General features: G+C 42.8%; 1 protein-coding gene and 1 long non-coding RNA gene across 2 annotated transcripts; one reads left to right on the top strand and one right to left on the bottom strand.

The window, feature by feature from the left end:
* Positions 1 to 5,014: 5,014 nt before the first annotated feature.
* LOC120025358 lies at positions 5,015 to 33,564 on the bottom strand. The gene is made up of 4 exons (XR_005472990.1): positions 33,407 to 33,564; positions 18,496 to 18,710; positions 5,281 to 5,453; positions 5,015 to 5,063 (listed from the first exon to the last, which is right to left on the bottom strand). It is a non-coding gene; the product is annotated as an uncharacterized LOC120025358 (long non-coding RNA).
* LOC120025357 (sal-like protein 1) lies at positions 31,150 to 46,337 on the top strand. Its single transcript, XM_038969894.1, has 3 exons — positions 31,150 to 31,997; positions 39,566 to 43,356; positions 44,606 to 46,337. The coding sequence occupies exons 1-3, from the start codon at positions 31,925 to 31,927 to the stop codon at positions 45,044 to 45,046; spliced, it is 4,305 nt and encodes a 1,434-aa protein (XP_038825822.1). The 5' UTR covers positions 31,150 to 31,924; the 3' UTR covers positions 45,047 to 46,337.
* Positions 46,338 to 72,089: the final 25,752 nt, after the last annotated feature.

Genomic DNA, 72,089 nt, shown 5'->3' on the forward strand with positions numbered 1-72,089 from the left:
ACTCCATTGTCGCATGCCAAATGGCACCCTATTGCCTATATAGTGCACTACATAGAGCTCTGTTCAAAAGTAGTGCACTGTGTAGGATAATGGGGTGCCATTTGGGATGCATCCTATATCACATAACTAGGTCACTCAGGAGATGGAACGATAGCAGATTGGACAGATTTGTATGAAATGATAGCATGTTTATGAAGAGGAGATAAAACCAACGTGATATAGTATGACTGTGGACAGATGGGACAGGACAGTAGCCTGGATATATGAGCTGATCTTAGGAAACACAGTCAGTCATATTGAAAAGACTTTGTCCTCTGACTCCTCGTATCCTCTGCTGTAGTGTCTAGTACTGAACATACATGATAGAGCCCCATTGACCACAGAGCTGAGCCCCACTGGTATAGGTATAATAGGAGTTGTGCCTTTCGGCCTGTAGGTGTGATGGGTTGTCTGTGGCCTCATTAGTGTGAGCGTACACTGGTCAGGTGTTGCGCTGAGGGCCGAGTTAGGGGAGTGACATGCCCAGCAGACAGAAGTGCTAGCTGAGTGGTACCTGGAATCTGCCTGTCCTGTCTGTCTATGCTGCTCCCTCCACAGACTAGCCTGCCTGTAATCAGCCTCTTTAATGGTTCCATCCAGTAATTGCTCTGTATAGCCCCAAGATAGCAATCAAAGGGCTCAGAGATGCTGAATTCCACTCTCTCTCTCTCTCTCTCTCTCTCTCTCTCTCTCTCTCTCTCTCTTTCTCTCTCTCTCTCTCTCTCTCTCTCTCTCTCTCTCTCTCTCTCTCTCTCTCTCTCTCTCTCTCTCTCTCTCTCTCTCTCTCTCTCTCTCTCTCCCTCTCTCTTTTTGTTTTATCCGCTGCTTAGTTTTTGGGGGCACTGTAACAAAAGCATCTTGGCATCTGTTTCTTGGTGTTTGAGAGGAGGGAGATCAATTCAAATTGAACTAATGGCAAAATTGATATCTCTTTGAAGAGTGGGCCCAGTCCCCGCTTCCCCGGCCTCTGTCTTGTGTGCAGTTTTCCCTGTCTGCTCTCTTATCTTTCAACAATTACAAGGCCTAGTCTAATGGCCCTTTTAAGTTGCCTGCCAGCTGTATTTGCAAAAAAAAATTATGTCTTCATCTTCCTAAGACAAATACAGCTGTGGTGAGTGAGGATCATTCTTATGCAGTGTCAATGCCTTTACTCTGAAGTCATGGCTGCATGGGACATCACACTGTTGGTTGGTGAGATGAGCTATGGCTGTGTCCTCAAGTCAGTTTGGGCCTACAGGTACACGTACACTATGTGTCATTTGTTATGCTCCAGGGACGTGTGTGTCACAGTCACTTGTTTAGTGGAGAGGGAGGGAGGCTACGAACGAAGGGGGGCTATGATCAGTACAGCGATGTAGCAGGGTGAGATCATTAGTTAACACAGTGACAAGAGAAGGAGGAGGAGACACCTGCCGCTCAGCAGATGCCCCATCCCCAGCCCCAGCCCCCACCAGTCCCAGTACCCATGTAGGCCTAGCCTGTCAGGTGGGTGGGGATAACTGATGCACATTGCCTGAAGGAGGCATCAGCCACCAAAATACACCTGCTTCTTATCTCCCACCTATCCTGTATCTAAGTACTGACAATGACCCTACAACTCAACACAGAGTACATTACCAGTCCATACCTGTTAATGACATCAGATGCCTTCTACAGTTTCCAGGTCAAAGAGGGAGAGAGTAAACATGGTGTCCTTTCCACCTGTGAGAGGGTGAGATGCTAACCTGATTAGAGATCTACCTTGAATGATCCAATGCAAGGAGGTCAAATCTCATCGTTGTTTAGCACGCACAACGATGGATACTAATATATATGAGAAACTGAGAAAGAGAGAGAGAGAGCGAAAGAGGGAGATGAAGAGAGATAAGACAGGCAGCAGATACCAGAGAAAATAATGAGGAAGTCAAGGAGAAGAGGGTATCAGTACCACAGCTCAACTGAGAGAGAGAGAAGGGAAAGAGAGAGTGTTGGAGCGGGTGAAAGAAAGTAGCGCTGGCCAAGTGTTTGAAGTGTATCACTGTAGGCCAAACATCTGAAGAAGACAAGATTGCAAACATGTCACAGTATCGCCTGCTTGCACTTAACAGCAGATGTTAGGTCTCTCTAGGCTGGGTAATGGCTCCATATTCAGGTTGGCCTGACCTGATGAATGAATAACGTGCTGCACAAAAAACTGAAACTGTAACAAGCTCATAACGCCGATCGCAAATCCTTTGCTCTTTTCCTCTTTCACCCTCCCTCCCTTCTCACCCCCACTCCTCCTCTTCTCCACTACTTCCCTGGTTGCAGAATGCCCAGCCACGCTTCCCGTTTAGTGTGTAATTACTTTGAAGGCGACGGATGCCAATACATTCTCCGCACGTAATAGCACCGGGGCGATTTAGCTCCTAATTTATGGGCAAAGGGTTCAAAGTTGTAATAATATTTGGCTAATATCATGGTAGGCCCTGTCTGCTCTGCCGTGATGGATGGAGGCAGGATCAAGCCATTGTGATTCTGAGCATGACGAGATATTGGCACCAAACAAGTTTATACCCCCACAACACAGTCCTTTATAGGGCTGGCCGTGGCTGTTCCGAGGCTGGACAGGGCGTGGGAGAGGAGACAGAGGGGGGGTTCATGAATTATATATACTGTATGACTGAGTGATTGGGCCTGGGCCTGGCCATACAGACAGAGACGACATACAAGGGAGAGAAGGGCTAGCTAGCTGACACATTGCTGTCCTCTCCTGCTCATGTTTATGTACATTAATGATCAGAAGCTGGAATAAAACAGCGTCTCTCTATTTGGTTTGGTGTCTGTGTTGGTGCAGTTCATTGGCAGTAAAAGACAAAGCCACGGGCGGTGATGGTGGCTGAAGTGATGATGAGTTATTTGGGCAGAGCTGGTTGGCTAACAGGCATGATGTGGGAGGGGCTGTAGTGTTTTGGTTAACTTCTTATGGCTGGGGGCAGTATTGAGTAGCTTGGATGAATAAGGTGCCCAGAGTAAACTGCCTGATACTCAGGCCCAGTTGCGAATATATGCATATTATTAGTATATTTGGATAGAAAACACTCTGAAGTTTCTAAAACTGTTTGAATGATGTCTGTGAGTATAACAGAACTCATATGGCAGGCAAAAACCTGAGAAAAAATCCAACCAGGAAGTGGGAAATCTGAGGTTTGTATGTTTTCAACTCATCGCCTATCGAATATACAGTGGGATATTGGTCATATTGCACTTCCTAAGGCTTCCACTAGATGTCAACAGTCTTTAGAACCTTGTTTGATGCTTCTACTGTGAAGGAGGGGGGAATGAGGGCTCTTTGAGTCATGGGTCTGGCAGAGTGCCATGAGCTGACCAGGCGCGTTCACGTGAGAGAGTTAGCTTGCGTTCCATTGCATTTCTGAAGACAAAGGAATTCTCAGGTTGGAACATTATTGAAGATTTATGTTAAAAACATCCTAAAGATTGATTCTATACTTCGTTTGATATGTTTCTACGAACTGTAATATGACTTTTCGTCTGAACTTTCGCATGGACTTGCCCGCGCGTCGTGAGTTTGGATTGTGAACTGAACACGCGAACAAAAAGGAGGTATTTGTACATAATTTATGGACTTTATGGAACAAATCAAACATTTATTGTGGAACTGGGATTCCTGGGAGTGCATTCTGATGAAGATCATCAAAGGTAAGTGAATATTTATAATGCTATTCTGACATCTGTTGACTCCACAACATGGCGGATATCTTCATAGCTTGTTTGGGCTCTGAGCGCTGTACTCAGATTATAGCATGGTGTGCTTTTTCTGTAAAGTTTTTTTGAAATCTGACACAGCGGTTACATTAAGGAGAGGTTTATCTAAAGTTCCATGTCGTAAAGTTTTTTGAAATCTGACACAGCGGTTGCATTAATCTTATGGCTGGGATCCCGTTAACGGGATCGATATGACAACAGTCAGTGAAAGTGCAGGGCGCCAAATTCAAAACAACAGAAATCTCATAATTAAAATTCCTCAGACATACAAGTATTTTACACCATTTTAAAGATAAACTTGTTGTTAATCCCACCACAGTGTCCGATTTCAAAAAGGCTTTACGACGAAAGCACAACATATCATTATGTTAGGTCAGCACCTATTCACAGAAAAACACAGCCATTTTTCCAGCCAAAGAGAGAAGTCACAAAAAGCAGAAATAGAGATAAAATGAATAACTAACCTTTGATGATCTTCATCAGATGACACTCATAGGACTTCATGTTACACAATACATGTATGTTTTGTTCGATAAAGTTCATATTTATATCCAAAAATCTCTGTTTACATTGGCACGTTATGTTCAGTAATGTTTTGCCTCCAAAACATCCGGTGATTTTGCAGAGAGCCACATCAATTTACAGAAATTCTCATAATAAACATTGATAAAAGATACAAGTATTATACATGGAACTTTAGATTAACCTCTCCTTAATGTGGGTCTGGTTACTGGTTTTACTGGTGTGAGTTATAATTCTGAGGTGGTTTAACCCACTGTTTGGGTTAGCTTTAGCTCTTCAGGTTAGTCCACATCTATTTTGTCCAAAGACCAAACTTCACTTTTCTACAAACGTTTGAATATTGGCCATACAGCAAAACGTATCAGAATGCAGAATTCATAGTACTGCAATGCCTTTAACAATGGTTTTAACTTGATACAATTATCTATTTTCATCTAAGTGAAATCCTTTATTCCTTAGAAAAATTGGGATATACACTGAGTGTACAAAACATTAAGAACATATTCCTAATATTGAGTTGATTCTACAATGCTGGCCCATGTTGACTCCAATTTTTCCCACTATCACGTTTAAGGTAAGACCCAGATGCAGACTGTGTCGAAGTAACAATGTTTATTACAACAACAAGGGCAAAGGTACAGGACAGCAGGCAGGCTCAGGGCAGGCCGAAGTCAGTAATCCAGAGTAGTGGGGCAAAGGTGCAGGACGGCAGGCAGGCTCAGGGTCAGGGCAGGCAGAAGGGTCAAAGCTGGGAAAAACTAGAAAACAGGAACTTAGACAAGACAGGAGCAATGGGAAAACGCTGGTAGGTTCTACGAACAAAACAAACTGGCAACAGACAAACAGAGGACACAGGTATAAATACACAGGGGATAATGGGAAAGATGGGCGACACCTGGAGGGGGGTGGAGACCAGCACAAAGACAGGTGAAACAGTCAGGGCGTGACAGTACCCCCCGCCACCTTGCGTCTTACCTGGCTGAGCGGGGTGCCACCGGTGGAATTCGGAGACCCAGCACCTCTCCTCTGGGCCATAACCCTCCCGTTCAACCAGGTACTGGAATCCCCTGCCCAGAGGTCGAACCTTCAGGAGACGCCTCACCATGTACGCCAGTTAGCCGTAGATGAGACGGGGGAGAGGAGTGGGCCTGGAAGCAGGAGACAAAGGGCTGTAAGACATGGTTTAATACACAGGAAAGGTAGGAAGTATACAGAGGGTACGGGGCAACAGAGGACGAACAGCAGAGGGGCTAATGATCTTGGAGCGGGGGAGAAAGGTCTCGGCTTCCGGGGGTGTAGCCCCGGGGCTATAGCGGCATGCCAGAGCATCTGGCTTGACCTTTGGGATACCGGTCGGTGCTGCGGAAGGTCCTGGTACTCTGCTGGGCTGACGAAGAGGTCCGGGGCAATTTCCAGGCTCCCAGAAAGACATCCCGGGGCAGGCAAAGCTGACTTCAGGCAATGAGTGAGGTAGGATGGGCTCCAGCCCACGATGGCACCAGTAGCCCAGTCAATCGAGGGATTGTGTCGCTGGAGCCAAGAGAATCCCAATACCACAGGATCCTGCAGAGACTCAACTAGCAGGAAAAGGATCGTCTCGCTGTGGTTCCCTGAAACTAGTAGATTGATGGGGGTGGTATGGTGGGTGACCCAGCCTATAGAGCACCCGTCCAACCCTCTAACCTCTCTAGGGTACGTGGGACGGTAATTCCGTCGATATATTTCCAAAATGTCCATTTATTTGGCGCATTTGATCCAGAAAAACACCGGTTCCAACTTGCACAACGTGACTACAAAATATCTCATAAGTTACCTGTAAGCTTTGTCCTAACATTTCAAACTACTTTTGTAATACAACTTTAGGTATTTTTTAACCTTTTATGGCTGCAGGCCGGTGTCGGGCTCAATATGACAACAGCCCGTCCAAGTGCAGGGCGCGAAATTCAAAATATATTTTTTAGAAATATTTAACTTTCAAATATTTAATGTCCGGATATATTTCTGACACTCACCTATTCTGACCAAATAACTAATCATAAACGTTACTAAAAAATACTTGTTGTACAGCAAATTATAGATACACTAGTTCTTAATGCAATCGCCGTGTTAGAATTCTAAAAATAACTTCATTACGACATACAGCTTACGTTATAGCGACACAGCGCCAAAACTCAAGGCGGAAAACACAACACATTTTCGACAGAAATAGGAAATAACATCATAAATGGGTCCTACTTTGGTTGAGCTTCCATCAGAATCTTGTACAAGTGGTCCTTTGTCCAGAACAATCGTTGTTTGGATTTAGAATGTCCTTTTTCCCTCTCGAATTTGCAAGCAAAACTTGCCAAGTGGCGCGAACCTGTCCATCGTCAACAAACGCAGAGAACGGAACACGCCAAAACTCCCGAAGAAATTTCAATAATCTGATTAAACTATATTGAAAAAACATACTTTACGATGATATTGTCACATTTATCAAATCAAATCAAAGCCGGAGATATTTGCCATCTATAACAAAAGCTTTTCAGAAGCCAATGCGGAAGTCCTTTCCGCGTCTTCCTGAGCAAAGGAAATTGGGGTCCTGTCATTCCAAGCTCGCTCTTTTGACCATAGAAAGAGCTAGAGACCCCATTTCACCTCTCACAGCCTATTGACATCTAGTGGAAGGCGTATGAAGTGCATGTATACTAATAGATTTCAAGCAAACGATTAGGGAGGCCCTGGAACAGAGCCTCGATTTCAGATTTTTCACTTTCTGACAGGAAGTTTGCTGCAAAATGAGTTCTGTTTTACTCACAGATATAATTCAAACGGTTTTAGAAACTTGAGAGTGTTTTCTATCCAATAGTAATAATACTATGCATATTGTACGAGCAAGAATTGAGTACGAGGCCGTTTGAAATGGGCACCTTTTATCCAAGCTACTCAATACTGCCCCTGCAGCCATAAGAAGTTAACCTCTAACGCCTACCAAACCCGGATCCGGGATCCCCCCCATCACAAAAGCTGACTAGCATAGCCTAGCCTAAAGCCACAGGGATATCATATAATAAAATGTTCATGAAATCACAAGTCCAAGACACCAAATGAAAGATACACATCTTGTGAATAAAGCCATCATTTCTGATTTTTTAAATGTTTTACAGGGAAGACAAAATATGTAAATCTATTAGCTAACCACGTTAGCAAAAGACACCACTTCCATACTCCACCATTTTCTTACTGCATCAGTAGCTATCACAAATTCGACCAAATAAAGATATAAATAGCCACTAACCAAGAAACAACCTCATCAGATGACAGTCTGATAACATATTTATTGTATAGCATAGGTTTTGTTAGAAAAATGTGCATATTTCAGGTATAAATCATAGTTTACCATTGCAGCCCCCATCACAACTCTCACTAAAATGACTAGAATAACTACAGAGACCATCGTGTATTAGCTAATTACTCATCATAAAACATTTCTTAAAAATACACAGCGTGCAGCAGATGAAAGACACAGATCTTGTGAATCAAGACAATATTTCAGATTTTCTAAGTGTTTTACAGCGAAAACACAATATAGCGTTATATTAGCTTAGCACAATAGCGAACATTACAACAGCATTGATTCAAGGCAAAAAATAGCTATAACGTATAAACCACCAAAATATATTAATTTTTTCACTAACCTTCTCAGAATTCTTCAGATGACAGTCCTGTAACATCATATTACACAATGCATATAGAGTTTGTTCGAAAATGTGCATATTTAGCGGCACAAATTGTGCTTATACAATGAGAAAAGTAGCCAAGAGCTCAAGCAATCTGTCCGGCGCCATCTTGGAAAGCCACCTACTCTTATCGAAAACTATTCATAAACTTGACAAAAAAAATACAGGTTGGACAGCAATTGAAAGACAAATTAGTTCTTAATGCAATCGCTGAATTACATTTTTAAAATTAACCTTACTGCGCAATACAGGCTGCGATAACACAATGCTACACTGCAAGCAATGGCGTTTCATGCATTTGACATTTTTCAACAGAACAATGAATTATCAGCATAAATAGTTCTTACTTTTCGATGAACTCTCATCAGAATCTTGGGAAAGGTGTCCTTTGTCAAAAATAATCGTTGATAGGTTGGAGAACATCCTCTTCAGAGTTGCAATTAGCAGTAAACATTAGCACGAAAGAGAGAGATACCCACATTCCTACAGCGCCAAGGAAATAAATACCCCAAAATCGCAATATACTGACATAAACTGATATAATTCGGTTCAAAATAACAACATTACGATGTCTTCAACACCTATATCGAATAAAAACACAGCCGGAAATGTCTGAGATCTATAACCGATGGTTCCAAAAGAACGTCCCCAGGTCCTCAATGCTCCCGAGCGAAGGTGAAAAGAATGAGCCACCTCGTTCCCAATCAATTTATAAACTTTGGGAACTACGTAGAGACGCCATTTCAAGACTCCCTATTCGCTAACAACCAGGGGAAGGCGTATGCAGTGCATCTCAACCAATAGAAGACAGTCAGAGTTATCCACAGGTCTGGGAACAGCAAGCAGATTTCAGCATTTTCAAATCCTCATAGGAGAATTGCTCTAAGTCTAGTTCTGTTTCACTTACAGACATAATTCAAACGGTTTTAGAAACTAGAGAGTGTTTTCTATCCAATAGTAATAATAATATGCATATTGTACGAGCAAGAATTGAGTACGAGGCAGTTTAATTTGGAAACGAATTTGTACTATGTCGAAATGGCACCCCCCTAGTGGCAAGAAGTTAACCTCTCTTGGGTACGTGAGACGTTAGCGTCCCACCTCTTCAACAGCCAGTGAAACTGCTGGGCGCCAAATTCAAATACAGAAATACTCATTATAAAAATTCAGGGAAAAAAACATATTTTACATAGGTTTAAAGATTAACTTCTTGTGAATCCAACCACAATGTCAGATTTAAAAAAATGCTTTACGGTGAAAGCATACCTTACGATTATTTGAGAACATAGCCCAGCAGACAAATCATTACAAACAGTAACCAGCCAAGGAGAAGAGTTACACAAGTCAGAAATAGAGATAAAATTAATCCCTTACCTTTGATGATCTTCATATGGTTGCACTCAGCAGACATTCATTTCCTCAATAAATGTTCCTTTTGTTCGATAAAGTCTCTTTATATCCAAAAACCTCAGTTTTGTTCGAGCATTTTCTTCAGTAATCCACAGGCTCAAACGCAGTCAAAACACAAAAAATCCAAATTGTATCCGTAAAGTTCATAGAAACATGTCAAACGATGTTTATATTCAATCCTCAGGTTGTTTTTAGCCTAAATAATCGATAATATTTCAACCGGACAATAATGTCGTCAATATAAAAGGTAAACAAGAAAGGCACTCTCTCGGTCGTGCGCGTGAAAAAGCTCTGTGACACTTTAGGGTCCACTCATTCAGACTGCTCTTACTTCCTCATTTTTCAGCATACAAGCCTGAAACAATTTCTAAAGACTGTTGACATCTAGTGGAAGGCATAGGAACTGCAATTTGAGTCCTAAGTCAATGGATACTGTAATGGCATTGAATAGAAAAATAAAAATAAAAATAAAAACTACAGAAAACTTTTCTCAGGTTTTCGCCTGCCAAATCAGTTCTGTTATACTCACAGACACTATTTTAACAGTTTTGGAAACTTTAGAGTATTTTCTATCCAAATCGACCAGTTATATGCATATCATATCTTCTGGGCCCGAGAAGCAGGCAGTTTAATTTGGGCATGCTTTTCATCCAAAATTCCGAATGCTGCCCCCTACCCTAGAGAAGTTAACGTAAATAATCGATAAAATTGAAGACCGGATGATCTGTGTTCAATACCGGAGGAAAACAATGTGTAGCATGCTTTCAGGTCACGCGCCTCTAACTAACAGTACACTTCACTGGAGCCTCATTCTGAACATGGCTACTTCTTCATTTCTCAAAGGAAAAACCTCAACCAATTTCTAAAGACTGTTGACATCCAGTGGAAGCGATAGGAACTGCAGGAAGGTCCCTTAGAAATCTGGATTCCCAATGAAAACCCGTTGAAAAGAGAGTGACCTCAACAACAAAAAATCTGAATGGTTTGTCGTCAGGGTTTTGCCTGCCAAATAAGTTCTGGTATAGTCACAGACATGATTCAAACAGTTTTAGAAACTTCAGAGTGTTTTCTATCCAATACTAATAATTATATGCATATATTAGCATCTGGGACTGAGTAGGAGGCAGTTTACTCTGGGCACGCTTTTCATCCAAATGTGAAAATGCTGCCCCCTATCCACAAGAAGTTAATGCAACAGCTGTGTCAGATTTCAAAAAAGCTTTACGGAAAAAGCAAACCATGCAATAATCTGAGGTCGGCGCTCAGAGCCCAATCAAGACAAAATATATCCGCCATATTGTGCAGTCAACAGAAGTCAGAAATAACATTATAAACATTCACTTACCTTTGATGATCTTCCTCAGAATGCACTCCCAGGAATCCCAGTTCCACAATAAATGTTTGTTTTGTTCGATAATGTCCATCATTTATGTCCAAATTCCTCCTTGTTGTTCTATCGTTCAGTACACTTTCCAAACTCATGAAGCGCGGGCAAGTCCAGCGGAAAGTATGGACGAAAAGTTAAAAAAGTTATATTACAGTCCGTAAAAACATGACAAACGAGGTATTGAATCAATCTTTAGGATGTTTTTAACATAAATCTTCAATAATGTTCCAACCGGAGAATTTCTTTGTCTTCAGAAGTGTGATGGAACAGAGCTCGCTCTCACATGAACGCGCATGGTCAGCGCATGTTCAGGTCATGGTAGACCTTACTCATTCCCCTCTCATTCGGCCCCACTTCACAGTAGAAGCATCAGACAAGGTTCTAAAGACTGTTGATATCTAGTGGAAGCCTTAGGAAGTGCAACATTACCAATATCCCACTGTATCTTCAATAGGAGCTAAGTTGAAAATCGATCAACCTCAGATTTCCCACTTCCTGGTTGGATTTTTTCTCAGGTTTTTGCCTGCCATATGAGTTCTGTTATACTCACAGACATCATTCAAACAGTTTTAGAAACTTCAGAGTTTAGTAGTGTAATAATATGCATATTCTAGCTTTTATGGCTTTGTAGCAGGCTGTTTACTCTGGGCATGCTTTTCATCTGGACGTGAGAATACTGCCCCCTACCCCAAAGAAGCTAACATCAGTGGGAAGGAGAGGGGTTGAGTGGGGATGCCCAGCTCGGACGCCAGGGTAACGGCCATAAGACTCACATCGGCCCGTGAGTCGGTGAGTACTTGGAGAGACTTGGACTGGTCGCCCCCACAGCAAGATAGCATGGAGAGGCGGCGCGAGTAAGTGGAGAAGAAAAATTCTCTTTAAGATCCACCAGAGTACTCACTCCAACAGACGAACTAGGTCTCTTGAAGGGACAGGTAGACAAATAATGACTGGCAGTACCGCAATACAGACAACACTGGGTGTCAAGTCTGCACACGCGTTCGGCTGGAGACAGCCTAGCCTTGCCGAGCTGCATCGGCTCGGGAAGAGGTGAATCGGCAGTCTTCGGAGGTTCTTGGAGGAACTCGGGTAAGCTCGGATCCTCTCAGGGACGTAGACGCCGGGGACTTCTGGAGTTCATCAGATGCAAAGTGGGATCCTTGAGTGAGCGATTGGGACCGCAATCAGACCTCTTCTCCCTCCTACGTTCCCGTAGCCGACCATCGATCCGAATGGTTAAAGCGATGAGTGAGTCGTAATCCGTCGGTAGTTCCAAGGCTGCAAGCTCGTCCTTTACTTCCTCCAATAATCCGTGCAGGAACGTGACGAACAGCGCTTCCGGGTTCCAGGCACCCTCCACTGCCAGTGTGCGTAAATCCACCACATAGTCTGCCACACTGAGGGAGTCCTGCCAAAGCTGGAGTAACTTCCGGGCAGCCTCCCCCCCAGACAACGGAGCCTCAAACTTTTTTCACCTCCGCCACGAATCCCTCCAGCCAGAAGCATACGGCCGACTGTTGTTCCCAAACGTCCGTGGCCCAGGTGAGGGCCCTCCCGGACATCAGCGGGATGAGGTACGCTATCTTAGAGTGGTCCGAGGGGAAGGAGGAAGGCTGCAGCTCCATGACGAGGGAACACTGAGCGAGAAACGCCCGTCAGGTGCCCGACTCTCCATCGAAGCGCTCCGGGGGAGGTAAGCCGTGCTCCCGGGAAACCCGGGGTGACGGCACTGCTACCAGCCGGGTTACTGAGGGGCTGGGAGGTTACCTTTGGGGTAGGCTGCCTAGTAGACAACCCACGGAATTGCTCTCGCAATGTGTCCGATGTTTGGTCGTGACATTCGGCCACGGCCTGGAACCCTTCTATCAGACCACGAAGCAACTCCTCATGCCTTCCAATGATGGCTTCTTGGGAGACGAGGGCATTGCGGATCTGGTTCGAGTGTGGTGGGTCAGTCATGGCCAGTTCGTACTATCACGTTTAAGGTAAGACCCAGATGCAGACTGTGTTGAAGTAACAATGTTTATTACAACAACAGGAGCAAAGGTACAGGACGTTAGGCAGGCAGGAACAGGGTCAGGTCAGGCCGAAGTCAGTAATCCAGAGTAGTGGGGCAAAGGTACAGGACGGCAGGCAGGCTCAGGGCAAGCAGAAGGGTCAAAGCTGGGAAAAACTAGAAAACAGGAACTTAGACAAGACAGGCGCAAGGGGAAAACCGCTGGTAAATTCTACGAACAAAACAAACTGGTAACAGACAAAAAGAGAACACAGGTATAAATACACAGGGGATACTGGGAAAGATGGGCGACACCTGGAGGGGGGTGGAGACAAGCACAAAGACAGGTGAAACAGATCAGGGCGTGACACCCACAGTTGGGTGAAGTTGGCTGGATGTCCTTTGGGTGGTACACACTGGAAGCTGTTGAGTGTTGCAGTTCTTTACACAAACGGGTATGCCTGGCACCTACTACCATACGCCATGGAAAGGTAATTCATTATTTTGTCTTGCCTATTCACCATCTGAATTGCACAAACACAATCCATGTCTCAATTGTCTCAAGGCTTAAAAATCCTTCTTTAACCTTTCTCCTCCCTTTCTTTGATTTAACAGGTGACATCAATAAGGGATTATAGCTTTCAGCTGGATTCATCTGGTCAGTCTATGTCATGGAAATAGCAGTGTTTTTAATGTTTCCTACGTTCAGTGTATATGATATATTGCCAACACTTTCATATTTGTTTCGTTACAATATAGTAATTAGAAGAATCTCCCTGCTTGTGCTTTGATGTCTGTCTTGTTTTTAATTCCTCTAGTCTATAGCACCACTGGCAGGTCTGGAATGAGTGCCAGTACATGTTTGTAAAACACAGAATTAAACATTGCCATTCTGTTTTAATGAACCAGTTGTTGGAAGGGCATTGATTCTGAGGACATTAAGCCAGTGGAGCCACACATAAGATAACAGAACATTCTTTAATCTAGCTCTGTCCCAGTTCACACTTGACCAGATGGAGATGTTGTTTTTTATCTTTGTAAGGAGAAAAAAATCTCTTTAAAAATGAATACATTATTTACACCCACCACTGACTTACTGGCCTGGCGTGTTAAATCAAGTCCACAGCAGGCTCTTTGCTGAGTCCGTCTTAATGACTTCTAAAACATAGCTTTTTTTTTCCTGCTTCCGCTGCTGCAGCTCTGGGCTTTTTTCCCTTTATTAAACCATACACACATGCACACACACGCAAGCACGAGCGGTATATACGCAGTCAAACATGCTCACATACACATGGAACAGCCTGAATGACTGTATTACACTGTGTCATTTCCAGAGAGGCCAGTGATTAGAGGGGAGCAGGTCCTCCACTGGCCTGATAAGATCTGGGAAAGGAGACCGAGTGACCCCACCCCCCCACCCCACCACCTCCACCGCTCAGGGAACGAGAGGAGAGGTGGAAGGAGGTAGCAGAAGAGGATACAGAGGGGGCCTGGCCCAAGGTAGTCTACAGAGCAGCTGCTTTCATTGTCAACATCCCCCAGATAAAATCAGCAGGAGAGGCCGGCAGGTAACTGTTTTACATGGTGTCATCTGGGGTGGGCCACACTGGGCTGGCTGGCAGGTTACCACCTGATATTTATGAAAATGGGGAGTGATAAAAGAACAATGGGCTCTGGGCCAGGCAGGGGAGAGGTGTCTTATTCAATGAGCTGTCTTTATCCATGGCTCCATACCAACAAATAGATGGATCTCTAAAATGAATGCTCCCGCCACTTTGCCATCAATTAGCAAACAAGCCCAATTGTTTGATTGTCTCTAAGGGGAAGAAAAATAAAATGCATTTGATACGGGACAATCAGAGGAGCAGGTGAGCAGAGAGATACGTTTCCAGGTCATTGTTCAGGCGACAAGGGGGAGGAAGGGACAGGTCGGACTCTGGGTGAATTCAATCAATTGACGCTGTTTCAAATGATGCTGTTATGCTGTCCCCAGTGTCATAGGAGATAGTCAGTGTTCAAATGGATGTTGCTTGCCAGCATGCTCAGTCTGTGATTGTTTAATAAAAAAATCTGATTTCTGCTGTATATACAATATAATAACTTCATGTATATATTTGTACATTATATTTACATTTAGAATTAGTCAAAATTATATAGAAAATCTGTACATTTCTACTGCAAATGGATAAAACTAAAGCCTATGGCACATGGTGTGGATACATTTTCTCCACTCAATAACAGCAGTGATCCTTACAGATGTTCCATCAGTCAGACATGCATGGCAAGCGTATGTTTTCGTGTTAAGAGGATATGTTTAATTCAACCAGAGAATAATTATTGAAAATACTTGGCTGCAATCCTAATCTGTGGGTCCAATCTGAGCATGAGCCTTAGTGAGATTAAATCTATCCCCACATTTTCCATCCATCCATCTGCTTCAAGACATCTCCCAAGAAATACAAATTTTCTTTAGTAGGGAGAAAACAACAGAATTAGGGCCCTGGCCGCGGTATTAGCGTGAGTGTTTACCAAATCAGCGTGGATTAGAGAGAAAGCCCCCACCCTGGCACAGGAGCATGGTTACACAAAAGGACAGAACAACACTACATTCCTAAAGTTCCTTGACCCCTCCACCCTCCACCGTCCCACCCCCTCCACCCCATTTCCATTACCCGAGCCTATGACTTTATATGCAATCAGCTTGTATATTGCTTGGATGCATTCTAAAAACCACAGCAACAAATTTGGGTCTCAAATTGACAGAGGAATTAATCAAAGGGATGATAAAAGAGGTGACATCATCAGACGTAGCCTTGGTCCAGCTGAAAAGCCTTCCTTCGTTCGTCAGACGGGGACATAGGAGATGGATCCCCTCCTTGCCTGGGTTTTTTCGTCCCCTGTTGTTAGTTTTTTTATGAGGCAGGAATGGAATGGCAGGTGCCCCTCTGGACCCCATTGTCTCTTGGCATCTTGTGGCAGTGGTCCTCATCAGGGGACAGAGATGCTTTGAGAGCTTGCATTAGAGGCTTCCGACACCATGCCTGGGTTCAAATAGTATTTGTTTTCTTTCAAATACTTAAAATGTTCGATTGAGCCTGTCTGGAGAGCCAAGTAGTCAGGGTTTGCATTTTTGGGACTATTCCATTGGTCCCATTGCACTAGGTAAGCTTAATTAAGCTCAAATAGAATTTGAATCCAGCTCTAGTGCCAGACAGCTGCATTAAAGGCATCTTGTGGATGAGATTAGCCACGTCAGGAGATTCATTCAATCCTGTGTGTCAGGCCCGTTTCCAGCCTCCAGCCTGCCACCACTTAGCCTCTGACTGAAGATGCAGGTCACCTGTAATAAACACTAAAGATGGCACTGGGAGGAGGGTGGGGGCAGTCGGGGAGAGTGGTCTACTCTAGGGCCAAGGAGGAGGTTGGAGGGAGGGGAGAGTCACGAGAGACTTTGAGAAGTCCATTTAGAAGGGCATCAATGGAGTGATACTTCTTTGTTTGGTGTTTATGTATTCATGGTAAAACCGTTGTCTTTTACTTGCTGTTAGATGCCACAAATCATATTTCTCAGTTTCCTCAAAGTGTATTTCTAACTTCCCTAGAAAAGTATTTCTTAATTTCCACAAAGTATATTTCTTAGTTTCCTAAAAACATATTTATTTGTTTCATCAAAGTATGTTTCAAAATGTGTTATGAATAATTATGATTACATATGTATATAATAAATCTTTTAACTTTTTTCATATTTTAGACACCACCATTGTCCATCTTTAGTAGGAAGTACAGTATCTCTCCAGTCAGTCAGTTCATATGAGCCTGTCTTCTCCCCAGACATGTATTCTGCTCTGATAGGTCCTGACAGGAGGCTACTCTTACATCACCCAGACACAGCCTGCATGGCGGGGAACATGTCCGCCCATGGCATTTGGGGATTTGATGATATAGTTACACATGTTCACATATGTCTGGGGGAATTAAGACACTGCCATTTGGGCCGATGTCTTATTTAACCTTCTGGTATTTACGTCTTAACTCTGTCTGTCTGCAGCTCAGTGTTGCTGCTTCACACTTTGGCTTATTCCATTTCTCACTTTGCGTTACGCAGCAGCACATCCCAATAAATCACCAAATGGCTCCTCTGTCTGCCCAACAACTCACTTTCAGTCCTGCTTGTTTTAGCCCTCTCGCTTTTAATGAGCATGACCAATTGGATATGTGCTATTGGCAACTGCATAGCTCCTCCAGTACAGCGAGCCATTGTGCATTAGAGTAGCAGGGGACCAGAAAAGGGATGGCTGCATGGGCTGTCTCCAGATTTCTAGTTTTTAGTACGTGTGACGTTCTGTAAATATGGTTCATGTGGCTCCCTATCAGCATGTGGCGTCATATGTAGCCCTATGTCAAGTGTATGAGCTGTGTCGTATGTCATGTGTACTGTATGTTCTGTACATTGTATGTGATTATATGTGCATAAGGTGTCAGTGTGTATGTGTGCTACACAGCCAAGCAAATGTAGAATACATTTTATGTTACAGTTCAGCAGGGAGGAAGTATCCTATACAGTCTCGTTACATCACCCATGGAGGTTATTGCAATCAGACACACCACCAGCAGGAAATGGCATAAGAACTGTCATTCATTTCAGTGGAATATTATGTTTGTTATTCTCTCTGGTTTTTGAAATGTTGAGGATGTAGATGTAATATTGATGTGAAATGTGTTGGGGCTACCCTCTGGCTTAATAGTGAACTTGCCAAGCTATTTCTGTTAGTGCCTCAGAGCATTTTCAGTATCTGAGATAGGCATCAGGAATAGAAAGCTACTGTATTTTTGAGGTGACAAAAATGTCACTGAGTAAAAAAGAATCCTTTGTTTGAGACAGTTGTGTTTGACCTGTATTCAGGTTTGTGGTGAAATGTGAAAATGAAGCTTTACATTCAGACAAAGTTTTTTCAAAAAGGTTTACAATTTAACGCAAGAAGTGTGTTGCATTTTTTTTGATGTGAGCATATTTCAAGCTTGCTCCAGATGTATAGCGGGGGCAGCAGGTAGCCTAGTGGTTAGAGCGTTGGACTAGTAACCAAAAGGTTGCAAGATCGAATCCCCAAGCTGACAAGGTAAAAATCTGTCGTTCTGCACCTGAACAAGGCAGTTAACCCACTGTTCCTAGGCTGTCATTGAAAATAAGAATTTGTTCTTAACTGACTTGTGTAGTTAAATAAAGGTAAAACAAAGATAAATGTCTCTTTGAAGATGAAAGAAGAGCTGTAAATCTGAGGACAATAACACAACAGATAAAATGCTGCTATCAATATGTTCAGTCAACAATACCCAAGCCCTCAACACATTATCCACATCTCAAGAAGCTCTTTAAGTGATTCTTTATTAAGGAGTCTTTAGTAACTTGAAGTACTACTGCTGTGTTTCTCTACAGCTTCACTAACTTGGTCTGTAACTCCACTGAGGGGATGTTTCTGGTGACCTGGCCTAGTTCAACTGTTTCTATATTCATCCAGAGACCATTTTATCCATCAGCTCCTTTAAACACTCCCTCTCTGTGGGAGATTGTGGTCCAATTATCCGTCTGAATCTCACTGCAGGTATCCAAATGTCAGCCGTCCCCTGTGTTATTTCTTTGTGCTACTGTATCTCTGCATTGTGGATTTAGTAATTAGTACCTGTGGGACGTTGTCTGTGTGATCAGAGGGCTCAGGGTAAGCATGGCCTCCATTACGACTCTGCAGTTGCAGCGTTCAGGCTTGGATCTTCTGTGCGACTGTGAGAGAGGCCTTGCATTCAACTCGCATGGATCAAACATGGAGGTGTCATCGGTGCACAGGTATGGAGGCAGGGGCAGCTGATGCATTAGGGAGGGTCTCAGTGTTCTCACAACCTGGAAATGGAGACTGTTCTAAATGTACATTCACACGGCTTGGTACAGAATAGAGAATTAGCTGATAGTTTTAAAACATTTCAAATGAAATTACTGTGATGCCACTTGTAAATAATTACACTATGTCCGTGTAGGATGTATAGAGGAAGATTTGACTTCATTTGAGTCTTTTTTAATTATTGTATATTAGCACATTCAGTTCAGTATCTTTTTCATCACCAGTCTCACAATGCATGATTTTGATAGATCCCATGCCACACAACGTGTCTTATGCTCATCTTGGTTCTGTAAATTACGTGGGGAAGACTAATAAACCACAAAAAAGGGAATCGACTGATGAGGCCTCTCAGTTCAATGTCCCCTGTTTGATATAAGAGCTGTTCTATGCTAAAGCACTCTCTGCTCGTTTTTCCTCTCTCCTCTTTGTCACTTAAAGAATGCTTGGCGTCTGTGGATTAATTAAGGCCCAAACATTAAATATTGATTGATGCATTATCAGTGGCTCGCAGTCGCCTCCTCTCAGATTGATTTCCGACATGATTTATTGTCATATTTGCAGAGTCATTTCACTTGATAACAAAGAGAAATTGCCTTGCAACCTCAGTTACCCCCCTCCGTCTCCACCACCCCCCACTACCATTAGCCCCCACATTCACAGTCTCTGGTTTCCTAACACATTTTCTGGTCTTTCTCTGTATCGCTCTTTCTCTCTTTCTCCCCTGACTGTTTTTTGCTCTTTCTCTCTCCCCCGACTGTCTTTTGCTCTTTCTCTCTCCCCCGACTGTCTTTTGCTCTTTCTCTCTACCCCGACTGTCTTTTGCTCTTTTCCTCTACCCTGACTGTCTTTTGCTCTTTCTCTCTACCCCGACTGTCTTTTGCTCTTTTCCTCTACCCCGACTGTCTTTTGCTCTTTTCCTCTACCCTGACTGTCTTTTGCTCTTTCTCTCTACCCCGACTGTCTTTTGCTCTTTTCCTCTACCCTGACTGTCTTTTGCTCTTTCTCTCTACCCCGACTGTCTTTTGCTCTTTCTCTCTACCCTGACTGTCTTTTGCTCTTTTCCTCTACCCTGACTGTCTTTTGCTCTTTCTCTCTACCCCGACTGTCTTTTGCTCTTTTCCTCTACCCTGACTGTCTTTTGCTCTTTTCCTCTACCCTGACTGTCTTTTGCTCTTTTCCTCTACCCTGACTGTCTTTTGCTCTTTCTCTCTACCCCGACTGTCTTTTGCTCTTTTCCTCTACCCTGACTGTCTTTTGCTCTTTTCCTCTACCCTGACTGTCTTTTGCTCTTTTCCTTTACCCTGACTGTCTTTTGCTCTTTTCCTCTACCCTGACTGTCTTTTGCTCTTTCTCTCTACCCCGACTGTCTTTTGCTCTTTTCCTCTACCCTGACTGTCTTTTGCTCTTTTCCTCTACCCTGACTGTCTTTTGCTCTTTCTCTCTACCCCGACTGTCTTTTGCTCTTTCTCTTTATTTCCCTTTCTCTCCCTCTTTCTCTCACTTTCGCTCCATATTTTTTGTCAACCTTTTGTCAATCTCCTACCACTTCGCGGCTGAGCCATTGTTACTACTAGACGTTTCCACTTCTCCATATCAGCACTTACAGCAGCTCAAGCAGGGCAGACATTTGACGAACTGGCTTCTTGGAAAGGTGGCATCCTATGACCATGCCATTTTGAAAGTCACTGAGCTCTTCAGTAAGGCCATTTTACTGCCAGTTTGTCTATGGAGATTGCATGGCTGTGTGCTCGATTATACAACTGTCAGCAACGGGTGGGGCTGAAATAGCCGAATCAACTAATTTAAAGGGGTGTCCACATACTTTTGTATATATAGCGTATGTCCGCACACAATAGCACTTCTGATAGCATTATCTAGTGAGAAATGATTGACAAGTGTTAACCATGATACAATACCCTGTAGTAGCCAAACCATTTAACACTTTCTCTCCCCAGAGAGCTGGAAGTCCGGGATCTGGCTCCAGGGACCATACCTTCAGCGTGAGTATGTTATAACACAATCCTCTTGACTTTTGATGTAATATTAATATGCCACACAGTATTTATGATTTGTGCCTTCCCCATGTCAGCTGTGAACTACATTACTTTGCAGAGGAGGAGTCTGATTTATGAGCCCCATGTATTCACATGATCATTTATACGGCTGATATTTACTGCCAGCTCTCTGGCTGAGGGCCTGATTTCTCTTTACACACAGATTTCATTTGATACAGAACTGTGCTTCCCCGACATTTACATGTGTCAACTTTTGATCCTTCTTTATTTTTCCCAAATTGACAAATCTGAGGTGATCCTCTGATCTTGTTAAGTATGTACTACTATACATGCATGTAATTTCAGAATAATTGATTGGATTTATATAGCGCTTTTCTACCAACTGAGGTACACAAAGAGCTTTACAGTAGTAGGGGGAAACTCACCTCATTCACCACTGTATGTTCACAGATTATGTTTGTGTTTACACCTTTCATCATTCAATTAAAGAATGAATCTTCTCAACACAATTTGACAAATAAACAGAATGCTCCCACGGTAACGCTAAAACACATTAATGTATGTAGACACATTTCACCATGAGAGGTTTTCAAATAAAAACATAGGTTTACTTCATGTGAAGTTAGAAACCATTCACTGTCAATCCAATTATCCTGTCTGTTATGTTGGTATAATCCAAACGCTATTTCTGTACCTGCATTATGTAAGGCATTAGGATGCCTTCCTTAATTTGCTAATTCATTGTTCTTCCGTCGATTTGTACCTTGTCCTAAACAGAAAAATGCATTGTTTACATAAGTTTAGGCCTACCATTGATATTTTTAGAGAGTCTACTCTAATCAACTTATTATTTGGGGAATAGGTTTAGACAAATTTAATTTTCCTGATGTCAATTGAATTTGGTGAAATTTAATTATGAGACAGACAGGGTGTGAGTAACACCGGTGTTGAAGTGTGGGAGTATGAAGTGTAACAAGCTCCTAGTCTCCAACCTAATACACCCTAACAAGGCCTGAACTCAGCCAACCAGACCAGAACAAACCCTGGTCCCAAACTGTTTCCTGTATCTCCTTCTGTTTCAGTCTATTTTGAATAGATCAACCAATTGAGACCAGATTTTGTTTTCACCAAGTCATGCAGCCTCTATTTGGTACGCTTGGTGATGAATTAATTAAGAATTAATTAAGATACGTGTAGCTTTTCCTTTTGTACTTGACGTCCATGATCAGTGATAACTGGAAGGAAATTATACAATTAACCCTAATTAAGTCACAGTAATATTCATGTAACTACCTAAAGATTAGAGATGAGACATGTTCATGTACATTATTGTACAAGCTCTTTGTAATGTCTGGAAACAGCTAATTAAGACCACATTTGCTAATTGTTCATTTGTATTTTTCAGATCGGCCTGTCGTGATACATCAAAGTGCTATAATTCATCATGCAGTCCTCCGTTCATCTCTGTCAGAAGAGCAGCGTGTCTCACTGTGCGGCTGAAAATGAAATGTGCGTATTTCACATCAATCACCCTGTAGGGGGATAGTGATGACACAGGGGATAGTCATGTTCACTTGGTTTACAGCAGAAGGAGAGCTGTTAGGTGCCAGTGGCTCAGTCTGCACTGTGGTCTTTATTAGCACTGGGCTGAATGTCAGACTCAGGAGTGTAAAGCTCTGTATAAAACCCTCTGTAGATTCAACGGGTGGATCTCAATACACTTTCATGGATTCTGGCATCATCTCTTTTCCCTCCAATCCTACAAATAGGTGAAGGTTTTGGATGAGGTTAGATAAGCTTTCAAGGTATTTATTTCAGACCATCTGCCATATAGAAACGGTCCTCTGCTACTTCTCCTGTTATCTAGTCCCGGGCTATTCTCTCCTCCATACCTCAGTAAAGAGGGTTTGATACACTTTCAGTCCAGTATGTTCCCTGGCCCTGCCTGTATTGGATTCAGCCCCTACCTATTGTCTTATCGGTCACAAATGAAACAGTGAACTGATCAATACAGTCTTAATGTGAGTTTGTTGTTCAGTCACTTGCCATTTAAATCACCCACATCACCCCCAATGAGCCATCTGTTTTCTGTCATACATTGCACATGTTCCAACAATTTGCTTTGTAATTTTGGGGAGGAGGCTGCTGCTCCCAGCTATCATCATAAATACCTAACCTCACTATGACTGTTGTTCAGTGCCATGTGTTATCTACACCTATAAGAATGCACTGCTTTGTCTCTTTACTACCTTTTACACAATGTTGAAGAATGGTACTTTTCTTTTGCCACCGATACTTATGGAGGCTATTCTTACACCTTAAATGAGGTTTCATGAATGTCACAAATGAAGCCAAAGTGCAGCCCCATTGATTGTGCAGGTAATTAAGATGTAAATGTGACTGTGGGCTGGATGGTGGCTGGTGAGGGAGACAGTGTGGAGCTAGCCATCACACCTGCGATAATAGCAGTGTGCTGTTAACATCACCAGGGGTCTGACTGCCACATGGTCGGCTGCGTTATCAATGTTTGGAGTGGAGTGATGCGCGTGGCTCTTAAATATAGGGCCTGTACTTAATACATGGTGTGTGTTTTTTACCGTGGTGGGGTTGGAGGAGTGTAAGGCTGCAAGGTTAAGATAGAACCTTGATAGTCAGTCGGTTCTCAGCTGAGCCACCTGGTTGAATAAAGGCTACATTATAAAATTGAATTAAATACAATAGTAGTGTTATGTTGTTTTCCATGTTAGCTATGCTTAGTTAAATGATCATTTGAAATGGTACTATTCATTATTTATAATTCTTAGATGATTCTATGAAATATGAATTTGAATTTGCTTATGATAGTTAGCTTAAATGTAATACTTATTTCATAATTCATCTCAATGTAGGCTGCATCCACCCCCAATTTTCCGCTGCAGAAAGCAGACTTGAGAGTGTCTCTAGTCAGGAGGTGTGTGTGTGTGTGTGTGTGTGTGTGTGTGTGTGTGTGTGTGTGTGTGTGTGTGTGTGTGTGTGTGTGTGTGTGTGTGCCCACTACCCTCTGGCAGTGATGTCTAGTAGGTACTCTCACGTTCCCGTTTAGCTCCAGTGCCAGGCTGGAGGCTGTGAATGACGGGGCCAGGGGGATCCGAGGGGGTGCCAGGCTGGCACGTCCTGGGAGATGTTTGTCAGGAGATGTCCCTCCCTCCAGCATGTTTACACTCACAGGGCTGTTACTGGGCTGGCTGGGGGGAAACTAAACTGTGAGAGCAGCCGTCTTGTGAAAGCCAGGGCTCTTTCTGTGAATATTAACGAGAGAGTAGAGCAGAGAAAAGCAGAGCTATCTGGACAAAACAAAGCTGGGTTTTGAATTTTAGTGGGATAATAGCCCAGGCTCTATCCCAGCAGAACCCAGGGCACTCTGGGAGAGAGGGGAGGGACACTGAATGGGAGAGGAAGTCATAAAAAAAGCGAACTTCTTTGAAAAGAGACCTGTGTGAGTGTACTTCTGTGCATGTGCGTATGTCGTTGTTGTCGTAAGAGAAGGATTTTGGTTTCAGACATTAGAGCGAGACAGAATTAACATAGCTAGCTATGACATCATAAAAGGGGAGGGTGAATCACCCTGGTCATGAAAAGGTAAGGAGATTCACGCTATGCTCTTTGCCAGACACTGAGGAGAATCGAAAGCAACACAGACAGACAAGACAGCCAGGCCAAAAAGCTGGGAGGTGACTCAGATTAGAGGGCAGAGTAGGTCTGTTCAATGAGAGAGAGAGTCTGCAGACTGCAGCTCTGCTCTGTCTGACACACTGCCTGAGTAGGGCTGAGGAGAGAGAGAGAGAACGAGAGAGGCAGAAAAAGTTGGGGGAGAGAGATACTGGAAGAGAGTGAAAGAGTGAGGAAGAGAGATGGAGAGAGAGAGAGTGGGTGAGAGAGAGATGGCACTGCTGTAGCGTCACTGAATAAACTCACACATCCCTCTAGGTAGTGAGTGTGGTAGTCATTGGGAAAGAGAGGGAGCTCTCTGAAGTCCCACATCCGACTGTGCTTCAGCTAGTGGGCTAAATGAGTATGACACATTAACCCCTGGGCATCGTCTCCTTCTGTCACAGTGCCAAATACAGTAATACTGTAGACATGATGAGGAATGAAATGCTCAATTCTAATCATAACACATTTCCTGAATGCATTTGTCAAAGATGATCTGCCAGCAGGGTTGGGGTCAGTTCCATTTCAATTGTAATTTTGTTTACTTGCTGAATTGACTGAATTGAAATGGAATTGACCCCAACCTTGTCTGCTAGTTGTTATTGCTCTGCAGACATTTCCTTAGTGTAGTCTACACTCAGTGCTTTACGGTGTGGTCCCTATGAAATAAAATAACAGACGGATTTACAAAGAAGGACCTCTACTACTCCTCACTTTACTTTTCCAGACAGTGACACATTTCAACCACCATAACCTCAGTTCAGTATAATGTGTGTTTGTGCTTGTTTTAAAGAACAATTAAAAATGGAAAGGCGTTCAAAATCAGGCATTATTTTCTTTATAGGGGCAGAGGGGGAAACATGAATGATGTAGAGAACATCTTGAAATACTCATCTGATATATCTCACGCCACTTTGGCCCAGCATGGAGATAGCATGGCAACTGTTGTCCACCCAAGTAAATTGGGATCATTATGCCAACCACGAGAAAGAACACTCTGAACCTGAAATACTGTAATACATTAATACTGTTAAACGTTATTACAATAGCCAACAAATTACAGTGCAGCTATAAGATGACACCGTTTGAACTAGAATAAAAACACAATTGAAGACAGGGCAAAATTATGTGACGGGAGATTTGCAGTTCTCTTTGTTGCTATTTTTTTGTGATGTACTTACAGTAATGTTAAAGCCTCATACCTCATAGGACCATCAAACCTCATAACTCCTCAAGGTGTTTAGAGTAAATGTACTGAAGGCAGCTATCTGTCACATATATACAGTAGTCCCCGGGTGTACCACTACACCAGCCCTACTTCCCCAGGAGTGCCAGGCAGGAGGGGGGGCTGGGATTGTGTAGTGGTACACCCGACCTCCCCTCCCATCCCTCTCCTTTGGCTCCAGGCAAGTCAGGGACAAGCGTGAGATCAATAGCCCCTGTTTGCCCGCAGCAACTCCATTTCTCAGCCGGGACACTGATGCTAACTATCAATAGCAATAAGGGTCTGTCTGAGACAGAGTTAAAGCGCTGGCCAACCAGCATGGCTGTCTGACAGTGGCTGATAAACATCTTGTGACCAGGACTGTTACAAATAAACCACTTGATATGTTTGAACTTTTCAGGGTTATTTATTGCGACGACGTATGGTTTTCGTGGTGTTCACTGACTCGCTCGCTCTCCCTCCATTTTGTTACCTGCATGCATGGCCTTTTGTGGGGGAATAAGTTACACTGTCTGTTTGGTTGGTTCATCCGAAGAAACGTAATGTTTAATGTTTGCGAGTGTATGTGGTGTTGTAGGGATCATTTCAAGTGTAATTTTGATTTTTTTTCTTCCAGGGTCTTAAAAATACATAAACACTCAGCTTTTTTGGTGATGTCTGTAACTTCTTCAAGATGTTTAAAGTGTTTTGTCCTCCTCTAACTCCCATGTCTGAAGGGATGTGTGTCAGTGTAATTCTGACTCCAGTGAAACGTTTAACAAACTAAGCATCTCTGTTTCCAAATATAATTTGTCAAAGTCATATGAAAGCAGAATCTGTTTTAAAAGAATATGAAGGATTCCAGAATTAGAATCTTGGTGGTATTCAGAGTGCCAAGGTGTTTATCATTATTCCAACTCAAGCGAGTGGGTTTCATCAAATACAATCAAGTGAATTTGTATCATAACTATGGAGAGTATTTGATGATTGCATCTCTGGGAATGACTGTTTATCTATTGAGAAAACGCTCTGGGTCTCTTGGGGGTTTGATTGAACTAATGAGAAACAGACATTGAGGTCCAGTGTATGGATTTTACACAAATACTTTTAAAATCAAATATCTAATATCCTAAATGTATTTATCACATAAGATTGTTAAATAGAGAAAAACCCGCTTATCAAGTGTTGAGCACACAAATACCACTTCCTGCAAAAGAACACACAACACCCTGTGTGTGCAACAATACTCTAAATCTTACTTCAATCAAAAGAGGCAAATAATTCCATTCAAATAGCCTTATACATATGTGTTATTAAACCTGACCTGGGATTTGAGCATGTATGAACAATTTTACAAACGCCAACACACAGTGTCCTGTTTTTTGGTGCTGAAAGGAGCTCTCACTCCCCCGCTAACATCCTGAAGCCTGTATGTATACTCTAGCTAAGTGTCTCATGGCTTAAATACGAGATCAACTGTTGGCTCTCTGCTCTCACACCTCACTCCTTCTGATTGGTAGTAAGCCTTTAGGTCAGATACTTATTAATCTACCCACAGCTCTCAGCACTAGTACCTGGACAACAGCTAACCTGACAACACACACACACACAAAATGGAGAAACAGAGTGCTGGAGAGTGATGACCTCTGGCACCACTGTGACACTTGTGAATGTTTGCTTGTTTTTTCTCAAACAAGCCAGACCTGAAAGGAGAGGCTGTAACTCCAACTAAGATCATGTAAATACAAACAAGTTCCTATTGATATGGAGTAATGCTCCAGGAAGTTGTGGAGGGCAACAATGGGGAGACACAATCTGTGGCACAAGTGTAGCAGGGTTGCTAGAGGACAATAGAAGAGGCCTGATCTCTTAATTAATGGACATCATTCTCTGCTGCATGAGGCAGGTACTGAATTTTAATGCAGACCATTTTTCAAAGGGATCCCTGCCAAATGGCACATTGTGTTGTCTTATATAGAGTTTTAAACACGGGAGAGTTTGACAGAAAATATGATTGTATTTTTATTTTTAAGTGGGTTGTCAGTTCTCTTGCTGTTATTGCTGATGGAAACTTGATACATCACAAAATCAAGATGATTGACAGGGTGTAAACTTACTTATGAATAAATGTTGTCATAATATTATTTTGTCAAAATATGTATTGAAATTATTTTAACAACTAAGGAAACAATATAATATGCAATATCCACAGTTATGTTATCTTGGGTTTTTTGTATCGAATAGCTTAGTTATAGTTGTATAATACTCTAAACCTTTAGAAGTGACATAGGCCTACTTTTTATTCTAGCAAGTTAGCACATGGAAAATAAATGACTATGACTTTGTGTAGCAGGCTGGTCTCTGCATGAAATCCCTTTAATCAAGACTTTAATCCGCATTAAGGACGGCAGTGTCATGAATGAGGCCATCCTCTGCTTGTCCAGTATTTATCTTGATCATGATTATTGTGAAATGCTTGCGTTTGAAATTAAAATACTGACTAATTGATTATATCGTGTTTAGAAGTAGGCCTACCATGGCGTGCATGTCATGTAAAGCACAGAAACTCAACTGAAATGTAAACATTCTAGTAAAGCAAAATTCCTACTTTCAGCTGGGTATTGTCTTGTCCCATGTCAGTTGATGATGTGTTATTTGCTCGTTTATCTGCTATTGAAAGCCTCTTTATCCTCATGAGGCGCACAAGTGAATCTGGATAAATACCGGATCTTAAAATAGTCCCGTGTTCTTCAACTGTTCGCATGTAAATTAGGCCGATACAATGTAGGCCTACTGGGTAAGTAAATGCCTTGAGGAGTGTAATGGGCGGTAGCCTATACCGGGAAGACGACAGACCGTTATACGTTTTTTACAGATTGAAAACCCTCATAAATGTATCCGTGAAACAACTTGTCTAGTTTCTTTACATTAATTAAATAATTTCGAGCTGTTTAGAGCTTCTATTATTCTGTTTTAGCCTCCAGCCCACTAATGCATCTGACCTAGTTCAAAGTGTGATCCAACTAGTTCTAATTCTTTGGGCATCGTGTTTAGAAACCGACAGCACTGTGTGTGAATACTACATGTTGAATGCGGTGTTACACAAAAGCCCTCTATTACAGAGAGCGCGCGGGGGGGGGGGGGGGGGGGGGGGGGGGTATTCGCAAGAGACTGATCTATGGGATCCACCAACAACACAGGTCTCGGGGTGCGGTGGAAATGCCCATTTTGCTTATGCTATTCAATTATGCGGTCAAACGCTCTGCGTTTTCTGAGCAATGATCAATTATCGGATGTCAGTGATAATAGTGAATGATGGTCCAACGCATCCCCCACTCTTATATGCTGCGTATCGATTGCGCATGACAGAGAGAGTGAGCGCGCACTGAGTATGTGTGCGCAAAATACAGCGTCAGTCACTTTACATGCATTGCAAAAATATTCTCCCAAACTCAAAAGAATAAATACTTTTTTCTTGAGTGAAACAACTAACTTTTATTTTTTATTGACTCAATCTTAATGTATAGGCTATGTCTTACTCTAGTAGTACCCGCTTTATGAATATGATATCATTGTTAATAACTGTGTCATATTTTCATTATAAGCGAGAGATGTATACATTTGTTTCCAGTGCTCTCAATGTGGGAGTGAGTTTCGGACTGCTTTTATTTAACCCCTACCCCCATCCCTCGCTTTCATTCCTCCACTTATTTAAATTGAGTCCCCCAAAATTCTTGCTGTTTGTGTCATTCATCCCGTGATTGTTAACACAGTATAGTCCGGCCGTCTGGGGTGAATCTCATTTAAAATGTCTCTCGCTCGACTGGGCTGCAAATCACCCTGTTTACAATCTCACACCAACACTCACATCAATTAACTGGCCATTGATTTTTCCGCCCGGGACATTACAATATTGCAGACCTATTTTCTTGTCCCTCTTAGTTTAACCGCCGATATAATTTTCAGCAAAGTTTCTCTCCCATGGGTATCAAGTAGGCCTATTATAACCCTGTATGACATATGGATATGTATTTGTATTCCTGTTTCCTTATCATCTCTGTATGAATAGGCTTTATTTTTGTTGGGTTATTTTATTCCTTGTTGTCTTATTTCTACCTTTTGAGATATTGAGGGATTGTGAACATAAAACTTTATTATATAGACTATACTGTAAATGGCACTTCCAATACGACAATATAGAAAACAATATTTCAATTTTATAAAATTTTTAAAATATGTATTACTTATTGATATTCTGTATTGACATATCAGTGTCCACCAAACAAAAGTAGCTATCACCAATATTTTTCCCCTGTCCCTTCCTCGGCCATTAATAAGTAAATAGGACTCGTCCTAAAAGATAGCTGAAACAAGAGAGGACTAGATCCATCTAGCCTGCAGCAGCTCTTTAAATATTCAGTGAAAAATAATGGCATCCAAGACATCACCTATAGTAACATTATTATCTTCATTTCTCAAAATCAGCCCGACTGATAGCTTCGTTTATCTTTTCCACACAATAAATCTACTAGACACAGAGCAGCTCCTATGGGAACTCCTGCTCTCTTCAAACATTCCCAAGGATGACTCCAGGAGTCATCACGAATAGTGTATAATTTTAGAACTATGATTCTTATAATTTGTATATTGTGATTTGTATTATTATTATTATAAAATTACTAACGTACATACAGTAGGTTATAAAATGGACTTAGCTATTGGCTTCACATATTCAAAACAATGTGTTACAATTAAATTATATTTTTCAACACTTATTATGTGACCTATATTGTATTATAATGCTTTATCAATAAAGATCTTGTCTGGCCCTATTCTCCTCCCCGTTGTATATGCCAGTAGTTCTCTATGTTGAAAAAGTACACAATTATCGTTGTGTTTGGAGCAAAGATCAACGTCTATTCAGTGTAACCTCTATAGTTAGAAATTTATACTATTCTACTATTATTATTCTCTTTAAATCCACTTCTTAAATAGCAACTGCTTTGTTTTGCATTACAACTGCGCAATAAGGTTCTCATTTTTGTTACAGAACTGATGAAATTATAAACTTGACGTACAGCAAAAAAACACATAGGCTACCCGTGACATGCTGGGCTACTGTAGGCTACAATTTGAACAAGATGCTGATTGTAGCGAGTTTCGCTAAACAATCCAATCAACGTATGAAATGAAAGCAACTCAATGTTTCAATGACGCGCAAGTTCGTGAAATGTATGCATGGTGTGCTGAAGTAGCCTATGTATAGTAAACATCTATAAACAACACAAACATGTTCATGCCTTCGAAACAGAATCATACACTCTTTACTGTCCCCTCTACTGGTCAGTCACTCGCTCACGCACACACTCGCGAACCATGCGTATGAGAATTAGCGAGAGAGAGGGGAGAGAGAGATTGCACCTCCGTCGGTTTATGATAGAATAGCCCAGTGACCAATCACATCATAGGTGGGCTGGGCTCCACATTTCTCACAGTCCTACATGGGCCCTTAAAGTTTGTTTGTTCGCGGAATACGTAGTGTGATGAAAACGTGTTACTAACCCCGTTCGGCGATAATCAAATTAATCTGATTTGGATATTCGATACATATCTTGGACTTCCGAGACACCTACGGTGCCATTACGCACGAGCCTCTTATAGTCGATAAACGTTTTCCTCGCTGCCTTGAGGCACCACTAACCAACGATTAGGTATTGGTGTTTCAACATACAATATCTGAATTACAACGACCTCAATGCAAATCTGAAAGGGGGATATGCACAGCAACAGCGACCAGAGTTGTGGAAAGTATTTGTATGTGAGATCACGGAGGTTTCACGGTGAGCGTCTCGTCATTTCAAATTGACCTAACTCTGCTGGGTTTGATCGCTGCTTGGTCAATAGGAAAGATACGGTTCCGCACATGGACTGAAGACTCTGACATTCCACTAGTAGCCAAGATAAGCTTTACGTAGCTACCAGCTGGTTGCTAAGAAGGGTTAAACTGTATCTAAAGGGAGTTGGAAAACCCAGCCTTTTCTTCCACACGGATCAACTCATTGGGTGGGAGCTGAGAGAGAGACAAGAGTCCCCAGCAAATCAGGACCTAATTGATTAAAGAGACTTAATTTGAATAGGGGGCTGGCGAGGTGCCAATCGCCTTTCAAAGAACCCTCTTATGATTAATCGCAAAGCATTATTGATAATCATAACAGGACAAATGCGCTGTGGATGGACTCGATTTTTGTAATTTTCAGCAGATTTTGTAGTAATTTTTTATTCTTTCTTGGCTGATGTGTGAGCCAGCATGTCGCGGAGGAAACAAGCAAAGCCGCAACATTTCCAATCGGACCCTCATCTGGCCTTATCCAAGCACAATGGTAAGTTCTGGCAATGGATCGCTCTTATCCACGCTACTATCTTTTAATAGCTGGTTTTCAGATGTTTTTGTCTTTTTATGATTGTTTATTTTTGGATAGGAACTCTTCCCCCTTTTCTAAGTTAGATTTTTTTTTTATGAATTCATGCAATTTACAGTCTCAAAATCAGCTTATCATAACAAGACACATTTGTTATATGTATAGACTATCTACTTTATGATCGAACTATGGCCCGTGCCTTTTCTATATCGCTCTAAGACACAGTCAAATACTTTTATTCTTGAAAATATAATATTATTGCGTTTTGTTGTTCATATTACTTTAGAATGAAACTGTATGTTACAAAATATAACCGTGTAAAAGTGTATGCGTTATAGTTTTGTTATTAGGCTGCTTAGCCTACTTTTACCTCGACATAGGCTTCTATGTCGCCTACACTTTTAGTATTCACTTTTTAGAACACTTTGTGTGGTAGGCTACAAAGATTGATTTTTTAATCAACATTTTTGTCTTACACACTTTGAAGCAAGTTTCCTCTATTGCTGCTGCAAGCAAAGTTGCTGCAGCGAGAGGCTCGTTCAAGTTTCTGCTTTTGTAGTCGACTTAGTTTCACTCCAATCGTTGCCCAACTGTACTCTATGCACGGACAAGTACTTGTGCGTCGAAATAACCAGTATTTTCTTAAATGTTTGCCCTCTATTTTGGATTTAGGCCTATATAGGAAATAAATAATAATTTGCATACTCGCGTGAAGTTTCTACTGTTTCTGACTGTCCTGTATATAGGCTAGTCTACAAAGTCGGTATTTCTCAGCCAAGCCTTGGCTGGATGAAAATAAAATGATAAGAAAATATAAACACTTGCTTGAATTATCGATTCTCAGTTTGTTGACATCTTGTGGTCTTAATGGCGGATAGTAAACATTCGTTTACAAATTATATGGCTTTTAAACCACAATCTCAATGTGATGCACCAGAACACTGAAGCCAAAATTACCTTTTTTTACATTTATTTTTAACTAGGCAAATCAGTTAAGAACAAATACGAATATTTACAAGTACGGCCTAGGAACAGTGGGTTAGCTGCCTTGTTCAGGGGCAGATCGACATATTATTTTCCTTGTTAGCTCGGGATTCGATCTTGCAACCATTCGCTTACTAGTCCAACGCTCAACCACTAGGCTACCTGTCGCCACCTTATAGTTATTATGTATATCCTTATTTAATGTTAATACATTATAATGGTTTTAAGCTTAGCCGCATGCACACTTTTTATTTACTTCCTACATTTCCCTTGTGTATTTTTTTAACCTTTATTTAACTAGGCAAGTCAGTTAAGAACAAATTCTTATTTTCAATGATGGCAGTGGGTTAACTGCCTTGTTCAGGGGCAGAAGGACAGATTTTTACCTTGTCAGCTCGGGGAGTCGATCTTGCAACCTTTCGGTTACTAGTCCAACGCTCAACCACAAGGCTACCTGCCGGTGTATATTCCTAAACCATAATTTTCAAAATATTAAAAAACTTAAATGTTTGTATAGATGACATACTGCTTCCGATTCTCTCTCTTTCGCCCCCCGCCCCCTTCTCTCTCTCTCTCTCTCTCTCTCTCTCTCTCTCTCTCTCTCTCTCTCTCTCTCTCTCTCTCTCTCTCTCTCTCTCTCTCTCTCTCTCTCTCTCTCTCTCTCTCTCTCTCTCTCTCTCTCTCTCTCTCTCTCTCTCTCTCTCTCTCTCTCTCTCTCTCTCTCTCTCTCTCTCTCTCTCTCTCTCTCTCTCTCTCTCTCTCTCTCTCTCTCTCTCTCTCTCTCACACACACACACACACACACACACTGAGAGAAGACGAGCGAGAAAGAAATAGCGAGGGCCTGTTATTTTACGAAAGAAGTAAACTTCTCCCTGAAACTTCTACCTATAATTTTCAAAAATATGTAAAAGATTTATGTTAATTTACTTTAACAAAAGCTCACCACCAAATTACCTCACGTCATGAAAATTAGCTAGTATAAAGAATATGTCAAGTTGTGGTTGAGACCATCAGAAAGATGGCGACAGTGGTTGAATTAATTTTATTATGCAACTACCTTGGTTGCTTTTGGAACGCTTTGTCACCCTTGCGAGTTTCCACTACTCCGGAGTGACCAACTGACCATCTCTGTTTAGTTCACCCAACAGTCACGTTTCCTCTTATGATGATAAATTTGATAAAATTATGTTTTCCAAAGAGACCTATGACAGCTGGACAGCTGGAAAGATGTGCTTTAGACCTGCTGTGAAAACCAGGTTATGGAAGTATTTTTTATAGGCCTACAACACCCATAGCCATAACTTTCACCCTATAGTGTTTGTAAGGTAGTTTGATGCGGCAAAGTTTAAGTTTCGCTATCTTAAAAATAGCAAGCAATTTGCAGATTATTAAGGTTTGTATAGTATATATTGCCTCAAACGTACAATTTACTGAAATAACTATTTTCAAAATGGTTGAATGGTCGTAGTGAAACGACAGCAGTATAGATCTAACATTCTAGAATTGTAAATTAATTTTATAAGTCTCACATATACAGTAGATTTAAGTGTTGCGTTTTCTCTGTTCATTAGTTTAAATGGAAGTTAGATTAGGCTTTGTCTTTTAGCAGACTATATTGTCATTGCACTAGCTTTTTTCAAAGGAAATCATAAGCTCCTATCTCTGATACAGATTACATGTGACTTGTTTGTAGGTACTGCTCTATAGTAGCCCATATTCCTCTATTATTACTATTATTAGTATTAATATATGTTTATTAGAAGTGTTTGCCATGACATAGCCTACAGAAATGAAACTCTAGATGACATTTTAGGGAAAATGCAGCAGTCAAGGAAAAACAAGTATGATTCTAGGTATAGACTATGTTTTGCATTGATCCCTAGTTCCAACCATATATGGCTGTTTTGTCCATACATATTGTCTATGTATTTTCCTTCTGAGGAAGGAAAATACATTATATATTTTGTATTTTCATCAAGTCAGTCAATTTAGTTTGACTTATTTTTCATATATAACTAACTAATCTATATTTTTGGACTGACTTGACATTGTCCATGTTTTAAGCTCTTTCAGTGTGTGTACAACTATGTTGTTTGCAGTATCCTTTAAAAAATATGTTATGCTAGCTGGAAATAAAGGTCTGTTTCACCCAACTAAAACCTTGCATAAGAAGCATTTACTGCTACCTAAGGTTGCATGATTTGGTTGGAACTAGGGATCAATGCAAAACATAGTCTATACCTAGAATCATACTTGTTTTTCCTTGACTGCTGCATTTTCCCTAAAATGTAATAAAGTAGTGAATAGTAACTTTAGTCATTCTCTGTCAGCAGACTGGTGCCTACTGAGTTTCACAATAAATAACCCAAATGCATCATGCATTAAACAAGCTGAAAATACAATACCTGTAATTATGGGTTAGGGACATGGAATACTTGCATTTCTGGTAATGGGTTGATAATTCTAGAATGTGTGCTCATGACTGAGAGATCTCCTGTTTGTGTGGAACTGGAAAGTCCTCAAGAGTCTCTGCAAAATATAAAGAGGGAGGCTAACATTCTGAATACATTTTAAGGAGATGCTGAGGGCATTTTGCCGCTGGGTAGTTAGTGTATGAGGTTGAAAGTCAAGGCTGTCTGTCTGTCTCTCATCTCGTCTCTCCGAGAGAGAGAGAGAGTTCTCGGGTGGGATGTTCAGCTGTTTTAACCTTTGCCAGGGTCCCCCTGTGTCTCCCTGTGTGAAGTTGATGAGAGTTCATGCCGCAGTGTGTCCTCCTGTACCTCGTCATTGACCCCGCTGATCAGAGCCACAGGGGCCTAACAGGGACTCTGTCCTATATTTGTGATGGGGGGGTCTTATCAATGTGACCGCCATCCACTTCCACCCTGCAAGAGTAGCCCCTCCCAGAGGGAGATCGGCAGGGCGGTCTCCGGCCCTTCGCACTGTTGTACCCCACAAACAACAGGGATTCAGTCACTTGTCATTTTGCCAATGTTTATATAGTGGAAGGCTGAGATGTATCCCGGCTGAAGGACTTGCTTGCTTTTCTCCCTTCTCCTCCCCTTTAAGCTTTAAGCATGTCATCAGGGCAGAGCTGCTAAGGCTGGGGCTTGTCCATCCGGCAAACGGCAGCTATAGTGGAACCCCATCTAGTGTTCACTGGGATGTTTCCAGTGAGGCCAGCAGTGTGAGGGCTGGAGAGGAGGTGGGTTAGTTCAGGCATGCATCAGACATCAGACATTCTACTGAATTCACAAGTGTCAAGAGAATTGAAGCCAGCGTCCCTACAAAGTAACGTAGGAACTCTCAAAAAGCTACTCTGCCATCTTTTCTACTATTCCACATTTCTATATCACTTATTATTTACTCTCTTCTGTCCTTTGTATCAGAGGCTCTCTGTTTTGGCATGTGTCTCTTCTGCCTCCCTGAAGGCCTGTGCTCTGGTGACTCCTTGTAGCATGATGATGATGTTGAGATTTAGCTGTTTTAGGACATCGTTTTTATACAGAGTAACGCATTATTTCTATTCAGAGATAATCGTCAAGATATTTTTTTAAACATTGACTAATTTATGCACTGTTGCTGTAGACATTTGGGTGTTGTGTGTATTGTGGCTGTTCTCATTTGTTGGCGTTATTTTCATAGTATTCATTTTCTTTATTCATAAAGACATCAGATGAACAAAATATTCAATATCATCTCTTTTTAAGTGCATGTCTACTTATGTAAACAAACATGATTACATGTCAGTACATGATTATAGATTTAAGACTTTCAAATACTCCATGCTTCTGAGATGTTTTACCTTTTTAATAGTCAAGGTGGTGGTATGGAAATAGTTTCTTGTGAAAGAGCACATTTGAGATGGAATAATTTGATTGTTTTAATTGGACCACTATTTGCTTTACAATCACTGAGTATTTACGAAGGAAGGGGGTGGGGTGGGGTGTGCTGGGTGTTGAGAGTAACACTTTGAGATTTAGAAGGGGAATTTACCCCTTGGTTGGTCAAATCCTAGCCTGTTACAAGTACGTTATTATTAGGGACATATATATTGTGGTTTCAGTGAATGTTATGAGAAGTTGATAACAGAGTTACATATGCTCTTTGATTTATTTTTCTCTGTGGTTTTGGATATAGTTATTTTGGTCGCTAAACATGATAATGTTTAGACAGAATCCACAATGTGATACAATCCACAATGTCCAGTTTCCATTCACTTGACGAATGAGAGAATGTTACATTGAAAGATAGTTATTACTGACTGCCTAACTAAATAAGTTATCCACAGGTCTCTGAAGAAACTTGAGCTAGTCACTTGTTCTTAGTGTTTTCATACAGATTCCATTGGACAGTTTAAACAAACGTTTGGATGTATGGAATCTTAAATCCTTTTTACATTTTTTATTAATGATATGTGGAAATAGTAGCTTGCGGCTTCAACGTGTGTCATCACTACACTCCAGTACACTTTAATCTAGTAAGAGAATAAGAATTACCGCTATGAACTTGATGTTTACATTTTTGCTTTGATAGTGCACTTTTGTATGTTTGTAAAAGTTTGCTCCTGTAACCTCTAGGTAAGTTCTTGAAGGGCGGTTCAAGAGCTTTCATTTTGTTGTTGACTTTGGATAGTTTTCTCACATTTTTCTTTATCTACGTTAGTGTTTTCTACAGCAGTGTATTCAGGACATTGTGCAAGTTGATGTATTTCCTCTTACATAAAACCCACTTTCATTTGTTCACATGGTCAACCAATACCAAACAAAGCTACTCTTCCTTCCCACGAGGTAAATCAAACACATTTTTCATTACTGACGCTTTCAGGGGAGGCTGCATGGTTGATATTAAAAAGTTACCATTAAAGTTGGAGCGAGTCTTCTCCGTTTGCATGGTTAGAGTGGTGTGAGTCTGGGTTTTACTGTCATGGCAACTTTGCGTTATCTGATGTCCCAGAGCAGAGAAACGTTGAGGGAGATAATCCCTGAATTAAACAGGATCTGCTTTGAGTTGGCCAAGATGAGCAGGCCAGGCCAGGCCAGGCCGTGCCGATGAGCCCGCCACTCCCATGCTGTGTGAACAATGGGAAGCCATCCTGTCTCAGTGGGGCAGGGCCGCACTCATCTCTCTCTCTCTCTCTCTCTCTCTCTCTCTCTGGGTTTCATTTTCAAATGAACCCTCCTCCCTTTCCACCCGTGATGAAAATGTAGATCGCCGGGGCCCACAATGAAAGGGATTCATAGAGAATTGCAATTTGTAAATCAACTTGTATGTTAAACAGTGAGATTTGGGTTTGACAGAAAGAAGATAGAATGAGGAAGTCTGGAGCACAGCAGTGGCACAGGGGTGTTGCCTCGCCTTTTGTTCTTTTCACACTGACCCCTGTGTTTGTTGAATGGAAATTGCATAACCAAGACCAGTTTCTATGCACATTTAAAAGACAATTATTCATTTTGCATATTCTTATTGGCTGGTATTGAATTGCCTGTTGCTTAAACTGGTGTGGCCAGTTGCTTGGATTAGGGCAGCAAGCTGTTCATTCTAATATACAGCAGCTCCACTCATAGTTCTTGACTCATTTTCTTGACCCATTTGTAGTTATGTTTTTGTTTTATTTTTCCCTGGAAGGTATATATATATATATATATATACTTACACATTTACATCAATACAAAGTGTTTTATGTTTTACTCTTCATTTTATGTTAGGTACTATAATGTGTTTTATTTATTTTATGTTATATAAATTTATTAAATATACATAACATATTTATAAAAACATGTGTTATGTAAACATTACAGATATTTTAGTAAAAACAAAATGTATTATTCTTAGTGATATCAGTACAATAATGGCATATATAATTTTGCACTGTCTTTGTTGAGTGTCCGAGTGGCTAGAGAGAATGATCTGGAATCCAAAGGCTCTGTTTATTGTGGCTGTCAGATTCCGATTGCAGCCTGACTGGATACAAATTAGCTTAGTGACAGGGATAACCTGTCCAAGATGCCTGTAGTCGAGTTGAAAATGAGCAAAGTTGACAGCAAATTGAAAGTCTAATAAGTCCTTCAAATGGTTGATTTGCGCTCAATGGACAAGTAGACATGGAGGAGTATGAAATATTGGAAATCAATGCTTCTCTATGAAATGTCATTAAGCCCCAATGTCCTCACTTCATAGTATTTTATATGTTGATGGATTGTCTATAGAAAATTATTACTTAAAAAATGGTTGGCTTGTTGAAACCAGATGTACATCTTCAAAGATCACTTTTAGGCAATATTTGAACAAGTATTATTGATTTCCATTCTTTTCTTATCCTGTTTCTCAGAGCCACCACATTAAAAGGGGTCTTTTTCACAATTGTTTTGGTTTATTGTTGCTTTTTTGATGGTTGTTTTTTGTGAACATATCAAGCAGATATGTGTAAAACTGATTAACTTAAGACTAACAACAAAGGAATTTGAATAGATAAAGCTGCCTCTTCAGCTGCAAAACATTTCTAATCACTAATTCTCTGTTTCCCCCTCCTGTGTTTTTCAGGGGACACAGAAGAGCCCTGCTCGGAGGAAGACCCCCCCTGCAAGGAGTCAGATGCCCATGTCTGTAGCAGATGTTGTGCTGAGTTCTTTGAACTATCAGATCTTGAACAACACCAGAAGAATTGCACTAAGAATCAATTAGTTCTGATAGTGAATGAGAATCCTGCCTCCCCTTCCGGAACCTTCTCGCCTGGCTCCCCTCCACATAATCCTGATGAGCAGATGAATGACACGGTTAATAACACTGATCAAGGGCAGTGCAGTGACCTTTTGGAGCATAACGCTCTCGACAAAGAAGAATCCATGGACGTCGACGTTTCCGGAATCAACGCTCATCCTGGCCACGACAATGATGGAAGCAGCAGCCACATGGAGGGAGGCAGTAACATCAACATGAACACGGGCGAGGGAAATGGCCACAGCTCCAGCAGGAACAGCTCCGGACCAGCACCGGGCACCTCGACCGTCTCTGCCCCTCAGCTACCTCCACTCGGCAACCTGACTGACCGGGGGAGCATCTCTATGATCAACAGCAACGTCATCATCGAAAACCTGCAGAGCACCAAAGTGGCTGTGGCCCAGTTTTCCCAGGAGATGCAGCGCTCCTCTGGGTCTGGGTCCGGAGGACCCAGGGTGGCAGTGCCGGCCCTGATGGAGCAACTCCTGGGCCTGCAGCAGCAACAGATCCACCAGCTGCAGCTCATTGAACAGATCCGTCACCAGATCCTGCTGCTGGCCTCCCAGTCCCCTGAAATGCAGGTGCCCCCCAGCATCTCCACACCAGGAGGCTCGTTGGGGCCGTCAGCCAACCCACTGATCACGCTCAGCTCCCATCTCTCTCAGCAGCTGGCTGCAGCTGCGGGCTTAGCACAGAGCCTGGCCAGCCAGTCTGCCAGCATCAGCAGCCTGAAGCAGCTGGCTGAAAGGGCGCAGCTACCTCAGAGCAACAACCCCAGCAGCGGTGAATCATCTCAGAGCATCAGCTCACTGGGGTCGTCCACAGTCAACAACGCCCAGTCGTCATCTGACAAGAGGCCAATACATGCGATCAGCAGCAACCTCCACTCTCAGCTCAGTAACCCATCACACACTAAGTCATCCATACCAGCCTTTGGGATAGGTAGCCTGTTGAACCCTGTAACTAATCCACATCTACCTCAGCCCCCATCTGGAAACCCCCAATTTTCCAGCTCCCTGCCCAGTATTTGCACCACAATGGAGGACCTCAACTCTCTGGCTGCGCTGGCCCAGAGGAAAGGCAAGCCACCAAACGTAACTTCATTTGAACCCAAGAGCAGCTCAGAGGAGGCGTTCTTCAAGCATAAGTGCAGGTTTTGTGCCAAGGTGTTCGGGAGTGACAGTGCCTTGCAGATCCACCTGCGATCTCACACAGGTGAGAGGCCGTACAAGTGTAACATCTGTGGAAATCGCTTCTCCACACGCGGTAACTTGAAGGTCCACTTCCAGCGTCATAAAGAGAAGTATCCACATGTTCAGATGAACCCATACCCTGTCCCCGAGCATTTAGACAATATTCCAACGAGCACCGGCATTCCATATGGTATGTCAATGCCTCCAGAGAAGCCTGTGACCAGCTGGCTGGACAGCAAACCTGTTCTCTCCACTCTGACCTCGTCAGTGGGCATGCTGCTCCCACCAACCATGCCCAGCCTGCCGCCATTCATTAAAAAAGAGGATCATTCGGTAGCCATAACCAGCCCCTCCATTTCTACAAAGACTGACTCCGGTCGTGACGCTGCTGAGCCATCAATAAAAAGCAACGACGGGTTGTCTGAAGAAGCTGCGGCCCTGCCTACGTCAAACGGGAAAACTGAAGAGGGCAGTCACTCGTCGAGCTTCATGGCGAGCGTGAGCTCTGAGTCTGAGCGCAACACAGAATACACAACCTCCAACAGCCCACCTATGATGACCAACCCTCTCATGCCCCTCATGTCTGAGCAGTTCAAGGCTAAGTTCCCGTTCGGGGGCCTCATGGACCCGCTCCAGGGGTCGGAGACCTCCAAGCTGCAGCAGCTGGTGGAGAACATCGACAGGAAGTTGACGGACCCCAATGAGTGTGTCATCTGCCACCGTGTGCTCAGCTGTCAGAGCGCTCTGAAAATGCACTACCGTACTCACACTGGAGAGAGGCCCTTCAAGTGTAAAGTGTGTGGCAGAGCCTTCACCACCAAAGGGAACCTGAAGACCCACTACACCGTCCACCGGGCCATGCCTCCACTCAGGGTCCATCACTCCTGCCCCATCTGCCAGAAGAAGTTCACCAACGCAGTGGTCCTGCAGCAGCACATCCGCATGCACATGGGAGGGCAGATCCCAAACACTCCACTGCCAGACAGCTACCCTGAGTCCATGGGCTCCGACACAGGCTCCTTCGATGAGAGGAACTTCGATGAGAACTTTGATGATCTGGACAACTTCTCTGATGATGATATGGAGGGGATGGAGGGAGTGGAAGGGATGGAAGATGGCCCTGACAGCAGCGTCTCAGACACCCCTCAGTCAGCTGACGCCTCCCAAGACAACCTGTGCAATTCCCCCTCTCAACCAGAGATGGTCGTCCAGGACGGGCAAGATAAAAACCATCATGCCCATCACAACGCCTACCACAATACCCACCATGATATTGACTATAGAATCCACCACAACAACCTCCATAACAATCAGCATCACAGCCACCATGACAACCACCATAACAATCAGCTTAACAACCACCATGACAATCAGCATCACAGCCACCATAACCCCCACCAGAGACTGGTAGAGGAGCTGCAGGCCAGCAAAATGAAGGCCATGGGGAACAGAGGTTCAATGGAAGGGGACTGCCTCACTAACGACTCCTCATCCCTGGGTGGGGACATCGAGAGCCCGAGTGGCGGGAGTCCAGCCTTGTCAGAATCTACCTCTTCCATGCAGCCCCCATCCCCTACCAATGGGCACCCCCAACATCAACGTAAATCCCCCAGCTTGGAGGAAAGACAGGAGAGACAGGAGAGGCACCAGAGGGCTATGTCCCTGGATCACATCAGTGCCAGCCTCATGCAGCATCACCCTTCTAGCATCGGGGCCCTGGACCTGACATCCTGCAACCCGTCTAAAGACCCACTGGGCATGCTCTTCCCATTCCGTGAGCGCGGCACGTTCAAGAACACAGCCTGTGACATCTGTGGGAAAACGTTTGCATGTCAGAGTGCCTTGGACATCCACTACCGAAGCCATACCAAAGAAAGGCCGTTCATTTGCACGGCCTGTAACCGGGGCTTCTCGACCAAGGGCAACCTGAAGCAGCACATGCTCACCCACCAGATGAGGGACTTGCCCTCGCAGCTCTTCGAACCCTCTAACACCAGCCTCTCCTCCAGTCCGACCCCCTCCCTCCTCTCTGTGAACTCTCTGTCCTCCATGATCAAATCAGAGGTCAACGGCTTCCTCCATGGCCTCCACCACCACCAGGACCACCACAGGGACCACCACATCGACCATCACAGGGAACACCACAGGGAACACCACAGGGACCACCAGGACCGGGATCACCATAAGGACATGGCAAGCAACATGCCCCACGGCCTGGTGACCACCTCGGCCTCTACATCCCCAGTGCTCTCGGCCTCTGCACCTCTACGCCGGACACCCAAGCAGCACTACTGCAACACTTGTGGGAAGACCTTCTCCTCCTCCAGCGCTCTGCAGATACACGAGAGGACCCACACTGGGGAGAAACCCTTCGCCTGCCACATCTGTGGTCGGGCTTTCACCACCAAAGGAAATCTCAAGGTAATTGTATGATTATAAACATTATGAATACAATAGGTAAAATACACACATATTCAATATCTCAGGGCAATTGTATATTTAAAAACATTATGAATGGAATTGGAAAATGTTCACATATTTATTCATGAATATCTATAGGAGGAGTATAAAAATCACCAGAATTTTGATCCACAACTTTGAGCAACAAATTGAAGTGTGTTATGTCAGTGCCATTCGGAGGCAGTAATGTTCTATAATTGATGAAAGAACCAGCTCAGCGGAAAGGTTGAATCACCCCATTAATATGATTATTGGGTAGAAACCTGAGAATGTGATCAGCAGAGCACAGCTGGGAATGGTTCAGTTAACAGCATTAACTACAGTTACTAGAGGCAACCAGAGGCAACCATCCTCAGTTTTCCAGAGTTTACCCCTTGAAAATTCCAGTTTCCCTTTGATCATTTGGAAAGGTGATAAACCTCAGAGATAAACAGGAACTGAAGGGCCAAATGTGATCACACCACTCAACTGTGAGAAATCAAAGGGGCGAAACATAGAAAGGCGTAATATTTAGGAAGCACTGTCAAATGTATAACCAGATTGCAATTACCGGGTAATCAGCACCCTTGATGATATAAAAAAACAATACCCTTATTATTTGTAGCAAGATTTCACATTTTGCTGATGCTATGATTTTGTAGTGTGTTTTTATTAAAATAATGTATAATTTCTAGCAAGTGATATTTTAAAACATGTTATCACTCTAGACAACACAATCAGTTGTGTATCTGACACCGCCATGTTTCTACATTGATTTAAAAAGACTCATCCTTTCAGGATCAAAAGAAGAAGAAAAATACATTGTTCTCGTTGGGAAAGGGCATAGCAGGGGTAAACGTCAGATGTAATACTGGCCAGGGCAATGAGAGTGGGCACTGCAATTTGAACCAAAGCACAAGGGTCTCCCTCATGAGACGTTTGAATGAAGGTTTCAGATTAAATGCAGTATTTCATCCTAGCCATAATAAAATGGTTACACCATGCCCACGTCCCCACGCCGTTCACAGCTCACTGCACCAATCCTCCTGCTGCACCCAGGGTGCTGAACTATTTTAATACTAACTTGCTGTTTATTATTATAATTTTTTCCATTGCATCATCTGTTACTATGTGCCTTTGTCATGGCCAAGTTTGAAATATTTCTAATTTGCGTCCTCTCTCTCTCTCTCTCTCTCTCTCCCTCTCTCTGTATCTCTGTTTCTCTCTCCAGGTTCATATGGGCACACACATGTGGAACAGCGCCCCTGCCAGACGCGGCCGCCGGCTCTCTGTAGATGGCTCCATGGCCTTCCTGGGCACCAACCCTGTCAAGTTCCCAGAGATCTTCCAGAAGGACATGGCATCTAGGTTGGGCAACAGAGACCCGGCTAGCTTCTGGAACCAGTACGCTGCAGCCTTCTCCAGCGGCCTGGCCATGAAGACCAACGAGATCTCTGTCATCCAGAACGGAGGCCTGCCGTCTCTGTCGGGGAGCATGGGAAACGGTGGCAGCTCACCCGTGGGCGGCCTCACAGGCAACCTGGAGAAGCTGCACAGTACAGAATCCAGTGCCGCTCTGGCTGGCCTGGAGAAAATGGCCAATGCCGAGAACGGGACCCACTTCCGATTCACACGTTTCATGGAGGACAACAAAGAGATTGCCACCAACTAGATACTTTTTCCCTCTCATATGTACACAGAGACGCACACACACACACACACACACACACACACACACACACACACACACACACACACACACACACACACACACACACACACACACACACACACACACACACACACACACACATAGTGAGAGAAAAGAGAAAGAGAACAGGGCAAAGACAAAGAGTGACTTGGCTTTGGCTTGCCTTTGAAACTTTACCAACATGAGTGTGAAGAGAAGTTGCTTTTTTGTACAATGTACAACATGTTATAGTTTTAAGGAGCTTATTTATTAGTGATTATAACCTTGCTCAGAACCAAGTGGAAGCATTAACGGTTAGTTTTTTTCTGTTCTACAGCCAGAATGGGTATGAGCTGAAAGTAAGTTTTTGAAACTTTAGCATATCTTTACCTTGGCATTAAGTTATTTTTGTCTGTAGTATATAGATATAACACAACTGTTGATGTTCATGTGATGCATTAGATCTGTAATAAGTGAAACAGAATGGCTGTAAATAATGTACACTGATCTACTCTAGATGGTCTAACAGATGTGTATTAACGTTCCCCCTTGAAAATAATCATTGAGACTTCAGGCAAGGGACTATGATTACACTGTAGTCCTTTCCTTATCAACCGCTGTTGATCTTTTATTTAAGGAAAAAGCAAGCATTCGAGCATTTCAAGTGTTTATTTAGAGTTACAGTAGGTCTAACCTGTTTTGTTTATTAATGTTATTCTATGTATTGTACTTTTTTTTCTTTCTTCCATAGTTCCATTTTTTTTCTTTATCTTTTTTGTTTTGTTGCTTTTTGGTGTTAAGTTTAACACAAAACAGTTGTGTTGTTAGAGGAGATGATGAATTCGGAGAGGTCCACTTCCTGGTTTGAACTGAGAAGAGAGCCAATCATGTGGGTGGGATTCTCCTATAGGTCATCTGCTGGATTTCCACATTGCTGCTATGTCCTCAGCATCCTCATTGGCATCAAGTGCAACATATGTGTTGACGTCTGTGTAAATATTGTGAGACGTGGGAACTAGAAATTCCATCACAACAAAATGTACATATAAAGCTCATAAGACAAAGTCCATCTTGGCTAGGGGACAAATGATAGTGTTTTTATAAATATAAATATATATTAGGTTTGACAACCTTCGGACTGTTACATGCACTTTCCTGGAAAGTTGGAAGATCTTTATGGGTCCAGTTTCTCTACACTTTAATACCTACTAACAACTAAGATACTGTCATTCTTTACTCTATTATTCAAATACATCCGTTTTCCAAAAGAAAATCATGAGTGTTTGTGTCTCTTCATTCTCTTTTGTTTCTTTCTGTTATGTATGCTTTACGATTGGAGATCATGGGGGGGTTGGAATAATTGGAGGGTTTTCACTTTTGAAATGTGGTCTTTTCATGTTATTTGAGGGATCAAATATTTTTTTGTGGATTGAACTTTTAAATTTGAGTTTAAATATGCACTTATGAAATAATACTGTATCATGGATCTACATCACTGGTCAATTAATGTATCTCCCCTCTCATTTTCGACTGGCACTTGTTGTGAAGCAGCCTATTCTTTCTAAAATAATTTAAAAGTGATTTGCATGATTGTGTCAAACAATCTGAGTTCGGATGTAAACGTAATCAATGAGGACACCTGGGTTGTGTTGATCGGTCATAAAAAATTATGCGATAGCAGAAGTCACATTTCTTAGTTCATCATTCCTGCTGTTGTCAGTCCATTGAATCTTTAATTAAAGAATCGACCGGTCCCGAAAACCTCTTGTCTTTCAAAGGCTTGATGTGATGGATTTAGAAGACTCGTCGTCACCGTCTAGGCCAGGGTAACTCTCTGTTAATCATCATACATTTTAATCCATGTTTCACCGGAGTGAAATTAGAAACGAAGTGAATGGAAAGAATTGGGATGTCCGGGCTGTATGCCTATGCAGATTGCAGACCACGTTTCGTTCAAATGTAAAAATAATAATTATATTCTTGATGATGGCCAGAATAGGCCTGATAAATTACATCAAAGTGAACACCAACATTCTAAAACTGTCGCTAAATTAGCCAATTTAGGCATACAATGTGTCATGACGCATTTGGATATTTGGTGATAGAAAATATGAATTGTTGTTTTGAACTAGTGTGCTAAAACAGGCTGCATTGATACTTTCTGTGTAACGCCTCACAAAACTAGAGCAGGGGACATATCGCCAGAAAGACCACGTGGACAGTTGATGGAACGGTTGATGACATTGGAGGCCTATTTTCCCCTTTTGCTTTTCACAGCTGCATTTAATTTAACACATCATTGCACATCCTGCAATACAGGACCTGTTCATTTGAGCTCCGCATCCTCTCTCCCCGCTGCTCTCTCTCCCCCTCCTCTTCGGGATTTTATAGCTGGCTAGATTCCCCAATATTTACAAGATCTCGACGCTAAATTATCCTTGCGGGACCGACGATGAGATCCCTGCCCCCCGTGCCTGTTTTCCCTTTGACGGTCACATCTGGTGATGATAGAGAGTTGTTCGTACAGTGCATCAGCTTCCGGATTATTTTATTACAGAGTCAGAATACCTGACTCCGTCCTGATCTCGGTGCTCGGTGATTTGGTTAGTGATTTGTCTTAGAAAAGTAAACAAGGAAATGAGGTGTAGGATAATATCGGATTTTTTTGTCTTGTAAATGTGACATTTATTGATATAGCAGTTTATGATTATAGTTTGACTAATGATACCTGATCTGCCCATTTAATCAGTCGTAGATTTAGCTCCATACACTTTGATGTAGAATGGAAGTTATTTAATATTTCGTTTGTAACCTTTAGTGGGCCTGTAAAACTATGCAGGAAAAAAGTTTTCTTAAGATGTATTAACACGAATTTCATAATATATGTTATACTATAACTATAGTTGGTTCAATCTCCATCCAGCAGCACCATATTTAAAAAAATAATAATAATGATTATAATTAACTATAATGAACTAATAATAATAATAGCAATAATACTAATGGTAAAATTGCCACGACATAGAGAACAATTTGTTTGTTTAATTTGTTTATTTCAACCATGTTAAATCATTCCTAATTCTTCATAAAACCAATAGATACAATTTTCAAATGCATGTAATAGTGGATGGATATTATGGTTTTTATTTTAAGAGCTGGAATTACTTAAATTCAATCAAACTTTGAACTGGTGGAGCTTCAAACATGAGTTATATGCCTATATGTGTGGCTATAGTGTGTGGCTATAGTTCACTGTATCACTGTTGTGCATGTAGTGGTAATGAAGTGTTTGATGTGATACAGTGTGCTTGTTTTCACTCAGCCTCAAGGTGGATAAACTACTCTGATTGCAGTAGGGTATAGTCTATGTTCTTGATGACAGTCCAAAGCTCTGAAATGCTGCAATGCACCAAGTGTGTTGAAAACAATGGTATTTTTAATTTCAGGAATATTTCCTTTTAATGTATATATCATTTTAATTCAGCTATTTAAAGAAAGATCAAATCTTCAGAGAGGCTTGAGAGCCCAGATACTAGGGAGCAAACCATCAATGATTGCTAATTACATAATCATAAAAAAGAACCCAGCCTTAACTCGAGAGCCTGGCCAGGGATTTAGGAGAATGAAAAATGGTGGGATAAGCATGTGGAGCAGCTCCGCTTGTGTAATCAAAGGAGAGAAAAAGGATGCAACGAGGAGAAATATTGAAATAGACACATGCTTTTAGTTGTGTAACAAACCCTCAGTGAGTGGTCCTAGTGATGTGTGGTGGAGGAGGGCCTTTTCCCCCAGGCGTGCAGCAGGCAACAGCCCTACTAGGTTTTGTTAAGTATTGATTGAGCTGTGCAGCATTACAGAAACACTTGAATCTCAGGTGGCAGGAATGTGTAGAATTGATCTCTTCCACTGTGCCTCCCAGTAGTGGCTTTCTGCTTCACAACACAGCACCACAGGAAGACTGGGGTGAAACATGGTGAAACACAATCTCCACAGGCTGAGTGGGGCTGCCCCTAGTCTGCCCATGTGGCTCTCTGACAGACAGGCTTTTGGAGTGTGTCTCCATGCCACTGTCCAGTGTGATAGAATAAGATGAATACACACTTTTTAATTCACACTCATGCACATGTGCATCTTCTATAGCGTTCTTATGGAAGATGTAGATCTGTCTCGTTTCCACCACTACGGGTATTGATGTTTGTTTTGCAGCCTTTATAACATGCTGCTTTAGTGTTGTTGTCTAATGGACCTAACTGGTTTAAGGTGGTAATGTCTGAAGGGGAGGATGGGACACATTAGCAAAGTAACTTTATTGTTCCTTTAGTTTTAGTGTCTCTACAGTAAAGTCTGTGCTCTATAATTTGGCAAATGTATATCATGTAATTTGCTTTTTCTTTTTTCTTTTTTTTTTCAATTTTAGTTATGAAAGTATAAATAGCAAGGGAGCAAACACCTCTTTAATTCTATAATCCATCAGACATATTTTATGGACTTGAACTCATGCAGTGTTTCTTCCATACAGTCCCTACCCAACCTCTCAATGAAATTTGGATTATGCTCCACAGACCTGTGTACTCCAAAGCCCCCCTTCTTCACTGTCCCATCCTGGGCTGTCAGGCCTGTCGAGTCGATACAAACTGTGGCCTGGGGCCTGGTGGTGTGGAGAGCCTGGTATGGTGTGGAGCCGGGACTCCCCACTGAGTCTCTGGCCTGGCTCTGGGTGATCTAAGATCTGCAAAGAACAATGGTGAGCCACGCTGAGCCACGCTCCACGGCCCCAGGACACACGGCCACCGAGCCACACCTGCATCGCAGCCTACACCTGTCAATCAATACCAGCCAGGTGACAGGTCTGCCGCTAAGGGCCTCTAAAAGGAGCTTCCTAGAGTGACTCAAGTGAGTGTCAAGTTTCAGGTCTTTTTTATCATATGTAATATACACTTAAAAAAATCATTGGAAATCATACTCATCATTGAGTGAATAGATTAGTGAAAAAAAAAGAAAAGTAATATTCTCTGACTATCAGCTCATTAGAGTATGCTTTTAAATCTCTTCTCTTCTCCTCTTCAGCTCCAGTATGTCTCCCCCTGTCACGTTCTGACCTTAGTTCCTTTTTTATGTCTTTATTTTAGTTGGTCAGGACGTGAGTTGGGGTGGGCATTTTATGTTGTTTTTCTATGTTTTGTTCTATATGTTGTATTTCTATGTGTTTGGCCTAGTATGGTTCTCAATCAGAGGCAGGTGTCGATCATTGACTCTGATTGAGAATCATACTTAGGTAGCCTGTTTTCCCACTATGGGTGGTGGGTGATTGTTTTCCGTTTTAGTGTTTTCACCATTCGGGACTGTTTTGGTTTTAATTTTGATTCTCTTGTTCTTTTTGTATTTTGTATTCATTCTCATTAAAAGTTATTATGGATACGTACCACGCTGCATTTTGGTCCTCCTCTCCTTCCACCAACGAAAGTCGTTACAGAACTACCCACCAACCAAGGACCAAGCAGCGTGGTAAACAGGAGCAGAGGATTCTGGACTCATGGACATGGGAGGAGATACTAGACGGTAAGGGACCCTGGGCACAGGCTGGGGAATATCGCCGCCCCAAGGAAGAACTGGAGGCAGCGAAAGCTGAGCGGCGGCGATATGAGGAGGTAGCACGGCAGCGCGACAGGCACGAGAGGCAGCCCCCAAATTTTTTGGGGGGCGGCACATGGGGAGTGTGGCAGAGTCAGGTTGGAGACCTGAGCCCACTCCTCGTGCTTATCGTAAGCAGCGTGTTACTGGTCAGGCACCGTGTTATGCGGTTAAGTGCACGGTGTCGCCAGTATGTGTTCATAACCCGGAGCGCTATAGGTCAGCCCCCCGCAAGCGCCATGCGATAGTGGGCATCCAGCCAGGGCGTGTTGTGCCAACTCAGCGTGTCTGGTCTCCGGTACGCTGGGAGGGTGCAGTGCGTCCTATGCCTGCACTCCGCTCGTGCCGGGCGAATGTGGGCATTGAGCCTATGGGAGAGGTGCGAGTGGTATGCACCAGATCTCCAGTGCTCACTCACAGCCCGGTTCAACCTGTGCCTGCACTCTGGAGGGTCCGGGCTAAAATGGACATCCAGCCTGGAGGAGTGGTGCCAAGGCTGCGCACCAGAGCTCCAGTGCTCCCCCACAGCCCAGTCCATCCGGTGCCTCCTCTAAGCACCAGGCCTCCTGTAGGTCTCCCCAGCCTGGTGGGTCCTGTGGCAGCCCCATGCACCAGGCTGTCTCTCCGTCTCCTCCCTCCAGGTTCTCTCTCCAGGCCAGAGCCGCCCGTCTGGCCTGAGCTGCCAGAGCCGCCCGTCTGTCAGGAGCTGCCAGAGCCGCCCGTCTGTCAGGAGCTGCCAGAGCCGCCCGTCTGTCAGGAGCTGCCAGAGCCGCCCGTCTGTCAGGAGCTGCCAGAGCCGCCCGTCAGTCAGGAGCTGCCAGAGTCGCCCTCCTGTCCGGAGCTGCCAGAGTCGCCCTCCTGTCCGGAGCTGCCAGAGTCGCCCTCCTGTCCGGAGCTGCCAGAGTCGCCCTCCTGTCCGGAGCTGCCAGAGTCGCCCTCCTGTCCGGAGCTGCCAGAGTCGCCCCCCTGTCCGGAGCTGCCAGAGTCGCCCGTCTGTCCGGAGCTGCCAGAGCCGCCCGTCTGTCAGGAGCTGCCAGAGCCGCCCGTCTGTCAGGAGCTGCCAGAGCCGCCCGTCTGTCAGGAGCTGCCAGAGCCGCCCGTCAGTCAGGAGCTGCCAGAGTCGCCCTCCTGTCCGGAGCTGCCAGAGTCGCCCTCCTGTCCGGAGCTGCCAGAGTCGCCCCCCTGTCCGGAGCTGCCAGAGTCGCCCCCCCCTGTCCGGAGCTGCCAAAGTTGCCCCCCTGTCCGGAGCTGCCAGTCGCCCCTCTGTCCGGAGCTGCCAGAGTCGCCCCCCTGTCCGGAGCTGCCAGAGTCGCCCCCCTGTCCGGAGCTGCCAGAGTCGCCCGCCTGTCCGGAGCTGCCAGAGTCGCCCGCCTGTCCGGAGCTGCCAGAGTCGCCCGCCTGTCCGGAGCTGCCAGAGTCGCCCGTCAGTCCAGAGTCGCCCGTCAGCCCAGAGGCGCTCCTCGGTCCAGTGGTGCCCTCTACTAGGGTTTCCAATCCGGGGTCGGTGGCGAGGTTCGCCACTTCTAAGGTGCCACATAAGTGGGCCGAGACTATGGTGGAGTGGGGTCCACGTCCCGCTTCAGAGCCGCCACCGCGGTAAATGCCCACCCAGACCCTCCCCTATAGGTTCAGGTTTTGCGGCCGGAGTCCGCACCTTTGGGGGGGGGGGTACTGTCACGTTCTGACCTTAGTTCCTTTTTTATGTCTTTATTTTAGTTTGGTCAGGGCGTGAGTTGGGGTGGGCATTCTATATTGTTTTTCTATGTTTTGTTCTATACGTTGTATTTTCATGTGTTTGGCCTAGTATGGTTCTCAATCAGAGGCAGGTGTCGATCGTTGTCTCTGATTGGGAATCATACTTAGGTAGCCTGTTTTCCCACTATGGGTGGTGGGTGATTGTTTTCCGTTTTAGTGTTTTCACCATTCGGGACTGTTTCGGTTTTAATTTTGATTCTCTTGTTCTTTTTGTATTTTGTATTCATTCTCATTAAAAGTTATTATGGATACGTACCACGCTGCATTTTGGTCCTCCTCTCCTTCCACCAACGAAAGTCGTTACACCCCCTCTCTTCTCCTCTTCAGCTCCAGTATGTCTCCCCCTCTCTTCTCCTCTTCAGCTCCAGTATGTCTCCCCCTCTCTTCTCCTCTGATGGTTCTCATGGATTTGGTTTCCTGTGGAAAAAACAGTGACAGTCTACAGCGTGTACACAGCTGGTTGGGAGACAAGACTTCCAGATTGTGAGTACAAACATTAAGCAGGATTTCTTTGCCCTGTGTTACACTCACAATGAAATATCCACTATCCACCCAGTTCTAACACTTTTCATTTACCCTTTGTGTTTGTTCTACATTTAAGTAATCCTCTTGGGCTCATGTAGTTGTAAAATATAGTATCTGCATAGTTTATTTTAATGGTAGAGCGATTCTGGGGACTATCCAAACGTGAAGGCAATTTAGCTTGCAGTTCATCCACTCTCTTTCCTTTTGTGTGGTAAGAAAGAGAGATTGCATTTCATGACCTATTGTGTCCAGGGAGTCCCCAGACAAACAGGTGGGAGCACTAATGTGGGGTCCTCTTGGGGAGGGCAGGAAGACTGGGTTAGTCAGACTAGACTGGAGGAGAGGAGGGACTGGGAGGCTCTTTGGGTATTCTTTAATAAGCCACTCATGCATAGCACAGCCACCACAATGCTCTGTTTCCCCATCGTCCATCCAACAGGATCCTTCAGGGATGCTAATGGCTGTAATGTACAGTAAGGGCTTGTCTTACCACAAGGCCTCTGTTGTCTCTCTCCCCCCTGTTTATCATCACCAGTGAAATTGCAGGCCATTTTAGGAGGGGTTTATTGCAAGGAGAGACATTTAACTTCTTTGTGATGCTAATTCTTAAAAGTGTGCTGTCTGGGTTTGTGTCTTTCAAGCCAGGTAGGTTTATAAGACTGGGATTTGAGGAGAAACAACCTGCTTTTATTTATAAAGGGAAAACTGTATTCAGGCTTTCTTTATGATCTCTCCAATCTGCGTTTTTAATTTAATGTACGTTTGCTTCCATTGTAAGATATGTCACATGTACGTTTGTTTTATACAGTAGAACGGAGACAGATCATCTTTCTTTTCTTTAAGAGACTAGCTCTTTGAGATTAAGTAGGCTGATTGTGTCCCTTTCACCGTCAGAATTACGGTTGGTAACCCTAGCCGCCATTGTCTGCTAGAGGGCTTAGACACACACAGGCTCGTTGACACTCTCTGTTAATGTCATCTCACAGATTAGATTTCCTCATCACCATCTAAGTCCCACAACCCTCGACAAACATTTTTACTTTCCTGTTTTTCACAGTGCCAAAGCATGCCAGCAAGGCAGTGGTTCGATGTATCAAAGAGAGATAACGATTTTGAAATGATAAAATATTATGACAGGATGGCTTCGATGTTCGTGCGGAAGACTTCAGTCACTTGTCAGGTGTGTTTGATGCCATTGACACTTGACCAAGATACTTGAGTTTATTGAATGTGTCATTTTCTGCCTGGAAGTGAAAAGGTACCTGTGCAGTGGTAAGCCCCTACAAGCACATCACACAGTGACAGCTGATGCGCTAGTACAACCCTGAAGCTATTGAAGTTTGGTCAAAACAGAACATGTTCTAGTGTTTTGTGTTGTCCTCCTGTATGTACACTGAACAAAAATATAAACACAAGATGTGAAGTGTCGGTCCCATGTTTCATGAGCTGAAATAAAAGATCCCAGAAATGTTCCATACGCACAAAATATTATTTCTCTCACGTTTTGTACACAAATTTGTTTACATCCCTGTACATCCCTGCATTTCTCCTTTGCCAAGATAATCCATCCACCTGACAGGTGTGGCATATCAAGAAGCTGATTAAACAGCATGATCATTACACAGGTTAATCTTGTGCTGGGGGCAATAAAAGGCCACTCTAAAATGTGCAGTTTTGCCACACAACGCAATGCCACAGGCCGGTAGCCTAGCGGTTAAGAGTGTTGGCCAGTAACTGAAAGGTTGCTGGTTTGAATCCCTGAGCTTACTAGGTGAAAAACCTGTCGACGTGCCCTTGAAAAAGGCACTTAACCCTAGTTGCTCTGGATAAGAGCATATGCTAAGTGACTAAAATGTACTTCCTCAGTGAAAAGTGTAACTGAGTATTGGAAAATATGTATTTGGTCTGTATGGCCAGGTTAGTCCATAACACCTGTGATGAGCTGGAAATATCCCACATCATGTTGGTTAATGTTTAATCAATCAGAGAAGGGACTAAAATTGTCCTGTTTATTTTTTACCACTGCCTGAACTTAATCAAAGGCAGGAGGTTTTAAACGTATCCACATTCATTACTTTAATTCAGCTAATGTTTTTAAGACCACGTTCAGGAAAATGTTACAGCCTATGTAATTATTTGTGGTGCTAGTTTCTTCAAGTATGAGATGTTAGAGAGATGTTTGAATTGTAATAGTGTAGAGAGATGTTTGTATTGTAATAGTGTAGAGAGATGTTTGAATTGTAATAGTGTAGAGAGATGTTTGTATTGTAATAGTGTAGGGAGATGTTTGTATTGTAATAGTGTAGAGAGATGTTTGTATTGTAATAGTGTAGGGAGATGTTTGTATTGTAATAGTGTAGAGATATGTTTGTATTGTAATAGTGTAGAGAGATGTTTGTATTGTAATAGTGTAGAGAGATGTTTGTATTGTAATAGTGTAGGGAGATGTTTGTATTGTAATAGTGTAGAGATAGGTTTGTATTGTAATAATGTAGAGAGATGTTTGTATTGTAATAGTGTAGGGAGATGTTTGTATTGTAATAGTGTAGAGAGATGTTTGTATTGTAATAGTGTAGGGAGATGTTTGAATTGTAATAGTGTAGAGAGATGTTTGTATTGTAATAGTGTAGGGAGATGTTTGTATTGTAATAGTGTAGGGAGATGTTTGAATTGTAATAGTGTAGAGATATGTTTGTATTGTAATAGTGTAGGGAGATGTTTGTATTGTAATAGTGTAGAGAGATGTTTGTATTGTAATAGTGTAGGGAGATGTTTGTATTGTAATAGTGTAGAGAGATGTTTGAATTGTAATAATGTAGAGAGATGTTTGTATTGTAATAGTGTAGGGAGATGTTTGTATTGTAATAGTGTAGAGATATGTTTGTATTGTAATAGTGTAGAGAGATGTTTGTATTGTAATAGTGTAGAGAGATGTTTGTATTGTAATAGTGTAGAGAGATGTTTGTATTGTAATAGTGTAGGGAGATGTTTGTATTGTAATAGTGTAGAGAGATGTTTGTATTGTAATAGTGTAGAGAGATGTTTGTATTGTAATAGTGTAGAGAGATGTTTGTATTGTAATAGTGTAGAGAGATGTTTGTATTGTAATAGTGTAGGGAGATGTTTGTATTGTCATAGTGTAGAGAGATGTTTGTATTGTAATAGTGTAGGGAGATGTTTGTATTGTAATAGTGTAGAGAGATGTTTGTATTGTAATAATGTAGAGAGATGTTTGTATTGTAATAGTGTAGAGAGATGTTTGTATTGTAATAGTGTAGAGAGATGATTGTATTGTAATAGTGTATTTTGGCTGGGTCATGATGATACATCAGCATACACTATGGCATGATGAGACTACACCTCATACACTATGGCATGATGAGACTACACCTCATACACTATGGCATGATGAGACTACACCTCATACAGTATGGCATGATGAGACTACACCTCATACACTATGGCATGATGAGACTACACCTCATACAGTATGGCATGATGAGACTACACCTCATACACTATGGCATGATGAGACTACACCTCATACACTATGGCATGATGAGACTACATCTCATACACTATGGCATGATGAGACTACACCTCATACACTATGGCATGATGAGACTACACCCCATACACTATGGCATGATGAGACTACACCTCATACACTATGGCATGATGAGACTATACCTCATACACTATGGCATGATGAGACTACACCCCATACACTATGGCATGATGATACTACACCTCATACACTATGGCATGATGAGACTACACCTCATACACTATGGCATGATGAGACTATACCTCATACACTATGGCATGATGAGACTACACCCCATACACTATGGCATGATGATACTACACCTCATACACTATGGCATGATGAGACTACATCTCATACACTATGGCATGATGAGACTACACCTCATACACTATGGCATGATGAGACTACACCTTATACACTATGGCATGATGAGACTACACCTCATACACTATGGCCTGATGAGACTACACCTCATAAAGTATGGCATGATGAGACTACACCTCATACACTATGGCATGATGAGACTACACCTCATACACTATGGCATAATGAGACTACACCTCATACACTATGGCATGATGAGACTACACCTCATACACTATGGCATGATGAGACTACACCTCATACACTATGGCATAATGAGACTACACCTCATACACTATGGCATGATGAGACTACACCTCATACACTATGGCATGATGAGACTACACCTCATACACTATGGCATGATGAGACTACACCTCATACACTATGGCATGATGAGACTACACCTCATACACTATGGCATGATGAGACTACACCTCATACACTATGGCATAATGAGACTACACCTCATACACTATGGCATGATGAGACTACACCTCATACACTATGGCATGATGAGACTACACCTCATACACTATGGCATGATGAGACTACACCTCATACACTATGGCATGATGAGACTACACCTCATACACTATGACATGATGAGCCTACACCTCATACACTGTGGCATAATGAGACTACACCTCATACACTATGGCATGATGAGACTACACCTCATACACTATGGCATGATGAGACTACACCTCATACACTATGGCATGATGAGACTATACCTCATACACTATGGCATGATGAGACTACACCTCATACACTATGGCATGATGAGACTACACCTCATACACTATGACATGATGAGACCACACCTCATACACTATGGCATGATGAGACTACACCTCATACACTATGGCATGATGAGACTACACCTCATACACTATGGCATGATGAGACTACACCTCATACACTATGGCATGATGAGACTACACCTCATACACTATGACATGATGAGACCACACCTCATACACTATGGCATGATGAGACTACACCTCATACACTATGGCATGATGAGACTACACCTCATACACTATGGCATGATGAGACTACACCTCATACACTATGGCATGATGATACTACACCTCATACACTATGGCATGATGAGACTACACCTCATACACTATGGCATGATGAGACTACACCTCATACACTATGGCATGATGATACTACACCTCATACACTATGGCATGATGAGACTACACCTCAGACACTATGGCATGATGAGACTATACCTCATACACTGTGGCATAATGAGACTACACCTCATACACTATGGCATGATGAGACTACACCTCATACACTATGGCATGATGAGACTACACCTCATACACTATGGCATGATGAGACTACACCTCATACACTATGGCATGATGAGACTATACCTCATACACTGTGGCATAATGAGACTACACCTCATACACTATGGCATGATGAGACTACACCTCATACACTATGGCATGATGAGACTACACCTCATACACTATGGCATGATGAGACTACACCTCATACACTATGGCATGATGAGACTACACCTCATACACTATGGAATAATGAGACTACACCTCATACACTATGGCATGATGAGACTACACCTCATACACTATGGCATGATGAGACTACACCTCATGCAGTATGGAATGATCAGACAGTTGGTCAGCAATAAGGACTCTCTGAAGCCTTGGCCAGTTTACTCAATAATGGCTCATATAAAAAGACCAGATTAAATTGACTGACCCTCATATACTTAATTATTGTAGCTACTTGACCAAATAAAAATTTTCAGGATGCTGTGTGTCACAGGCCATCAATATTCCTTTAATTGCTGTTAGTTATTGCTCTACTTTGTTACTGCTGAGGACGCTTGGATGGCCGGTCTCCAGTGGTCAGTTTATCCCCGGGGCAGGGTGGCAGGCAGGGAGAATGCTAAATGGTTCCGCAAACAATTTGATTATGCCGTTTAATTCCTGTCATATAGATCTCCCTGGAAGGCCTGCTTGCTGATGCACTCATTTCTCTACTGAGTCTCTCTCTCTCTCTCTCTCTCTCTCTCTCTCTCTCTCTTTCTCTCTCTCTCTCTCTCTCTCTCATCTCTCCTCATTCCTCTCTCCTTTCTCTTCTCTCCTCTCTCCCTCTTTCTGTGTACAGCAGTATAGTGCTGAGTCTGACCCGCTGACTGCACCACGCCATACACAAGCCACTGGGATATATCTGTTTCTCTGTAGACCTGTAGACTCCAGATCAATAGTGACTCCTTCCTCAGAGTTTATGAACCACAACCCATGTCTGTGTTCCCACTGTCTCCACTGTCCAGCCCCAAATCTCTGCTACACCCACTGTTCACTGCATTCACAGTCCAGCCCCGGAGCTTCACTGCCCAGCCCCGGAGCTTCACTGCCCAGCCCCGGAGCTTCACTGCCCAGCCCCGGAACTTCACTGCCCAGCCCCGGAGCTTCACTGCCCAGCTCCAGAGTGTAGGAGTAGCGCCTGGAGCCCTGCTACACCCACTGTCCACTGCCCAGCCCTGGACCTCTAGCCTGGCCACAAATCTGTTTGTGCTGCACAGCCAACCTCCTATTATGCCAAGCAGGATCTAGGATCCCACAGGTTCCCACTAGGTCTAGTTTTTAGACAAATGCTGGTGAGACCTCTGACTGGTTGCAGTGTAGACACACTGGTATAGGCTAGGCCTCAGTCCCTCCCTGTGTTGAGTTTAAATGTAGCATGGAGAGTTGGGGGATAACCATTAACATGAAGACAGACTGTCCTTTAGTTTACAGACAGACTGAAAAATGAGAAATGAACACAGAGCTCTCAGGCAGTCACAGTTGCCTAGTTCCCAAAATTAACATTTCAATTCAAAACCAATAAAAACGCAGTGTGTTAGCTAAATGAACTCTAACAGCAAAGGGAAGGCGATACCTCCTGTTCGTTCCCTGTAAATGAAACAGCTCCTTCATCCCAACTCCCTCCGTCCATCTAAAAAGGCCACACAGCTAACAATATCCAGGAATCACCCTCACTAATATCAAGTTCTGTATGGAGAGGATGTTTCTCCCGCCACCCGGGTTCTGCCAAAGACTGCACTTTCTTTTAGAAAAGGGACATATTGTGTTTTCCGTGTAACATTATATTTCTTGTCTTTATCTATTTGGGGATGTGTTTCGTTTAGTTTTGGTCCCGGCTGCATTACCAATGGACCACATCAGCACTGCTTGGTTGTTGTTGGTTACAGGGCAGCTGTAGTGGTTGAACTAACTACATGATGTGTGTTTCCATTGCTTACTTCTCTGTGGGTAGTTTTATATGAATAGTTTTGTCATTCCCGCCTTTTTATTGACTTTTTAAGACAGGTTGTACTTCACTGATTAACAATTTGCTATTTGAAATTTTAGGCAGCAGCAACCACCCAATTGTGCTGTTTCTCTAGTGTATATGAGTCCGTGTGTTTCACTTCATAGACAGCCCTCTGATATGCTCAGTGACAGGCGATCCCAGGCACTCACAATGGTTACAAATGAACACTGTGCAGTTTTTTGGTGCAACTTGGCTCCTGAAAATAGGATTTGGAGCCAAACTGTGAGACCCTGCCAAGAACATGTCACAGTAGGCCTTTGCTACATGGCTCTCCTCTACTCCCTTTTACCAGAGAGCAGATTACCTATCTGGGAGGTGAGGGGAAGGGATGTGGGGCAATTTCAAGAGAGAGTAGTGGCTATTTCTTTTGAGGCAGGGAGGTCTGAGAGGCTGTCTACTGGCTGTCTGCTCAGAGTGATGCTAGAGGTAAGGTGTGTTTATCCTGAGTGAGCGACTCCTCAGATGGCCTTCAGTAGACTGTTAAGAGGAGGCTTGCCCCAGTGTGTTAAAGTCATGAGGCTGATGTTTCACTTCTTCTCCATGATACTGCATAGGCCAGGCCATCCATGGCACCAAACAGAGCAGAGACTCACACAGGATACACAGGATGGCCAATTAAAGAGGATATGATGCATGTACACACACACAGACACACATACACACACTGGAACAGCTGGTACATGATAGAAATATAGTTCATCATACTATACTGTGTAGAATGTGGAGTGCTTCTTTTAGGGTTGTGTTGTTTGTCTAGTAGTGATGACATCACCACTGCCTCAACCACAGAGGCGGGCTGCTCCCTCCACTAATAAGACACTGCTGGGACCGGCCAACCCCCTAGGTTGTCAATGAGTCTGTCTTGATCTGAGGATTAAGCCGTTCCAATTACAGCCTGGTGCCTGGAGGTTTGTCAGGCATCGATGTGGACGCCCGTCCTGTCGATGGACCCCGTGCATATTCCAGGACCTTGTTGAGTGACAGGCGCCAACCTGGGTTTTTATGCCAGAATACACTTACAGTATTGTGTGTGCACTTGTGCGTGTGTGTGTGTGTGTGTGTGTGTGTGTGTGTGTGTGTGTGTGTGTGTGTGTGTGTGTGTGTGTGTGTGTGTGTGTGTGTGTGTGTGTGTGTGTGTGTGAATGCATGCGTGCATGAGTGCGAGCGTGTATCCACAACAAGTATGTAATAGTATGTTTACACATTCATTGTGTGTTCATGCTCATTGGATGTCTCTACTGCATCACAGTTGATACCCTATCTGTCAGTCCATGCTGTATGGTCTAAACTAGCTGCCCATGTTCTAGTCTACAGTGTAGAATATATGCTGTGACTCAGAGTGTAACAGGTTCACCAGTTAAATCACCCTCTACTATCATTGCCTAGGAGGCCAGCAGGGACTTTACACCCACAGAGTGCTGGGTCATGTGACACATGTTAGATACTTAATATTCACCACCTGGTGTTATTTACATGCCATTAAATGTGAGATGGGAGCTGCTGGCTTGGCGCTGCAACTGAAACATTGTTACTTTGTACACACATCAGTATGAGGTGTAGAATAAGATATGTGTGTGTCAGGGAGAGACATTTCTGTGTGTTCTGTTCACTGCCCAGCCAGTTTGTTTGATTGAGTGCTGAACTGGGAGGAAAAAGCTCATCAAATCAGTTTGTTCGTGTCATTCTACACCCCTAACAACAGCCCCTGACAGACAGGGAATCTCGGTGTTCCCTTCTGTTTGAATGGGCGGACGGGAATGAAGGAATCACCTGTATTCAAAGTTAATGGATTTGAAATAACCCACGAGGCCTGGGATTTAATGAGAGCTGGATTAACCAAATGAAAAAAGGGGGACCTCCCTCTGCGTCGGCCTGGCTCACATTGCCTGACAACATTTCCAAATTACATGGCGGAGCAGATAATTCATTTATTCTGAGTAATTGGGTGCTGACCAGGGTTAATATGTTTGGTGTCATTAAATGGAAATGTTCTGTTGTAAGTGGAACTGTATGATACATGGAGCTGTTTCAATAGATCTGCTCTGAGCTCCGTTAGAGTTCTCTCTCTCTCTGCTGCCGGCTAGCTAGCTGGGGACCTGTTTTATTTGAGGCAACTCAAGCATGAATTCTGCTCTGAGGCAAAAGATCGGGACAGTTATATTCAGTTCTGTTTGGTGCCCGGCTGAATGAAATGACCTTTAAGATAAAGCGAATCTCTTGAGCAAATCAGGTGAAGAAAGGAGAGACAGATGGATTGAAAGGAACTTTTTAAATACAGCTAGTGTCAGAGGGCTGGTAGCCATGGGTAGTTAAAGACTGTTGGTCACTGTTAACCCCTCTCTGCCATCATCACAATGTTATAGAGGAGGAGCCGGTCCACGTGGACACTCTATATTTTGATACCAAGGGAGATTGACCAGCAGGGAATTACTTCTCTCAATCCCTCATGTTTTCTTTTTTTGTTTAAATATAAACTGTCAAAGCAAAGTCTTGATGATCCCTTGCTTACTTGCTAAATTATTTTGTGTGGAAAATCGAACTAACAGAGGCGAAGCAGGGTTTTCTGTTTTCTGGAGGCCAGTTAATTAACTTGCTCCTTCAACCTCCATTCAGATGGCAATGTCCTGTAATTAGTTCTTCCCATAAAGCGGAGCTATTTTCTTTGGATGGGTCAACTTGAATTCCTCCTAACTCTACTGGAGGAGAATGCCTCCCTCCAAGTCGTGGCTTCAGGAGAGGCCTCATAATCTGCATTTTCTCACTGATACGCTGAAGCACACTAAAACTTAACCAAATGTGAAAAAATAAGAACCATTAAAAGCCTGAAGAATGTGGTAATACAGTCAGTTCGGGGAACAACAAAACAAGCACTCTGGTTGGTTGGTTCGTAACTGGTTGTCTGATTGTTGTTGTTGTGCCAGTCTGGTGTCTTTGGGCAGTGCCAACCCCAACTTGCCAACACACTGTTTCACTGCCACTAACAAAAGGCTGGCTAACTTTCAGGGACTTTTTTAGAAGTTAATCATGTACCCTAGAGTGGCGCGACACAGAAACACTGGTGTTTCTAAACCTTCTCCTGCAGCTCTGCCCATAATTGGCTCTCCAACTGACTGCCTCTGCTTCCTGTCAGCGTTATATCTGTGTTCACACCAACACCAGCCCAACTGCCCAGCATGCGAAGACATTTGTTCCTCTGGGAACATGGCCGCTGGTTTGATCTCTGGACTGTGAAAGCAAAGTGGCCGGTGTCTAACAATAGGAGTTATGTGCATGGGGAGGATTTTGGAGGCTGCGCTCACATGGGGAGAATTTTAGAGCCTACGCTCGCATTGGGAGGATTTTGGAGGCTGCACTCACTGCCTTGAGTTGGAAGATGGGTAGAAAATGTCCTTCCTTACCTCACTTGCTGTCTGTGTAGAGCTTATTACATTTTTATATTTCTGTTTTACTTATCAGATTTAGCATTTCAACTAAGGTTATTTTTAGGTATCAAAATGATATATACCATTTTGAAAAGTGTATACTGTAATCTCAATAGCTTTATTCTAAATTGTGAGAAGGGTACATTAACTCAGCGGCATCTCTATTTGTTAGGAAGTAGCCGGGGTGTTTGTTAATTTGGTGTAAATGTATATATTTCTCAACAGTATGTCAGCCTAGCTTATTTTTTCACCAGTAAAAGCACACCTTCAATTAAGTGTTTTCAAAGCATTATCAAACACTCCTCAGTGTTGGTAAAGCTATGCTTGGAATGAATAATTGCATACAATCTTTTGTTGTGAGCTTGGAAGAACAAGTACACGTTTTCATTTAATGAGCAACTTATCTTAATGAACAGATTGGTCGGTGTATGAGAGGGAGGCAAGCAGCGATGTAGAGCGGAAGAGAATGTGATTTTGATATCGACACATGCACAGGGAATCTGACATCAAAATTGGAAATGTACAGACGCTGCTGACACCTCTATGTGTGGAGGGAGGCTCTTCCTGTGCAGCTGCCAAACAACACCTCTGAGTCCCAGCCAGCCAGCCAAGCAGGCAGCCAGCCAGCCAGCTACCCAAGCAGGCAGGCAGCACCCATAGAACTCTACAGACTTTCATATCATTATCAGCACCTCTGCCTCGCTAATAATATTGCAGTGGAAATTAGACTTGCATGCATTGGAATTTGTTTTGCTAGTTTTCATTAGAAGAAGTTGTGATGTTAGCTTGTTAGCTCATTTTCAGTGTGCGGGATGTCAAGACACCTATTCTTGGAAAACACAATTTGGCCTGCCAGAATGAAAAAATGCTCAGGCTTAAAAAAGCACATTATGAGATTGAAGTTTGACTGGTCATATATTCACCTTTTCTGATTGATGATGAATTTACCAATAGCAGGTCTAACAGCTTTGAACATCATATTGTGTGTTTATTGGTCTTTTGAGGCAGACCAAAAGTCTTCTGACAGATATCTAAGCCAGGTACACAGAGAGAATACTCATGTTGCAGCTGCCTCACCACATGTTTGTAATGGACACCCTTTGTAATGCAGAACCCAACCAGCCCTCTTCACTGTACTGAACATTTCATTTCAATATGACTGAAACGTTTCTCTGACTGTTCTCCCATTCATAGTGAGGTTAGATTTGTTTGGGATTTTTTTTGTAAACCACACACTGATGAACATCCTGCCTCTAGAACATTTAATTATAACCGTTCTATTTGGTTCACTTCCTGTGCTCTCTTTTTAAAGCAATGTTTGTTTTTGGGCGTCCAAATATATTATTGTAACCATGTCGTTACTGCAATCAGGCATTTGTCATTTGAAATTACTATGTATTTAAATTTAGATTTTTTGTGGATTTAAAATTGATAATCCTCATAACCGTTCATACTGCAGATGAACCTCTAAATTAATAAAAAAAACATGGTTTTATGTAAATATCGTTTTTTTTAATCATAAATAGCAGTGGGCTGATGCTAAATATTGACCATGTGACTGCAGCATGGGTTTCTGGTGACAGACTGTAGGATTTTGTTTTGTTCTGTCAGCATGTGGTTGTAACTGAACTGTAAACAATGTTACTATTTACTTCACTATGCTGCTGCTCAAAGCATTCGACCAACCACCCAACTATCCGATCCCACCCACCTACCCAGTCAAAAGAACAGAGGCTAAGCCAAATTGACGCTGCTTTATCTTAAAGGCAGTGAAAACAATATACGGCCAGCTCATCCATAAGTCATGTCTTTTATGCAGCCGGGAGCAGCAGTGTGACTGTCCCAGCTCTGGAGCACCGAAAAAGGCTTCTTTATGAATGGCAGCAGAAAGTCTGTGAATGATAACGGTCATTAATATGTCCATTGAGGGTCACCACATTCATGCCACATATCAAATCCCCTGTGAATGAGATCAGTTCCCTCCTGTCAGAGCCCATTACATCCGTCCCACAGCCTCAGAGAGCAGCCCCAGTGAGTAGCCAGGCTGGCCAGCTGACAGGGGAGAAACCATAGCCACCTAGTCCAGCCTATCAGCCAGCCACAGCCTCACAGCCAGCCCAGACATTAATATTATAAAATAAGCAATCAGCTGGAATGAACAAGGGGAAAAGGGTGGGGGACATATACAAACTTTGGTCATTATAGGCATACTGAGAATATTGTGCATGTGATATAATATGATATATCAACAACTAACAATACACTTGTGCACACACACATGCATATAATTTTGGGTCCTGTGTGGTTCAGTTGGTAGAGCATGGCACTTGCAATGCCAGGGTTGTGGGTTTGATTCCCAAATGAAAATGTTTCCACTCTCTACTGTAAGTCGCCCTGGATAAGAGTGTCTGGTAAACTTATATAATATGAGTTGGTATAATTCATCAATTTGATATTTAATAAAATGATTTTTCTATAAATATTTATGTACATGTTTAATATCACCAGTATAAATAGTAGTTGTCATTAATAAACTGAAAATAAGCATCTTAGGTAAGTATACTTTGTTTTCCATTAAGGTTTATTTTCTAAGGAACTAAACTCTCCTTGAGACTGCATTGAAAATAGACTCCACTCCTGCTTGATTTGCCTTCGCATAGAAAATGGCATTGTACCTTTCTGTGACTTTGGAAAATAATTGAGTTAAAACACTCAATAAAACATTAATTAGTTTAGCCGTCTGGTGCAGATAACAATAAACCCTATGTAATTCATATTGATTAGAATATGCACATTGAATGTAACCTCCTAAGACAAGTTTCCTTTATTAAGTAGACACAAAGCTCAGGTCATTATTTGTACAAAGAAGGATCACTTTAGATTTTATCATTCACATAAAAAGGTTTGATTGGATTTTTCTTTCTGAGGAAGCTTGGACAATCTATTTTAGTTTGATTGTGTTACCTCTTAATTAGTTTGTATATTGAGTTGAACAGGCCTTATTGATTCTAGGTGCATTCATTTGCATTGCAAAATTTCTTCTTAATCCAATATAATCTCATCCTTAGCCAAACATGGCATAATGCCTTTAGAGCCACTCTTGTTCTTTGTCTGGACATGCATTCTGCTTGTTTCAAACGGCCTGATTTTAGACATTTGAAAGTGCAATGAGTAAATCGGTTAAATAGGGGTGGCAGGTAGCCTAGTGGTTAGAGCGTTGGACTCATTGAAAATAAGAATTTGTTCCTAACTGACTTGCCTAGTTAAACATTTTTTTAAAGAAAAGTTTCATTCCAAAATGCTATATATCTATTTTCAGAACTGTTGTTAAGTATGCTGTTATTGTTTAAAGAAATTATGAAAGAGATTGGTGTCTAATCATGTCATGGGGTTGTTCAATGACAGACATGTATTTGTTTCAAATCTATCACTTGATGATTTCATTTCAGACAGACAAATAAGTATTTTTTTGCAAAATGTTATATATCTGCCTCACTCTCAGAGAAATAAATAGTACTGCTAGATTGTACACAATCAAATGTAAAAAATAAAAACAATTAAATAAAGAAATGTACAAATTATACATTTGACATCAATATTAAAAATAACAATACAATAAATAATTCAATACAGTAATATGAGATCTTTATGTAAAATATTTACATTTGACATTTTAGTCATTTAGCAGATGCTCTTATCCAGAGCAACTTACAGTAAGTGCATTCATCTTAAGATAGCTAGGTGACACAACCACATATTATGATATTATCACAGTCAAATATACAGGATACAAACATTCCATTCCAGCTAAACAATGGATATAGCACTTTGCAAAAAAAATAAACATTTTCATACACATCTAAAATCTATGACTAAAAAAATCTGTGAACAGTACTATTTTGCACACACATGAAGGTACCCAAAAGCAATAATTTCTGATGAAAAAACACAAAGGTGAAAAACTGGTGGATATAGCTTTTTTTTTTTAACACTTCAAAAACAAAATTGCAAATCTCTTTAATTCTGAAATGTTTTGTAAATGCTGTATATTTAGTAAAAAAAATATGTTGAACATTTATCACATTGACAATTCTAGGTTGTGTATTGAAAATATCACAGTGTAAGCTAATGATATGGCAGGGTATTTTCCTGTCCTGTCCTGTGGTTGTGGTGTGGGATACAATGTGGAGTTGTTCCAGTAAGTGATTGGCACTTGTAGAGGGGCCCGGCTGTGTGTAAATGTGCTTGTGAACTCCTGGAGCCTGCACAGTCATGTCATACATGACACTAATCAACACTGGAGGCGTCAAACAAACCCTCTGTACACACACACACACACACACACACACACACACACACACACACACACACACACACACACACACACACACACACACACACACACACACACACACACACACACACACACACACAGAGTGGAAAGCATAACAATTCTCTCACCTGAACTCTAATGGGCCACCTCTGGGACCAGGATCCTCAGCAGGCTGTTGCATTACTGTCACACTGGAGTCAGGGTGACACAGAGCAGCTGCAGAGAAAGGCCCCACAGGGCACGTTTAAGAAAGGGAATCAAGTTAAAAAGGACCACTGCACAACAAAACCTAATGCCAGACATAGAAATGACAATGAGGAGGGGGGCAGAGATAACAGGTTAGGTTAGGCCTCCAGTAGTCTGTTGTTTCTGTCTTGTTCTTGGAGCTAGTTTGAGAGTCCTTGAGAGCAGCTGCAAGCAACCAACCTCTGAAATGTTCAATGATGTGAACATGTGCCTTTGTGGAAAATGGCTCTGTCTGTCTGTATACCGTGTGTGTCAGGAGTTTGTCAGTGCTGATCCTATGGCTTTTGGGGGTGAGAGAGAGAGAGAGAGAGAGAGAGAGAGAGAGAGAGAGAGAGAGAGAGAGAGAGAGAGAGAGAGAGAGAGAGAGAGAGAGAGAGAGAGAGAGAGAGAGAGAGAGAGAGAGAGAGAGAGAGAGAGAGAGAGAGAGAGAGAGAGAGAGAGAGAGAGAGAGAGAGAGAGAGAGAGAGAGAGAGAGAGAGAGAGAGAGAGAGAGAGAGAGAGAGAGAGAGAGAGAGAGAGAGAGAGAGAGAGACTACTGTCTCAGAGGGATACAGTGGGTCTGTGAAGTCATCAGATTGCCAGTCAGACCTTAAAGCCAGGTTTCCTGTAGTGTAAAGTTCTCACAGAGGGCATGCACACAAACACGCACACACACACTTCTGTAATGGAGTTCTCAGAGAGTGTGTATGCCTGGTGAATCCAACACACAGGGCAGAGAGTCACCACCACTAACCCAGGATCAAACAACTTTAGTGGGGCCTGACATTAACCATGAGGCAGGATTATACTGGCTTTATCAGGTCTGGTGTGGTTCTCTGCCCTGCCCTATCTACAGAGGAGACTGTTGATATACTGTGGATGAAGAGCCCCAAAACCCTAAATAAGAGCTTTGTTCATTACGGTTAGTGGCTAGTGTCCAAAGAACTGTAAATAATAGTACCGTTTTTCTTCCATATACTGTTATTGTTGCTTTAAAAAATGTATAATCATCGTTGGCAAAATCCAAGGGTATTATTATAATTAAAATTGCTAATAGTAATTAGCCTTTTCAACATGCTCCACAAGTTTTTTTTTTTTCTACAGGTAATATTGGTTGAGCTCTCTCTCATACACACATGCAGTATGTAGTAACTAAACTATGCGTGGTGAGTCAGAGGGAGAGCGTACTACAGCAGGAGAGACAGGTCTGTCATACACGACAGCACTGTATGCAGAGTGACAGATAGATTTACCTCACCCCTCTAGCTGTCTCAGTGACTGTTATTTCCCTCAGTCATATCCCCTGACAGAGTTCCTATCTGTCTGTGTGCCACTATTATGAAGGATAAAGAGGCAGGATGTGGGTGGCAGCGGTAGGGAAATGACTGAATGACTGAATAGTGCCATTAATGGATTATTTTCTTTACCGAGAGACAAATGTGTCAGTCTAATCATCATACTGCGGATTTTAGCCCACTGCTACTGTAGTGCTTAAGCATTTCCTATTGTGAGGGTTCATCTGTGATTATCCTACAGTGACAAAGGGGTCATGTGCTGCCTGGCATAGAGGACGGCCATGATCAGAGATGTAACACTACAGTAAAAGACTGTACGCTCAGTATTTAGTATGATATTTGTTACAATTGTTTACTGGAATTTCATGGTGGAAATTATTAGAATCTTCACATAATTTAGATATTTGTCAATTTCTGTAATGCCATAGTTTTTTTGTTTTCTGAATTAACCAACAGTTAAAATATTAGAATGTGAAATGTGAAATGTGATGAAACAAAAAACTTTTATATGACCTACATTGTCACGGCTGTTGAAAGCAGAGGACCAAGGTACAGCGTGGTGAGTGTACATTTTCTTTATTTAATTGAAAAGACGCCGAACAAAACAATAAACACTACAAAAATGAACCGTGAAGCTACAGGCTATGTGCCCTAAACAAAAGTCAACTTCCCACAAACACAGGTGGAAAAAAGAGCTACCTAAGTATGTTTCCCAATCAGAGACAACGATAGACAGCTGTCCCTGATTGAGAATCATACCCGGCCAAAACATAGAAATAGAAAATCATAGAAAAACAAAACATAGAATGCCCACCCCAACTCACGCCCTGACCAAACCAAAATAGAGACACAAAAAGGATCTCTAAGGTCAGGGCGTGACATACATTTTGTGTGTCAAAACTATTGAACATTGTCAAACATTGTCAAAGTATTATACCTCCCTAGTTTCAATATTCACTCTTCATATTCTTATTTAAATATTTAAAAGTTTGAAGTTTGATGAAAGGCAAGTGAAACCGTAGCAGTTTGTAACTAACGTCAGAGGAAGAAGTTTCATAGCAGCTGTGATGTTATCATGCAGCATGGCTATTAGCTATCAGAGCAGTCACAGTTTAATTTCTAATGCCACTGTTCCCCATGGGACTGTACAGCCCCCAGTACACACACACACACACACACACACACACACACACACACACACACACACACACACACACACACACACACACACACACACACACACACACACACACACACACACACACACACACACACACACACACACGCACACACACGGACCCCTCCTACTAAACCTGAGATATCCTTTATTCCACACTTCACATGCAGACTGACTCCAGCTTTACTGGGCTGGCCTGTCGTAAACAGGACTGAATCTCGTTTTACTCAGATGTCGCCTTGGGGCTTCCAGACTAAAGGCTGGTTGTAAGGGTGACCTTACCAGGTGACAACACTGTTAATAATGTGTAAAACCATGTAAAAGTCTCAAGGCCAGATTGTGTATTAGCATCAGTCCTAACTGCCATTCCCTCCCTTTGCTTGTTCCTAAATGAATGTCATTGCAGTCATACTGTACACTTGACTGAGTGTGTGAGGGATGGGGTCAAGCACCATTGACCCAGAAGGTGGTTGTGAAAAGCCTTGGAGAACCAAATTGATCTTCAGCACCCCTGGAGCTTAGAAATGTATAGCGATGACCCGGCTAGCTTCTGATACAACAGGAGTCCCCCTGTCTAGTGGTTTAATGTAGGATGGAGGATGGATAAGTCGAGATACTGTTTCTTACTGTTATTGAGTGAATTGCTGCTTTATTCACACACACAGTTTCCGACATAGTAGCCCACTACTGTATGTAGAACATTCATTGACACAGAGAAAATAACCCACAAACAACAAAGAAGTGATCATGTTACCACAAAACAATGAGTACGAACCAGGTTTAGATGATTCCGTCAACACTCTGGTGTCAGGTTTTACTCCTACAGTACCAGTGTCCACACGTGTCCATGTCTACCAGATACATCCATCATGGTGTGGGCTGACGTGTGCCACAGGCCCCGCTGTCCTGCTCTTTTGAAGAGGGCTCCAGCTAGCACTCATTTGTATCTCTGGGGAATGTAACAGGGGGGTGTCCAGTAGACTGCAGGGACTCGAGGAATGTGCCACAGCAATACCTTCTAACCAGAGCTGGAGAGCACCCCTGTCTCACACACCCACACACCAATGTATGTACTCACACACACACACACACACACACACACACACACACACACACACACACACACACACACACACACACACACACACACACACACACACACACACACACACACACACACACACACACACACACACACACACACACACACACACACACACACACACACACAATGGAGTATCCACCAACCCCTGGCCAGGCCTTTTCACTGGCCTGTAAAAGCACTGCTGGTACTGCAGCTCTTTCTGAGAGCACAGTACCGTGATGCTGAATGGCCAGGTAGAGCACGCACACCCGCTTTAACAGTCTGGGAAAATTGCA

This window comes from Salvelinus namaycush, chromosome 30 (assembly GCF_016432855.1).
Source record: "Salvelinus namaycush isolate Seneca chromosome 30, SaNama_1.0, whole genome shotgun sequence".
NCBI lineage: Eukaryota > Metazoa > Chordata > Actinopteri > Salmoniformes > Salmonidae > Salvelinus > Salvelinus namaycush.

Coding starts and splice junctions, on each gene's coding strand:
- LOC120025357 (XM_038969894.1), top strand. CDS start 31,925: ATGTCGCGGAGGAAACAAGCAAAGCCGCAACATTTCCAATCGGACCCT. Junction 31,998..39,565: donor GGCCTTATCCAAGCACAATG/GTAAGTTCTGGC, acceptor TGTGTTTTTCAG/GGGACACAGAAGAGCCCTGC. Junction 43,357..44,605: donor CCACCAAAGGAAATCTCAAG/GTAATTGTATGA, acceptor TTCTCTCTCCAG/GTTCATATGGGCACACACAT.